Source organism: Sander lucioperca, chromosome 6 (genome assembly GCF_008315115.2).
Source record: "Sander lucioperca isolate FBNREF2018 chromosome 6, SLUC_FBN_1.2, whole genome shotgun sequence".
Lineage (NCBI taxonomy): Eukaryota > Metazoa > Chordata > Actinopteri > Perciformes > Percidae > Sander > Sander lucioperca.
Window position 1 is genome coordinate 4,232,816 of NC_050178.1, and position 72,089 is coordinate 4,304,904.

The 72,089-nt window shown below is 38.5% G+C and overlaps 3 protein-coding genes, 1 long non-coding RNA gene and 1 pseudogene across 7 annotated transcripts in view; 2 read left to right on the forward strand and 3 right to left on the reverse strand.

Annotated features, from left to right (window-relative positions):
- Positions 1-2,085, reverse strand: part of rab44 (RAB44, member RAS oncogene family) — a 33,010-nt gene extending 30,925 nt beyond the window's left edge. Inside the window, exons 1-2 of the mRNA XM_031287459.1 lie at positions 2,072-2,085; positions 903-910 (exon numbers count right to left, since the gene is read on the reverse strand). The gene's annotated coding sequence lies outside the window, so the exon portion shown is untranslated. The remainder of the gene's footprint in view (positions 1-902; positions 911-2,071) is intronic.
- Positions 2,086-3,639: 1,554 nt separating this feature from the next.
- fkbp5 (FKBP prolyl isomerase 5) lies at positions 3,640-17,384 on the forward strand. Of its 2 annotated transcripts, none has more exons than XM_031287546.2 (11): positions 3,640-3,951; positions 8,273-8,405; positions 8,562-8,706; positions 10,468-10,610; positions 11,444-11,558; positions 11,674-11,830; positions 13,439-13,529; positions 13,769-13,852; positions 13,941-14,126; positions 14,259-14,498; positions 15,370-17,384. In XM_031287546.2, exons 2-11 carry the CDS (start codon positions 8,301-8,303, stop codon positions 15,469-15,471), a joined length of 1,368 nt encoding a protein of 455 aa, XP_031143406.1. In that variant the 5' UTR covers positions 3,640-3,951; positions 8,273-8,300; the 3' UTR covers positions 15,472-17,384. The 2 variants fall into 2 exon arrangements, with proteins under 2 accessions (XP_031143406.1, XP_031143408.1); XM_031287548.2 differs by having other exon boundaries at positions 8,299-8,405.
- Positions 17,385-21,845: 4,461 nt separating this feature from the next.
- Positions 21,846-51,353, reverse strand: LOC116041575 (sodium- and chloride-dependent GABA transporter 2-like). 3 transcript variants are annotated; one of them, XM_031287526.2, is made up of 15 exons: positions 51,177-51,352; positions 33,210-33,400; positions 32,113-32,247; positions 30,777-30,917; positions 28,883-28,970; positions 28,647-28,779; positions 26,519-26,653; positions 25,998-26,101; positions 25,437-25,561; positions 25,190-25,302; positions 24,380-24,517; positions 24,175-24,277; positions 23,989-24,089; positions 22,981-23,151; positions 21,846-22,247 (listed from the first exon to the last, which is right to left on the reverse strand). In XM_031287526.2, exons 1-15 carry the CDS (start codon positions 51,239-51,241, stop codon positions 22,134-22,136), a joined length of 1,857 nt encoding a protein of 618 aa, XP_031143386.1. In that variant the 5' UTR covers positions 51,242-51,352; the 3' UTR covers positions 21,846-22,133. The 3 variants fall into 3 exon arrangements, 2 of the variants coding, with proteins under 2 accessions (XP_031143386.1, XP_031143387.1); XM_031287527.2 differs by lacking the exon at positions 51,177-51,352 and adding an exon at positions 39,729-39,974; XR_004102983.2 differs by lacking the exons at positions 21,846-22,247; positions 22,981-23,151 and adding an exon at positions 23,481-23,859 and having other exon boundaries at positions 23,899-24,089; positions 51,177-51,353.
- Positions 51,354-65,925: 14,572 nt separating this feature from the next.
- Positions 65,926-68,779, reverse strand: LOC116041519 (annotated as a pseudogene).
- A 28-nt stretch (positions 68,780-68,807) lies between these two features.
- LOC116041704 lies at positions 68,808-70,698 on the forward strand. The gene is made up of 3 exons (XR_004103010.2): positions 68,808-68,869; positions 69,828-69,903; positions 70,560-70,698. It is a non-coding gene; the product is annotated as an uncharacterized LOC116041704 (long non-coding RNA).
- The last annotated feature ends 1,391 nt before the right edge of the window (positions 70,699-72,089 follow it).

Genomic DNA, 72,089 nt, shown 5'->3' on the forward strand with positions numbered 1-72,089 from the left:
TGCTTTTCTAACCTTATCCTCACCACTTGTCTTTTGTATCACCAAATGAAGAGTTAAGCTCCTGATGCCATAGGATTCTCCTTTTAGCTGTTTAAATGAAACCTCTTTTTTTTTTTTTCATGCCTCCACTCAGGGCGGTGTTTTTCAATCAGATTAGTACAGCACATTCTGTTCTGTTTCACTTCCTGATGACTGTACAGCCTGTATCCCTGAATGAACTTACCCGTGTGCTTCTGGTTACACCAAGACACTCATTCAGACAGATGTATTCTCGCAACTGCTTGTCAGATTTTAGTACTTAGTGCATGCAGTATTTAGTAAATGTATAAGCCAATCATCAAGAAGACCTACTGTTTATTTGTTTATTTTAACAGAACAGTTTTCAACTTTTTAGTGAGTATTGAGCTCTTTTTTTAGAGCAGTAAGAGGCTCTAAAGCTCAAAACACGAGTAATAAGTCTATATAAATATGTTTATTATATTTATATGAGACAGCTACAAACTCTTGATTTAACCTTAAAGCGTCTAATTTCCCTGCGTCCTACCGAGTTGCTGCTTTCACCACAACAGAAAGCTTTCATGATGTTTCAGAAAGGAAGACATGTCAGGCTGTGTGTCAATATAGAAATCTATTCATGCATTGCAGTTCAGCTCAGGTCAGCTGAGTTAATTTTTGACCCCACTTACGCATACAAGATGGGAGGAAGTGCCAACAAAGCTACTAGGACACTGCGATAAAGACGAGTGTTTAGGAAAACAAACAAATCTCTGCCGGAGCTGGAGCCATGATCAGTTTTTAAAAAGTATTTATGTATTTATTGTTAATGGCTTCATGTGGTTGGTGATGCATGGTGAGGGCTGGTTGTGTTCTTAGTTCACAAGACCATCATTCTGTTTCTATACCATTTTCTCTTTTAATGTTCTTATGCGAGAGTGTGTGAAATCTTTCTTCGGATAACTCAGAAGATTACTCAGCCGGTTGATAACATCCCTGTAGGTTTGCACAATCAGGTTCCCTTGTGTTATGTCACCTTTATAATTAACGGGATGTTCCCTTGGTCAGACAGTGTCCTTACCACCTCTGACTGCAGGATTCACCCACCAGAAACCTGCAATGAAGTTCATTCACTTTAAATTTGTTTACATTTGTTTACGCTACTTGCATTTATATTTTCTATTATTGCACTATAGTTGTATCTGTTTTTGTATCTTGTTGTTTGCACCTTAGATCCATTTGTTCATGTTTTTATTTTTGCACTGCGACCAAGGAAACACAATTTTGTTCCTCTATGAACTGTACTGCACATTGTCATATATGGATGACAATACAGTCTCTCTTATCTATCTTATCTTAAATTTACATTTTTGTATGTAATACTGTTTATCTCATACTTGTACTGACAGGACTCATTGAAAACAGGATTTCATCAATACGCATCTATACAGGGCTTTTTTCTCCCAAACTGTTGAGACAATAACTCAAAAAAATTGGCCTGCTGAGCTAAATCTGGCTCATTTACAGTTGCTTTGCTGTTGATTAATGAGCAGTGTCCCTGTTAAATAAATGAAACTCCTACAGCTACTCTGTTCTGTGTCAGACTTGCTCATGTACTATATGTGACATAGGAGAACATGTCAGTTAGAAGTAATTAAACATATTTATAGGTAAACGTTTGAGATAGTAGATCTTGAACATTTCCTTTACATTTCAGATATGCTTAATTGAATTTCCTTGATAACTACTCTTTTCTTTGCAGATTACAGTTTCTTTCAAAACAAGAGCTCATAAAATATGATGCCATATTCCTAACATTACATGAAGTAAAATCAACACCTGGACCAGGTTTATAACTTTACATTGTAATTTGACACTCTGACGGGCTATCCTTCCTATCCTTCACAATAATTACCATTGGATATTTACTTGTATTTTAATGCTATGGTCTAAAACTTCTAAGTAATAGGCTACTTGTTTCATGGGTCACATAGGGAACCTTAGGGGGGGAGGTAACTAAACATTTTTACTGAAGTTACAGTTCTAACATACTGGTCATTCACATTTACATTAACACTACATTTCAGAGAAAATAATTGTATCTTTAACTTTGAAATAGCTGCACAATTTTCTTTGCAGATTAAGATTTGACTTGCAAAACAAGAGCTCATAAAATATGATGCAAATGATGATGCATATGATGCTTTACCTCTCCACTTTGACAGTAAGTACTTTTAACTTTAGTATTTACTGAGGCAAGGTGTTCCCAGGCCAGGGTGGAGATATACAGTATAATCTCTCCACCTAGTCCTGGGTCTTCCCCCTGCTCCCAGCTGGATGTGCATGGAACACCTCCCTAGGGAGGCGTCCAGCGGGCATCCTTACCAAATGCCCAAACCACCTCAACTGGCTCATTTCGATTAAACAACAGCTCATAAAATATGGTGCATTATACTTCACAAGAAGTAACAGCCACACCTTTGCTCATTGATACATTATCAGAGAGCCTCAATCTTCCAAAGAAATAGGATGAAACATATCTAAAGAAAATAAGAAACCGTATGTGTGTGTGTGTGTGTGTGTGTGTTTACATCCACATGTGTGAGAGATGGACAACTGCTAAATTAAACTGAACATGACTGTTAAAATAAATGAACAGTGTATGAACACTGGTACAAAATTATATAGCTTGTCATGCAGAAAGGAATACAGTTGATTTTAGTAGCCTATAATAAAGATGAACATTAGCTGTAGGCTACAATCACATTTAGTCACTCTAATAGGAATTTGATTAAAAAGAAAACGTACATCCCAAAATGAAAATAAATAATTACACATAAAACCACTTAGACCATTAGCCTATCAAGAACCATGCTTCTGGGTGAGTAGCCTATTTTATTTTTTTTTACCTTTAATCCTTAAATATGTTGTACTAGGCTAGCCTACTCAATTTGTTCACATTTAATTTAGTACAAAATTATGACCTGTAATTTTGATAGTTTTTCAACAGTGTTGCTACTTTTACTTAAAATATTTGAATACTTGTTTCACTACCGCAGTAATAAACGCAGACAAATCATCTCCATACAGTAAAAATCAAAATAAAGAAAAAATTCCACCAGACAGGAGGCAAAAAACAACAAAAAACCTACACTTATGCGCATTTGTCGAAATCCCTACCTTCACGAAACGTTACAGCAAATTTACTTTAGCGTCAAAATCCCCGGTAAACAAAAATAAAAAAAATGCGCGGTTTACAGAAACAGTAAGTCGTCTCAACTCACGACTTATCGGGCAGTAGGGTGTGCTTTTATTTAGATGCTTACACATCCCGTCTGTGTGGTTAGGGCTCGGTTATTACACGGCAGTGTTGATACGTGTTGTAAACTGAGTGGAGAGGACAGCCTGCTGCGGTACAGACTGTACTGTTCCCGGCCTGGCTCGGCACGGAACGGGTTACAGGTCAGGGTGTCTATTGGAACACAGTGTTCTCATCAGCAGCGGTACGGCTACAGTACAGCCGGAACATTGTGTTACTTTGTGGCTGCTTTCCAAGACCTGCCCCTTAATTTTACACTAAACGCCCTCCCACAACTCTTCTACTCTCTCTCTCTCTCTCTCTCTCTCTCTCTCTCTCTCTCTCTCTCTCTCTCTTATCTCTTGTGTGTCTGCCTATCTTCCTCACCAGTGTCATTTTGAAGTCTGTCCATGTGGCTTTATTTCACTGGCACGTTCATCGCCACTACAGAGGAAAGGAATAAAGGGAAAGCAGGACAAAAACAACTCGACATAATAACCACATGGCCAGAACATTTAGTACCCTGGGTATGAGATGAGAAGGGCGGGCTTAAATTAGGAGGAATAGACGCGGTTAAAAAAAATAGGCAACTGACCGAAATTTCAGCGGGTCATCGGTCGTTTCGGGAAAGGAACAACAAAAAAGGAGCGCAAGGAAATGTAAGTCATTTACTCTATTCCATCTATTCTGCCGTAAAATATTTCATTAATGAGTTAATTATTGCATACGGTTTACCGGCTTTCTAGTGCTTTCTGTTCACGCCTGGCTGAGTTAAATGGACACTTGTTATACATCATAAACATAATAACGAGTCTAAAAAACTTTTAATGACGAAAACAACAACATGTCCAATTAAGGTTGTCTGATAATAAGATGTTTTAGGGTGGATGTTGAATTTGTCACACGTGTGGGGTCATTTAAGGTTACAGCTCCCACTTTGCTCAGGAAAATAAAGGCTGATAAGACTGTGTGTGTGTGTGTGTGTGTGTGTGTGTGTGTGGGTGGGTGGGTGTGTGTGTGTGTGTGTGTGTGTGGCTGTGGTTCCCAATGGAGGTGGATGAGGACAACAGTTTACATGTAGGATCCCTTTAGGCTTTAGGTGTTCTTCATAAAGTACAGGTGGTATTTACTGTTTCTGAGAATTGGTAACATTAACTCTAGTTCATTCTGTGTGGATTCCTGTTAATTGTGAACCAAGTTGTACATTACAGGACATAATGGTAACCTCTGGATAACTTTAAATATAGGCTATGGTATTATCACAGTCATTATGTGTATTTAGATTTAGATGAGGTGGTTAGATTGAGCAGAGTTGGCCTGCCGACATAGACACGGGTCGAAACAAAGTCTCATAAGATCTCAAAGATTAAAAGTAGATGCACCATTGTAGCAGCATTTCCAAAAAGCGATGTCCATAAAAGCAGCTTTTCTTGCATAATTTTGTGAACTGCCTGATGTCTTTGTCAGGTTAAACAATAATCTCCAATGCCAGACAATGCTCAGCCTCAGGATGTCAGGCTATGAGTCTGTCATGCACAGGGTGTTCTCACATGTTCTCATACTGAATGAATCAGCAGCAGAGTACGGATGTGAGACAGAATGTACAGATACACCGTGTGCGTCTGTGGATGTGGTCTTTGCCTCATTATGTTCTGTTCCTGCATTCCTCCGCAGGGTATCTGAGTTTAGATACATGTAGCCTACATGCCATTTTATCTGTGTTGTAACTATTTGCAGTGGGTTTACCTGTTCAGCGTTTAATAATTAATTCTTTCATTTAGAAGAAGCAAAAAGTTAAATGATAAAATTGATGGAATGAGTAAGTTTTAATGATAGTAATTTGTTTTTAATGGTAATTCATAATGCTATAACTCCACTTGCTTTATTTAAATTTAAATTGTGTATTAATGTAAATGGTCAATTAGAATAATTCAAATCAGCTTACTTTCATTCAGAAATTGAAGCTGGGTTGTACGTGAGGGGGTCTCAGATTGGTAAACACCATCAGGCTTTGCCAGCGGGGAACTGTGAATAGAAGGAACATTGTGTTCAGACACACACACACATACACACACACACACACACACACACACACACACACACACACACACACACACACACACACACACACACACACGCACGCACAACGAGTTACATCTAAGATGAAATCCATGAAATTTAAAAGACACAGGACGAGTTGTTGGAACAGAAGAGACAGAAATGTGCTGTGCTTGTGCTAAAGAGTTTAGTAAATGACTATTGATCTTTGAAAGTGACACACAATTGAAGAAGCAGAATAAATTGAGCAGATATCAGTAAGACCGATGTTTTTAGGTTTTACCCTGTGGCTCGAGGAACATGGGTGCACCATGGCTTGGGCTGTTACTGTTACTAAGATTGTTCTCACGCTAGGAAAATGAGTTCAAATTGATTTCTTAATCAATATTCAATGCAATAAGTTTATTGCCAAGTTGATGCATCTCAGGTCAAGCTCTGCTTCTTCATTTTCCTACTACAGGCTTTTTAAGAACTTAGTCACCACGGCAGAATATCCTAATATTTGCACATGGTCATCAACAGCATTTGGAATGTTCTGAGTAAAGTAAAGACGGGACAACTGGTGGAAAAATCTAGAAAACTGTTGCAGGGAATACGAGCTACCTCTTTAACATTAAACCATCGCTGTTAAGTGGTGATTTACAACACAGCAGATCGCGCCTTTAAACACTTGTTTTAACTTTATTACATTTAGAAACATTTCAGGCCTATATTGGCTTTATACCTCTGTACCTGATGAAGAGCCAATTTAGGCTTGAAGTGTTGCACTTTTAAATATAAAGGGGACAAGCAGCAGTGTTGGGAGTCTTTCAGAATCAGAAAACACTTGTTGGTCAGGCTAACGTCCATTTTTATCGTAGTAGATGTTACATTTTCATTTGTAATCGTTACTTCATAACTCCGGCCTAACATTAGTGACATTCCAGTCCAGTCCCAGAGGAACTGTGAGCTGATGCTATTCGAGCAAGTGTTAATCTTAGCTAACTAGCTTTTTCATTGTCTTCAAACAATGTCAATATTATCCTGCCAAGGCAGACTGAAAATGCCTGCAGCCATGTGTATTGAGGCATCGAGTAACTGCAACGTTGATGATTGCTCCTGTGATGAGGGAGGCAACGTTTAGCAGCTGTAACACTATCTATCTATCTATCTATCTATCTATCTATCTATCTATCTATCTATCTATCTGTCTGTCTGTCTGTCTGTCTGTTAGGGGTGGGTATCAAATCTAACTAAAAAAAAAATCGAATGTCGGCTCAGATTAGTCATCTTGTTTACTTATTCTTCGATCAGACAGTGCCTAATTTTAATCAATATTTTGCCAACTTTAAACATTTTTATTTAGAGCAGTTATCGAACATTTTTGGTACCAAAATATTTTCATAGCATCGCGTATTAAATGGCCTGTCAGATTCATAATCTTGTTTACTTATTCTAAAAATGTCTAGAACAGAACAGGTTCAAGGTTTTACACAAAAGACCTCAAGTATCATATTGACACTATATCAAAATCTTTTAATTTCAATCAATCAATCAAGTAACCAATCAATCAACCAGTCAATCAATCAATCAATCAATCAGTCAGTCAGTCTGTCTGTCAGGCTGGTTACCGAACCTGGGTACTAGTACCAATTATTAAAAACTGTCAAGTGCCAAAAGTTGGCATCAAATGTCTGGTCTGATCCATCTATTTATCTCTGTGCAACAGTGTTTACCTTTTGTTTTTATTTTGGCAAATTGAATTCTTTGTCTGATTTGTTTGATACTATTTCTGTGAGAAAGAATTTTTTGCTAGGAAATACAAAACATGCAAAAAAACTAAATACAAAAAATGTTTGTGACCAAATACCTTACAAATCGATAAGGTGACAGTATACTGTGCAGTATTTGGAATGAGAATTGGTGCTATAAAAATCTTTAAAAGGGACCACTAGTTATGTGGACATGATGGCCATGCTGAGAGAGGTCAAATATGCTACTGTAACAGTAACACAGCCTGGAAGACCTAGAGGAGACAACATTTGAGCTATATCACATCAACATCACCAGACAAAACCAGACAGCATATAGCCTCATATTCTGATAAGTATATTAGTTTATCACTTCTGAATTGGAGTCATGATCAAATTCAAGATGTTAACCTGCCTCATCACAAAGAGAGATTACAAGACTGTATTTGTGATGGCGCAGCTTTATCAGTACAGAGTGTGTGAGCGTAGTTGAGCCCACACTTCCCCTGCGCATACAAGGCTTTCAGAAAAAAGACTAATGTTGAAATACTCATTACAAAAAACAGTGAACATATTGATATGAGGTTCTGCCGTGCTGCAGATTTAATTTTGCTGCGCATAAAATATGCGGATGTCATTTATTGATTGACAAAGAGAACAAAGGGCCATAAAATAATATTCTTGAACATACTGTACTTTGTTAAGTGCAGCTCGTGTTACAAAATAAGATGACTGAAGTAAGCAACACGCTGCTGCCTTTGACATTATATTTATGTATTTACTTCATCTGTGGGGGATCAGACAAGGTGCGGTACAGTTAAGTGATTTCAGAACTGCAGTGCAAAGTAATGTTCCTCATACAGCTAGGATCAATGCTACTGTGGCTTTTGTAATAAAACTGTAAATATATCTCCAGTACAGTACATGGCTTTAGAACATGTGTCCTTAAATAGCTACAAGTTATATAATGTGGAGGAGAAAGTCATATTTACTGGATGGATTATGGAGATCTTGGATTGGTATTTTTGTGAAACAGAAACTGTGATTTTCCAGTCCAGCTCCACAAATTAGATTTAATTCATGTGCCATTTTCCTTGTTGTGAGTTTGTCCCAAAGTGAAAACATGAGACATGAAGACATGTTATTTATGGTGCTCAGATTGCTAACACATAGGCTTGTGTGTTCATAACAGTGTTAACGTGTGATGCCCACCCGCAGAAATGACCACTGATCAGGATCTGACTATTGATGGCCAGCCAGCCACAGCCATGTTTGCTGCAAAGGGCATTGATGTAACACCTAGTAAAGACCAAGGAGTCATTAAGGTATTTATTGTCATTGCTTTAACGTTAATGTTTTATTGTAGTCACAAGTAGGACTCATTGTTCCACCATATGGCATGGTCATGATTTCTCATGATCTCTTATCTCTTCTATATTCTCTGTTTAAAATGTTTCTCCGTTGAACTGTTCTGTCTGCAGGTTGTGAAGCGTCAGGGGCTCGATGGAGAGCGGCCAATGATTGGAGACAGAGTGGTCGTCCACTACACTGGAAAGCTGCTCACTGGGAAGACGTTTGACAGTAGTCGAGATCGCAGAGAACCTTTTTGCTTCAATGTGGGCAAAGGTAGGTGACTTTATGCACTACTGTCATACCTGAGGGTGCCTTTGTGTTGTCTCTTACATTAATAGTTTGATATTTTGGAAAATATGCTTACTTGCTGAGAGTTAGATGAGATGATTGACCCCTCCACTCACCAGCACCTCAATTAATACGGACCACACCCTGAAACTCGGCCTTCATTTTGATGTCAACTACACACCTGTAAAATTGTGTGACTGCATCTTTACTTTAAGTAAACATTTGAATGCAGTACTTGTATTGTGCTGTATGAATAGTTTTACTATTAATAGTTAATAGTTTAACTTCAGAAAAAAACGTTTTTGGTACATCTTCTACCACTGCCAATATCAACATTCCCAGTTAGAGACATTTTGAAAAGTAAAGCAAATACAGCAAAACCAATTGAATAAATCTGCCCCTGAAAACATGCTCAAGTCGCGGCTACTCGTGCTCAGAAACACTAAGTGGAATACACTTAGCGGAGCAGTGTTAATTTTGGCAGCTATTTTACATTTAGTCTTAGTCTTTAAAAGGAAATGTTTATTAGTTTTAGTCACATTTAAGTCATTTTTATCCTTCATAGTTTTAGTCGACAACAACTCAAAACGTCCAGCTTTACGGAAATGTCAACTAACCATAGACGTGTGCCTCATTCATGGACTCAAAGCGGTGCAGTGTTGCAGAATGAAACACTGATGTATGAAACTGGCAATTTATAATTTACTTATTAATCGAAAGTGACCGATCATTCCGGCCCACTTTAACCTCTGGTTTAATGAATAAGAATGCAACCTTCCAGTAACTCCGAGTCCTCTCAGTGATGCGCGGTTCAGACTAGGGATGTAACAGTATGAAAATTTAATCTCATGGTTATAGTGACCAAAATTTTCACGTTTTTTTGTATTATCGCAGTGTTTTTAAAAGTGTGTTCAGTATGTTCAGAAAGCACTGATAGGCCTACACAAGCTAAAATAGTTTCAAAAAGTGTAACAGTGTTTATTATATTACAAAAATATAGACAATAGGCTGATAAATGTCCTGAGCACTGTCATCTCCTCCTTCCGCCATGATTCCAACTTCAAGAAACGCCGTTGTAGGCTATGCAGTACGCCTGCGCGGCAACTTCAGAAGACTCGGATGAAGCTGGGAAGGATTAAACACACGGTTTCCACACCGTGGTAATCCACCGTGATTATAATGATATTTTAAATGAAAACAGTAATTGTTATCGGCAACATTTTTATCGTGGTTTACCGTTACACCGGTAATCGTTACATCCCTAGTTCAGATGCACCCACCCAATATGCATTAATCAACCACTCGAACAGGACCAAGTATAGAGATGGACTCAGCTTGCGCCAGCGGTGTGAGTGTGTGTCTGTGTTTGATAGAGAGAAACAGAGAGGAGAAGAAAAGCTGGTAGGCAACGAAAATGATGTGTTGTTATTTTTTAAACTACATTTTATTCTCAGCTTTAGTTCAGTTCAATTTTATTTATATAGCACGTTTAAAAACAACCATAGTTGACCAAAGTGCTTAACAAGGTCCAAAATCAAAGAGATAATATACACAAACAATACACAATATACAATACAAAATAACCAACAGTAGAAAAAAAGGTCAAGATATCAAAGCTCAACTTGATTTGAAAGTCAATGCATAGTAATGGGTCTTAAGCAAGGACTTGAATGTTTTCAATGATCCGAGCTGTTCTTACAGCAACATCTCTTACAGTTTTTTTTTATTTGCTTCATCCACTCACAGGACAAGTCCTCAAGGCCTGGGATATTGCTGTGTTGTCCATGCAGAGAGGTGAGGTGTGCACGTTCCTGTGTAAACCAGAGTACGCTTATGGATCTGCTGGAAATCCTAACAAAATTCCTCCCAACTCTTCAGTAGTGTTTGAGGTAGGTATGCCACATTAGTGCTGCCATTTGTGCCATGAATTACATCACACTGAGGGACCCTGATAATTTAGGAGTATATTTAGCTGGATACATGCTTAAACAGAATTTGCTTTTACCAGTGTATTTTGTCCATAGCAAATTCCTGCCAATAGGTCCCAAAACATCCCAGTTAGATAGTATCATCCACTTGACGAACCAAGTAGGTCTGGCTTGTTGCACGATCCGAATGTTCTTCAAAACTTGCCATTTTCAGCGTGCAATGTGTTCAGAAGTTCCGGTTAATGTTCCTTGATGAAACCTGAGTTTAAAATAAAAACAAAGAAAGCGGATAGTGTGGGAGTTTTTATTTTATTATATACTACATTTTATTCTCATCAATGATACTGCATGTTGATATCGTGACAGTCAGTGTTTAATGACGGAGGTGCTGTCTCGTCATTACAACAAATATTTTTTAATGGAGTGGTACAATGAATAGTTGCAACAATATTTACAGCCATACTGTATACTGTTAGACAGAGTGGAATAAGATGTTTTTTCAAACCTAAAGCTAGGGGGAATATAATAAGAGGGGACTGGATGTTAAAGAGCTTTAGTTAGCTGAGAGGGATGTATTTATCTTAGTTTTCTCCAATAGTCATTATTTCTCCTTCTTTTTTTATTTCCATGACATGATGTGACGACTCCTACTTCTTTTTTGTTATATATTTGTTTTTCTCCTCCCACATCGCTGTTACACCATACACCAAGTTCTGCAGGGCTGTGATTTAGCATTTGCTTCATAGCCATATTTGTGTAGAACAATGATTGAATACAAGTTTACAACAAAACAGATGGAGCTACTAAAGTTTGAAGGAGAGGTTCTCACAGACGATTCCGGCATCATAAGAAGAATAAAGGTCAAAGGTGACGGTTACACTAATCCCAACGATGGAGCAAGTGTTGAAGGTAAGGCAATTTTTTTCTTCTTGGATAATTCCTGATATTGTGCCAAATAACCACTACATTAAACGGCTACATGAGAGGTTAAATTGTGTCATGATTTGTGTCGAATGACCCACAGTGCACCTAGAGGGAAAGTGTGATGGTCGACTGTTTGACTGCAGGGATGTCAGCTTTGTGGTTGGTGAGGCTGAAGATAAAGGCGTTCCTTTCGGAGTGGACCGAGCCATGGACAAGATGCAAAAAGGAGAGTGCTGTTTACTTTACTTAAAACCAAAGTAAGTTACTAAAAAACCTTAAAAAACTGCTTTTGCTCTCTCAATGCAGTTGCAGTGAGACAGTCTTTATGTGGGATTGCTTTCGGTAATAATCTCTGCCAGATTTTCATGCTGTGGTCCTCCATTACACCTGTTAAGCCAAAATACAATTATGTTCCCAAGAACCATTTATTTCATTGTACTTGATGTAGGATTTCTGTCAGATGATGATTACATTAATTCTGCTATTTTAAAATGCAGTCCAGACCCTGAACACCCACAATGCTGTTTGCCTAAATTTACAAAGGTCCAGTATTTTAGCAATGCTGTTACTGATTCTATTAATATATATTTTGTACATTTGTGTGTGGAGTCAGAACATACTCACATATATTAAATATGATTGAACAGTATTGTGTCTGTCTTCTCACAGTAATCTCAAATACTAATGAAAGGCTAACATTTGCCTGATATAGTGTGGATATGGTACTGATATTGGTTTAGCAATATTCTGTATTGGTCCAAAACCTACATGTATAGTACCTTTGATCTCTTAATTGTCAGGGTCAGTTCTAAAAAGCTTAATATCTATCACTCTTGAAGAATGAAATGCGTGATTTGGGTCTGAAAGAACATCTGAATGAGAAGTCCGTCATCCAAAATATGAAGAAAATTCATATTAGACAGAAATAAGGTGTAATTAAGTAAAAGTATGAAGTAAATAGAATGCATTGTACTGCTCAATCCACATAATATCATTCCCTTAACCCCACCCACACCAACCTCACCCATTATCTCCTCAAGCAAAGGCAATAAAAAGTCCTAGGAATTCATACAACACGAACAATTTATACTGAGAGTTAATGCTAACAAGTAGTAAACTAACACAGTAACAAATCTGAAATAAAGACAGAAAGAAAGAAAAAGCAGAAAGAAAAGCAGAAAACACTTAATACATAATGCTTCTCCAACTTAATTCACACAAATCCACATGAATTACTCTTCATAAGAATCAGAACTATTCATTTCCACTAATGTAACTCCTATATCTTCCCTTTCAAAAAACTGTACAATATTATTTAAAATGCATCTTGTTTATTTTGCAATATGTATGACATTTCGTCTAATGCCATACATGACGCCATCTTCTTAATCCACTTACCTATAGATGTGTTTTTGCAAGTAAGAGCTATCAGCCTCTTCGCTTGCAAAATACACATATTAAATTGCACACACTGGCTGTAATACTGTCTTTTTCATTAACATAATCAAGGTATAGATTCATAATAAATAGGTTATAAAGGGAGTTGTACTGAGACCAACTTCACATCAGCCATTAAATTGTGTTCTTTTACATTATTGCAGTCTGAACAAGTGTCTGGAATATTACTGTGAATAGTAAACATTTTAACCGGTAAGGGGATTTTCCCTAGTGGCATGTATTAAATAAATGCACAGGTGTGCTTTCCCACACCATAGTTTAAATGGCAAGTGGCTTGAGTTGACTGTTGACAATTGATACAATCTTTGTACTCAGTTTGGCTGTTTGATATGTAGACGTGGGGTGTTATGTTTTGTATTATGACCAGACTCGTGATCTGTCATGTTTTATCTTTTCTTTTTTCACAGGTATGGCTTTGGAAACAAAGGTAAACCGGAATACAAAATTGGACCAGACAAAGACATCATATACGAAGTTACCCTCAAAGACTTTCAAAGGGTGAGCTCTGCTTACTACTTTATATGTGTAAAGAAATAAACAGTCAAACTCTACATTAGACTAGATTTTGTTAATACGGTAGTGTGGCTTTGGTTAATTTTTCTTTTTAAGACAAACTCATTCAAGCACGCTTTGAGCAAAGTTCAACAAGTCCTACATAGTTATGTAGATAATTTCAGCTGACTGCCTAAAACAAATGTTTAATTAATTAATTAATTAATTAATTGTTTTTCCACAAGGCCAAAGAATCATGGGAAATGGACTTGCTTGAAAAGCTAAATTTGGCTGTTGGAGTTAAGCATAAAGGGAATCAGTATTTTAAGGTACAGTCCCCATGCTGATCTTTTGTCTTACATTTGTTTTTCTTAATTGTTACCATGTTCATAAAATGGTATTATCTTCCTGTATTAGGCAGGGCTATACTACCAGGCAGTCATCCAGTACCAGCGTATCGTTTCCTGGCTAGAGATGGAGTGTGGTTCTGGGCTGGATCAGCATAAGAAGATACAGACTTTTATATTGACATCACATCTCAACTTAGCGTTGTGTTTCCTGCGGATAAAAGAGTTCTCACAAGCTGTGGAGCACTGCAACAAGGTGAGCTGCAAAGCCCTGATGGTATTCATCCATATTTAACATTTTACTTTTACTACATTGTCTCTCTGTATCTTAACTAATTACTGTGTGTGTGTGTGTGTGTGTGTGTGTGTGTGTGTGTGTGTGTTTAAGGCGATTGAGCTCGATGAGAACAATGAGAAGGCTTTGTATCGTCGTGGGGAAGCCCGTCTCCTTCGTAACGAGTTCAGCCTTGCCATGGAAGACTTTCAGCTCGTGCTGCAAGTCAACCCCTCAAATCGAGCGGCCCGTGCTCATATTTCCATCTGCCAGAGCAAGATTAAGGAACATCATGAACAGGACAAGAAGACCTACGCCAACATGTTCCAGAAATTTGCAGAACGGGACGCCAAGGTCAGTAAACTTACTGCTCTTGGCTAAATATAGACAAGTGTTTTCTTTTCTAACAATAATCTTAAATTAGAAGAAACCAGTACAACTCTAAAAATAAAATAAAATAAACACACACACACACACACACACACACACACACACACAGTTTTCCAGAGCTTTCCAGAGTTTTATGACCTACCAAAACACTTCCTGCGTTAAAAAGGAACATTTGATTTGTATTTCAGCTCTGGAAATTACATTGGGCACATCTGACTCCCATAAATTAGGTAATCTACCTAGTGGGGAATTGTTTTTCAACTAATGGTCAGCCATTTTGGATATCATGGTTAGAATTATTGATACAATGGATATAGATCCATCCCACCACTATACCAACCAAATGTACTACAATGTACTACAATTCAAATATATAACAATACTATAGCTGATTCTTTTTTCTCAAAGGTTTCAATTACATTTTGATAGTAAAACACCCTGCTGTATCCTCGTCCTGTGTATTATTGTGCTTTCTTCACTATTATGCTGACCTCTAGTGTTCATTCATGAATTTGTTTATTTTCTTACCTATTGATGCAGATGCTCTTCTCTGTTAAAAGGGAGAAATTATCTCAAGTAAAAAAGTATTACACAAAATGTAAAAAAAAAAAAAAAAAAAGAACTTCTTCATTTTGACACATGTACTGTACATATATAACTGATTTTCAGTTTGTTACATAAGGTGGCACATTCTCACGAAATGCACATTCATAGTGTATGATTGAAGAAATAATTAATAATTAATAATAATTCTTATCAGTTTAAAGACTTGCCTTATCAACAGTGGTTTATTTTAGACTGCTGTAGTCATGTATAATTCATCTCCCCTCAACAGGTTGGGAAGACTAAGAGGAGGCGGGATGAGAGTGCGAAGAGCGGCATGAATGGTGAATTGGGCATCAAGCAACGGCGAAGGAGTCAGGACTGTCCATCGTAAAAGTGACATTTGAAAGGGCGAAAAAGAAAGACATGTCTTCATTTGCTTTCCAAGCCAAGGGAGCAGAGGCATGAACAAAGTCGTATAAAAGCTTCTAATCCAAACCTCTTTATCCCAAAATCCAACGTTACCATTCCTGCATATAAAGCAGAGTGAAAGCAGAGACGTTTGCAAGTCAAACAGCATTTCCCTTCCCATTCTGCGGATGTGCGAATGCCAGGATGTACCTCCCTGTGGAATTAGTCCTGCAGAATTAGTGAGTTAAGATTGTTAAACACTTCTGGCCTCCACCTTTTATTTTAAAAAATATAGTTTATTTCTTCATAATTCCATTGTATTTGTCATTAGGCTGTGTAGAGTTCAGATGTGCCTCCGCAGTGTGTTTCCCAAACTGTACGTGCTGGTTTTCAGACCTCTGGCTTGTATTTGGTATTAAGCCTTTTCTTGGGCAGCTGCATGCATGCATCACAAGATGTTCAGGATTCAGACTTGGAATTTTGCTATTTTCTAAATGTGCAATATGTATTTTGGATAAAAGGTGTAACAAGTCCCGTTAGCTCAGTGGCATTTGAAACCTTTCTGTTCCTTGGTTCATAAAAACAATCATAGTGTAAAAAAGCCTGCATTTATGAATGTTGGGGAAAACTAAAATACGAAAAAAGCAACAACAAAGAAATACTGCAAACATGAATCTGCATTATTGCCTACATCACTGATAGAAGTTTCCAATGAAGAGAGGCAGAGAGTAGAATCTGAAATAAGCACAAACTCCAGATACTAAATTATACCAAAACATAAAACAAATAATACTAATAACTGTAATTCTGGCATTCTGGCAAATGCACTGTATTTTGTTATTGCTAGACACAACTGAAATAATATTATTTTGTGACATTAAGCTACTACCTAAAGCCAAATCAGTACATCTTTTTTTAAGCCTATACTGAACCTAAACTGTGGTGTAGAGAGATTATTTTCAGACATACAATTTAAATTTAGCCCCTTGTTTTAGATAAAGATGAGGTAGTGTTTTACAATGGATAAGACCACCGTCATGCACTAAAATAATTTATTCATGAATACATGCATGATAAGTAATTTGTAATTTGTTGAAATCTTGTGTTTTATCCATTAAACACAACACACAGTACAAACCATTTTTTATGAGAGGCCAGTCTGGTATTAATAGTAAAACAGTGATGATCTATGGGAGTGATATCAGATGATAACATCATTTTTGACTAGACTGATTATATTTTAAGACGGTGGCAGCTGCAAAAACCTTCATGAAATAAACAGTTCAGCGTTTTATATATATAAAATTAAAGGTTTACACTCCTGAGCTTTGGTGGATTTTAGTGATTGATGACTTTCTTCTTCTTTTGCTGTATGTTTATCTATCAGCTAATTGCATAAACAAGCATGGCACAATCTCCAACACACATACATCCTCATAATTGTGATGAAAACTTCTTACAAAAGGAGGCATTTGATCATAACATCATCCCCATTTCCACCTTTGTATTTGACAGGGCAAATGCACTAGTATTGACCCCTTGAGTACAAGTGGAAGAGGGACACCGAAACCGCAATGGAGCTTTAAACAGAACCACAGTTTTCTTTTAATGTTTCACAAATTCCATGAACTTTGGTTATGTAATCAACTACATCATTTGACATCTGTTGTTTTTTTGCCTCAGTCCTGGAAATAGTGTCTCTTTATTTGACTGCATCTATTTCTTCATTTTTTAATGTGTGAATGTAAGTGGATCGTGGACAATGATGCACTTTGGTGACTGTGTACTCCACAGTGTTATGGAGAAAGGTCTGGCAATGCCAGGTTAGTGACTGTCAAACCAACACTGTTATCTTTTCAGGAAATGTCTGAATAAAGTCTTGAGATGTTTTATAAACATTGGTTGGTTCAGAATGAAAACCTTAGCTGTCTTAAATATTTTGTGTAAAAAAATCAACAGTGTGTGTGTGTGCGTTTGTGTGTGTGTGTATGTGTGTGTTAATATATATTGTATGTTAGCAAAGTTTTTAAAAAGCTTATTGCTACATGTGTTCAAGTACTGCTGGCTCAATGTCAACTACAAAAAGATTCCCGGGCCTCTTACTGCTACATTCATCATGTTTGATAACTTGACAATGCAAATGACAGGAATAATTTGGAAATGTTTGACATAAACAAGCAGTATAAAATACAGACTGTTGAACTGCGACACTGACAATATGAAATTGGTTTTATTAGAAATTGTTATATCATACAAAATGTATTTAATAGATCTTCAACCTGTAAAGCAAAATGTGATCAATGTTTAAACCGGCATTTATGCAAAAGAAATATTTTCAGACAAAAAACGACGTAAGGTACTTTTGTTTATGTCTTCTTTATATATTTTTATTTTTTTGCACTTTAAAAGCATTAAATAAATCCGAGAGTTGCATTTAAAGAAATCCGTCATTCTTCAAGTTATAATTTTTTACAGTGTAATAAAAACTTTAAAGTTTGCTTTTGATGCTAGTGGTATTGTAATGAAAATGGTTAAATTATCATAAAAAAGTAACTGTAGCTGGTTCAACTTCTTGGATTTTGTGTAATACAGTAACATAGTTCCACCCTTTAGCACCCTCATTACCAACATCTTTCAATTGCTATTTTAATTTACTTTCTTGTCTATTTGACAAATAAACTCAATAGAGGCAAGCCTTAAGGAATTAAACACTGATTGTGATTTCTCTGCTGGCCAGTGTGCTGGCGGGAGCTGTGGTGTCCTTTCGCCGACACTAGAGTGCCGGTACCATTTAACCAGGTGACTCTTTTCTGTGTGCCGATCTGACGGCCACATTCTGCTTCATGATGAATCATGCACAAGTTGAAGGAACCGATGGGATTACATTTCACTGGAGTTGTACCTTGCACGATTTCACGTGACAAATATAAATGATTTAATTCTCTGAACCTGAACAGATTTTGTGAATTTCAGCTTTGTAGTCATTGGTATTTTAGGAGATAACCTACATATCCAGATATAGGAATAGTTAAACCATTTTTGGCTTTGCAGATCATAAATGTGAATCAGAGCTATTTAAACTGACAGTTGATGTTCATACTCAGGTTTAGCCCATCATACATACAAGGCGTTTATACTCATTCTTAAGCTTGCAATAAGTTTTTGGCCTTTTGGGGACAGCAGAACCAAGTTATGAGCACAATATTGACATATCACATTTTAAGTTGATATAGTAAACTTGTTATAAAACAAGTTACTTATTTACACATCCAGTTGTTACAGAGCAACATTGTCATTCTTTTAGAGTCGTGTTTCTGGCCATCTAGTGAATGTAAGTCTAACATTCACTCTCTTTTTATTTTGTTTTTGTTTACCACCAAATCCTGAGGAGAATCTTTTGGCTCTTTAGCTGCTAAATGCTCCACTATGTAGTTAGCTAGTCGCTAACTTTGTCTGTGTGCCGTTTGGTGCTGAGCAGGTAGTGTACAGTGAGGGTTTTTAGAGCTTTTTCGCTTTATAAGAGAAGCAAGAGTAAACTAGAACAGTAAAGTTGTAGACTAGACAGCTAAACAATGAGCTGAAACCTTCTACAAAGAACCAAGGGGAGCTGCAGATTTTGGTGATTCTTTGTAGACCTTGACCTTGGAAACAGCAGTTGACAAAACAATTTCACCACAAGATCTATTTGGTCTGGAGCTTTCGGTTGTATTACATGATCTTCATCAGCAGACAGTTTGCTTAGTCGTCATAGATGTCCAAATGTCAACATTTCTTAGCACTTTAAGGACTTCTTGACCATGCAATTCCATCTGTTTAAGAAAGTCATGTGATCTGAGCCACATAACTTATGAAAGTTATAGATGTGTAGTATTTAGTAGGACCTATGTCCTTGTGTTGGTGCATTCAAGGACACAACAGTTATATATTATGACTCCTTTAGTGGGCTATAAACACTGCACCACCCAGAAGAGGATCAGCAACTGTGTAGCCTTCACAAAACAAATAATTGGAATTATTAACATTTTATTAGCGTTTTCATGTTCTAAAAAAGGTCAAAAAATGATTATTAAACAACAAACTGGTTACTGATTATTACTGAATGTTTGTAAATGATTTTACTTAAAATAACAATAACCTAAGCCTATCAATACTTAGTAAATACCAGATGGCCTTATTAAAGCAACACCAAAGCACTTTTCCTCTTCAGTCCCCCTACAGGCTGGAAGCGGAATTGTCCATTACCGCTGTCTCATTCGAACTACAGATCCGCTACCCGATCTGGCAAACTTGCATAGTGCGGTTATAGCTGATAGAGGGCCGCAAAGCGAATGCAGAAGTGCCGTTCACCCTGTTACGAGTTGATGAACCACTGAAACGATTTTGGAAACATTATTTTAAGGTACAAAAGAGTCTTTGGTGTTGCTTTAATGGATACTATTTAAGAAATGTCACATTGTTAAACAAAATTCAGCCTAAATCATGAAATTAAAGCTATAGTGCGTAGTTTCTGCTGCCCCCATGAGGAATTTTAAGTAATGACAACAACACTGTCGACGCTTCCACATGACACAAGCCTTCCGTGACCGCGCACCGCCCCCACCCCTCCTCCACACAGTTGCTTGTGGCCAAGGAGGACACGGAGAATTAAAAAAACATGGACTCTTCAGAAGAGGTTATTATCTATTATCTTAGCTTCTGTGCGCAAAAGTCGCCGGACGACACAATCTTCTGAACATAGCCATACTGAGAAATACAGAGAGAGTTGTTTGGAGCTGATAGTCTTAATTAGCTTTGTAGCAAGTCATTTGGCAACGACTTGAATGTAACGGACGTTCATTAATATCAAAAAGTTACGCACTAAAGCTTTAACATATTATATACCAGTTTTAGGATTAATTCAGTCACACAAACATTGTCATTAATAAAACATTAGCTAACTGTTTCTTCATGATGCATTTACTGTTAACAACAGATTTATGGCTGAATTCACACAATGTGTGCAACAGATATCTTTTAAAACAGACATTTTCTTTTAAAAACAAATTATTGATTGATGCTTAAATGTGAAAAATTTCACATTACAGCATTTACATATTACACAAAGGACTGTTGCCATGGATGAAATTCCAATGATATATGACACAAAAAAAACAATACATTATATGAAAATTTATCTGCATCGTCTGTATAAAAACTATATAATTAAACAAGCTTAGAGTTGAGACTACAGTAAAAATATAATCTAGATAACTTTGTTAAAAATATACTCTTTGTGATTCTGAATGTTACAGCCAACAGGTTTGCTCAGTGTTTCTCTTTTGCATTTGGTGCGTCCGTCAATACAATCCCACCCGCTGGCGTTTCGTTTTATCTAACCCTGAACACAAACTTGTAAATGCTGAATTGATAGTAGCAGTACTTTGTACAGGTCAGAAAACAATTCAGTGTTGAGCTGGGGGCGCAGGCGGCTAAGGTGCAGGCATTGCCGGACAACCTTTCCTCTTTCATATCACTGCTTAATTTAGTTGTATTGATAATTTGAAATTAAATGTACATGTCATTCACAGTGACTTAAAAGTGACTCAAGTGTTCAATCTGTATGGCTTATTTGGCAAGTGTTTATCATTTTTACTCTAAATAGTTATACAACCTGGTTAAAACAACAAACAAATTAAAAAAAAACACTCATATCCTCACCACTTTTTCTTCACATAAGTAACAATTTAAAATATCAGTTTGAATTCGAGCATGGCCGTTCATTCAAGGCCGACAAAATTTAAGGGGCACTTGCTGATAGAGCTGAAACAATTTAATCAATTGATCAACAGATTACTAATCAACAACTGGTGAAATGTGAGGTTTCACTGTTTATATTATTGTAAATTGAATGTCTTTAGAACATTTGAAGAGATCAACTCATGGCTTAGGGAAATTGTAATATGCATTTGTCACTATTTTATTAAAGTTTACAAAACAAATAAAGTAAAAATCAATAGATCAATTGATAATGAAAGTAATCATTAGTTGCAGCCTTACTCGCGAGCTGTCAGTGCTGAGACAGCTGCATTTGCTAAATGAAGACTATAAAATGTTATAATGACAGCTCAGAAACCAAGGAGAAAACAACTGTTTCCTGTAATAAGTGGACCTTTAAGCTTAGATTCTCCTTACCATATTCCTGAAAATATGTCTGTTGAGTCAACATTCAAACTAGGAAGTGCTTAATGGAGTGAAATCATAATAATTTTGAAGCCATTCTTTTAGTGCAGTGATTCCCAACCCGGATCTGAGGGGTCACTAGATTATTATTAACAGGCGAGGAAAGCAGAAAAAACATTTCTGCTGCACAAAAGTTACTTTAATCTTTGCTTTTTTGTGAGTTATTTGATAATTTGAGAGGTTTTTGTATTTCAGGCCAAAGTATTCAAACTAAAATTTGTCTTTGGTTGAACTAGTCGCAACTGGTATTACTGCAACCAGTGATGTGGAGTAACAAGTAGACATTCCTTTTTTTTCAAGAGGTCAAACATCAAAAAGATTGGGAACCACTGCTTTAAAAGGAGTAGGAGTACTGGATTGACGGCAGGCTTTTCCTTATGCCTCACGGTGTTCAGTAACTCCGAAGATGCTCCAGTTTGCTTGTGGTCACTCGGACACCTTGCTGTCAGGAGATGAGGTCAAGTTGAGCAGTTCAAGTCCTGTTTTCTCTGATTTGTTCAAAGACAGGTCTTCAGCTGGAGTACATAAGATGGAGATCCTCTAACAAAGAAGAATATAGGTTTTAATTAAAACACACACACACACACACACACACACACACACACACACGCACGCACGCACGCACGCATGCACGCCACCACACACACACACACACACACACACACACACACACACACACACACACACACACACACACACACACACACACAGGTTTGTGGCACTATCTTTGTGGGGACCCGTCTTTGACATAATGCATTCCCTAGCCCCTTACCCTAACCTTAACCACCACAACTAAATGCCTAACCTTAACCCTTACCCTAACCATAATCTAATTCTATCCCTGATCCTACAACCAAGTCTTAACCCTTAAACAGCCCTTTAAACTTGTGGGGTCCAGCATTTTGACCCCACAAAGCTGTGGGGACCCCATAAGTATACTGGACTCCCGGTTTTTGGACCCCACAAATATAGTTAAACAAGCCCACACACACACACACACACACACACACACACACACACACACACACACACACACACAGCTTATTATTGAAATACATATTTAAAAAAATATAATCAAGATCTGTTATCTCTTAAGAAGTAGCTAAAAATGCAAGTTGTGTACTTAAGCATGTGCATTTTTTATTGACCCCCTGTAGGGCCTCTCATCATCTTCTGTGGTACTTCCCGCTACAGTAAGTGTTTCCAGGACACACACACACACACACACACACACACACACACACACACACACACACAGAGAGAAACAGCTTACCTGTCGCAGTGTACCTGGAGTGGTGCTCACTTTGTACATCATAAATAAAGGCACCATGAGTGTAGAGGAGAGAGTGAACCACCAGCCAATAGCATAACCCCACCATGGATACTCAATTGTGTTATTGAACTTCAGAGGGGTGTATTTGATCAAGGAAAAAACAAACGTACCCTGAAAATAGTTACGGAGAAAGCAGTTACCGTAGTTTTGGTTAGACAATTTACAAAATGTACCCCAAATCACGCCAAGCTAAAAATTAAGGATAAATCAACATGTCATGTGAGTAACTTGTTAAACAAAACCTAAAAAAAGTTGATTCATTCAAGTTTTGCCTGTAAATAAGTGATCTTCAATTGGCCACTATACCCTACGCTTTAATAGCCATTATCCAAGATGTCAAGCTTTGGCTTTCTCCACATATTGAAGTGGTATATGCCTACATTTATTTTGAAAGCAAGTATCTTCCAAAACCAAAAACACAAGAGAAAAACTGCCAGGAATATATTAAACACTGTGTTTATTTGCCTTCAAGGGTAAGTCCTCTTTTACAAGATTTTGCTTGTAAAACAAGTCAGATGGAAACATTAGTAAGTCCACAGGTGTTCTGCTGATATGTGCTCCCTATCAGGATGTGCTATTTAGATGTGCCACATGTGTGGGAGCATTACTTGATATTGGTCTTGAAATACGCTACCCCTGAAAATCTTAAATAAAGATATTATAATAAAAGATCAAAATATGCTCCCCGTATTCTTACAGTACACTTACAACTGTTGGTATCAATAAACATAAATAAAGATGTCATAATACTGATGGAAATACATAACTGGAAATGAAAACACATAAGGTAGCATTTTTTGACAAGGCAGCATAAATCAAAAACCGGACATGGCGTTTTCAAATTACTTATGGAGCTAATGTTACCTGTAATGCTAATTGGCTAGCTTGTGACAGCTAAATCGCTAATTGGCATAAAAACTGACTAAGTTAACTTTTACTGCAACTCACCATGCATATCACTGGAGTGACATATTTCAAACAATACTTAATCAGGGATAACGGCTTGTATCCAATCATGTCCTCTATGTTATCATAAAAGCGGTCTGCACCTGTAAGTAGATGGAAACGCTGTGGTGAGGGAATTTAACATCACAGAGAAGAAATTCAGCACATTTCTCTTGTTTATTCACTCACCATATATCCATCCAATACAACCAGACTGCAGTGTTGCAAAGAGAAGTAGAGTCATCCCACTGCAGGCATAGTAGTCAAACAGCTGGAAGATGTACAGTCCACCCTGTGTGTGAGACAACAGTTAGCTAATTTGTTATGGTCTTTTAACCTTAGAAAAACAAGGATATTGTAAAAGAAGTGGCGTTACATTTTAATATAATCTTACTTCTGTAACCATCACAAGGCCAATGAAGAAGCTAACAACACTGATAGCAAGTAGAAGAAGTTTACGTCGATGGCCAACGTGGAAGAAGGAAGGATTTGTGTCAGCAATCGCTGTTACCATGGCTTCCAGACCTACAAACTGAAACAGAGCTCCGGTTACACAACTTTGTAGAGATAATGTTATAATAATTTAGTGAGTACTCAGAGAGTGCATACCTCTGCCAAGGCTGCACAATCCTCTATTCTAGTTATTTTATCATAATGATTAAGATTAGACATTTCTATTATGCATCCGGATCCGGATCTGCATCAAAACACACAAAGTCATGGGAAAAAATCATGGGATACATTAGCAAGATTTTTTCTCATATTATCAAGTGCAGTAGTTTACGATAACGATAAAAATGTTCTCACAATGTTAAGAAATCCTTTAAAAAATGTCCTGCATCTGAACTTCAAAACGCATTAAAATCAAAAAGTTTTTGAGGTATCCTCACTAACACATAGACATGCAAACAGACAAACAAACAGGACCAAAAACATAACAATAAATAAATTGATCTCTTTTTAACTGTGAGACACCCACAGACCTCGAACCAAGGGCCAAAGATCAAAAAGCCAACCTCCCACAAGTTCATAAAGACTGTTATGTAATGTATGCATACAAATGGAAGAAAATCTTTTATCCTTGTGAACAAAATATCAGCATTTCATAAGATTATTTCATGATTAAATATATGAAAATGTTATTCCAGAGAGAAACAAAACTGCTGTTTCTGATTCTCTCAGTGCTAAAGAAGATTCAGCTTACCTCACTGTCCAGTCCCAGTAGGATGATCATAATGAAAAAGAATATCGCCCAGACCTGAGGAAAAGGCATCATGGCAACTGCTCGAGGATAGGCAATAAACGCCAAGCCAGGACCTAAATACATAATTTTTAAAAATCTGGTGTTATTTCACTTTTATGGATTTAAGTGCATTTCATGCTATTGCAAGTACAATGCTAATTCATTTGTTGATTTATTCTCTTATTAATAACATTTTCTATATTCTCACCCGACTCTGCCACTTTTGATATGTCTGTGTTCTGTTCATATGCCATAAATCCAAGTGCAGAGAAGATGGCAAAGCCAGCTACAAAACTGGTCCCACTGTTCAGAAGGCACAAATATACACAGTCCCTAAAAACAAAAAAGACACAAATACACATTTTATACTCCATTATTTTGTATTAAATGTACAAAACGATCACATTCTCTTTCTGTAGTTACTGTACTTTCTGTAGTGACTCACATCCTAAACTGCCCTAAAAAGGTTATATTGATGGCACGATTCTTGAATTACTAGAAATCTTTTTGGAGGAAACTATACTTCAATACAATGGGTTTTCCTTTGTATAAACTACTCCAACATGTATTGCCTAAAATGGGCATTAAAGATGTTCTGGCAAATGGCTCAAATTGTCTCTTAAATCTTCAGCGACTGCTTTTCAAATCAGTGGCCTTCTGAAGCTACCACCTGGGCAACTCACTGTTAAATGTATTCTTTCTTTTTGTGTGTTTTGTGTGAATCTACAGTATCCAAACTGAAAAATTCATAAACATATATCAAACTTACTTGTAACAGTTGTTGTTGTACTTGTTATAACTGCCAAGTGCAGTTAGACACCCAATGCAAATAGCATAGGAATAAAATATTTGTGTGCCAGCGTCCATCCACACCTGCAAGATGTTTAAAGGACAATAATAAATTACATATGAAAATCATTTACTGTATTGCAACTCTGCAGTTATCTACTGTAGAAAAAACCTGCACATTTGCTAATGTTTTACGCTGCTGTCAACTTATCCCACATCAGCAAAGCAATCATCTGCAAATACAGTTAGTGGAAATTGTGTATCCATTTCAAACAGTGTAAAGGTAAATGATCCTTTCAATCACCTAAACTCTGACTTCCCCTTTAAAGTGTATTTTAAACTTGTCATATATACAAAATGTTATGTATAAATTTGTTACCACACTTCATTTAAGCTACATTTTGTTTGCTTTTCAAATGTAATGTCATAATATGATGAAACCCAACAATTCAGGAGAGCGACATATCATTTAAAGAGAGAAGTAGTGAAATGTGCTTATACCTGTGGATCAGTCAGGCGGGATGGATCTGGGTAGAGGTAGAACTTAATCCCATCTATGGCCCCCGGCAACGTGAGTCCACGAACAAGCAACACTGCCAGCATCAGGTATGGAAATGTGGCAGTAAAGTAAACTACCTGTGGAAGAGTGAGGGTTAATTTGTGGCAAAATTGTGGACTTTCAGTTCAGTTCAGTCAGTTCAGTTTAGTTCAGTCACTTTATTATCCCAAATGGGAAACTTTTGGTAACTTGATATGCAGTCAGGAGTGCAAGATAAAAAGACACATTCAAACATCATACAAATAAACAAGAAAACAATGCAAAGACATGAGTACAAAAATGTTTCCTGGATACATACAACACAATTTTTCACCACTGGAGCTATCTCTACATTACATGTGCAAATTAAGCCGAGTTATTGCACATGTAACAAAGGAGTTTTCACTCCTAGTGCTCTTGAACCGGGGTACTCTAAATCTGCGACCTGAGGGGAGTGTTACGAAGGGGGTGGTTTGTGCAGTCTAATATAGACCGGGCCTTGCAGAGTACTTGCTGGTCAAAGATAGCCATCAAGGGGCCTGTGGGAAACCTATCACCTTGCCAGACACCTTTACAATATGGCTTAAGTGTTTTTTGTCCCTGATGTTCAGGTTACCATACCAAGCAATCATGGCAAAAGTAAGAACAGATTCAATAAAGGATTTTTAAAATAAGGACATAATTTTTCTATCTACTTAAAAAGTGTTTAACGTCCTTAGGAAGTACAAACGTTGCTGTCCCTTCTTACAGACTGCATCACAATTGACATCAAACTTCAGGTTTTTATCGATTACATTTCCCAAATACTTATACTGTTCAACAAACTCAAACTTTGATTTACCTTGCATGGCAGCTGGATTCCCGCAATATCACAAGACCACACGAGTATTGCTGTATCACATATCACACAAAAACCCATCTTGTCAGGCTTCAAGTAAAAGCCTTTGTGTTCGAATTAGCATACTGAACCAATCAGCGTCCTTAGAGGAGTTGTGTGGTCACAGAGGGAAATGATAGTCACCATTGCTTTATTTCACTTGGATTAAGCTACTATAGAAACACGTAATAATCCTCATTTACAGTGAATTCTGTAGAAGTCTGAGAAAGTATAGGAAACAGTTCACCACCCCAAAACCTAAAGGTGCCGGCTCTTTAATTATTAAGAAAACATATTCATTCTTTCGATTAAGAGATTTCTCTCTTAATGGAAAATCTACAGCCACACTAGCAGCTCTGTAAGGCTGCAGTTAGGCACAGACGTCTTTTGAGACGTGCTATTATCAGCACACTGACATGGTAACAATGGCAATGCTAACATGCAGGTGTTCAAAACTTAATGTTTACCATTTTCACCATCTTAACTTAGCGAATGTTAGCATGCTAACACTGGCTAATTAGCGCAAAACGTAGCATAGCTGAGGCTGATGGGAATGTGGATAGTTTTTACAGATACACATAAAGCAGTGAAAAGTAAAAGTTTGACTTGATGATGAAGTTAAGGGATCACCAAAGTGATTATCATCTTTAGGGGAACATGAAAGTGTGCACTAGATTTCACAGTAATCCATCCAATAGCTTTTGAGATATTTCGCTCAAAGCACAAATGTGAACCTCATGGTGGCACTAGAAGAAAAGTCAGAGGATCATCAAAGTCATGGCCATCAATATCTGCCTACATTTAATGGAAACGAATACAGTAGTTGTTGAGATCTTTCAGCCTGGACCAAAGTGGTGGACCTGCTGTCAGACCGACATTGCCATCTCTAGAGCAACGACTTTAGCAAGGCAGACAGCAGTTTCAATCGTGAAAAATAATGTTTTAGGTAGTGTAACAATTAGCTAAAGTCCTGTGTAGTGGCCTCCTCACTCTAGTGTTCTTCCTTTTTTGTATACTGGGAAACACTGATGATCAACCATGAACTTGGTGTAAGCACATCCAAAATTAAACTAAAGTGTTAAAGGAAGCGAATCTGGCAAAGTGATTGCAGTGTTTTTGAAGAGTAGAGGAGAATGTTGTCCTAATGCATTGTCCTTTAAGCGTTTGCTTAGTACTTTAATATACAACATCTGAAATGATAGTCTTTGTCCTACCTTCCCAGTGGACTTTACTCCTTTCCAGACACAAAAGTAACAGATGATCCAGGACAACAGAAGACACAGAGCCAGCTCCCATCGTATGCCGCCTAACTCATGGATACTTCCTGTGACATTCAAAACTCTTCTCCTGCAAATCACATTTTCAGTTATAGTTCATAAAAGTCAAGTCACTTACAGAGCTTATTGTCACATTTGGATTTAGTTATACTTAGTCATATAGTCATACTCACTCCCAAAACTCTCTCACTGGTGATGTTGCATTTTCAGCTACAGTCCAGTTCAAATCAGCAGGCCTTCGATCAAACTCAACACAGGTCTCTGTTGCAAAGGCATACACAATGTTTTAAGGCATTCAAGGACATACACACACATTATCAAATTGTTCTTTTGTCAAAGCCTTCATTTTACTTATTTTACTACAGAAATGGAATGGGGTACATTTCTATATGGCCTTGTATATTAATAACAAAAAACATTAAAGTGAAAACCAGAGGTGTCAAGTAACGAAGTACAAATACTTCGTTACCTTACTTAAGTAGAAATTTAGGGTATCTATACTTTACTGGAGTAATTATTTTACAGCAGACTTTTGACTTCTACTCCTTACATTTTAACGCAATTATCTGTACTTTCTACTCGTTACATTTTAAAAATAGCCTCGTTACTCCTATTTCAGTTCGGCTTGTTTTCATTCCGGCTTATCATCGTTCAAAAAAACACACACAAAAAAAAAAAAATATCCAGATAAATCGCGCCATCCGGGAGTGAATTTGATTGTGGTTGGATGAGAAGTATAAACATATACCATTCCTGCACAGACCTGGTGCTAATACGGCACCGGTGCCTTAACGACCGTTATCTACTGGACAGAATAGCAACGCGGATTTCGGTGCCTTATTTAGGTGCCACTTAAATGACTGCGCTTCTCTCTGATGCTCCGAAAACGGACGTTAGAGGGAACTGAAACATCGCCGCACAGGACGCTAGTTAACACAACACTCGACAGCAGGTAACGTTAGCCTACCGTTAGCTAGCAGCTGGAGTAAACACGGTTAAAATGCTGACAGCTAAATGGTGTAAAAGTGTGTCTGTATTTCACTGTAAAGGATTGTAACACCAGACTGTAGCTGCCGTTATCTGAAAAACACAGAAGAGATGTGTCACCTTTATAAGCCCTTCTGAGTTTGCACGTATGATTTTAATATAACATTATAGCCATTGTGGCCTTTAGAAAAATGTTTTTTTGTGGAGGTGGGGTAGTGCACTATAGGCCCCTGTGGGGCGGGCTAAGCTTTTGTCCTTAATGGCATTTTTTCCCCCTTACATTACTTTTACTTTTATACTTTAAGTAGTTTTGAAACCAGTACTTTTACACTTTTACTTGAGTAAAAAGCTTGAGTTGACACTTCAACTTCTACAGAAGTCTTTTCAAACCCTAGTATCTATACTTCTACTTGAGTAATGCATGTGAATACTTTTGACACCTCTGGTGAAAACAATGGAATTGTGCTTAGAGTTTAGCGAAATAAATCTTATTCTATTTCTGTGGAGTCGTGTTGTTAATAGGTTCAAGTTGCCAGAACTGTGTGTTGCATAGTTCCCACATACATTTGTGTGTATACAATAGAGACATTTCCAGGAAATATCACACCAGACACCCAGTCCGTAATGCTGCAAATATATAAATATTGCAATACTTTCATAAGTGGGCCATAAGCTTAATCACCATTATGTTACCTCATTCAGCAATAGTTACTTAACATTGACATTTATTTTAATGAAAATGTTTCGAGATTACAGCTTTAAGTATGTTATGTAACGTAAAGTGAAGACTAAGCCAGGCAGAGCAAACCTGGCACCTCAAGACTTAAAATATTTCCAGCATCTGGACTTTGCACTCCAGATCCCAAACCAGATGCTCAAATTAGGCAAAAACCTGATTAATCTGTAAAGCAAACAATAACATGATAACTAATACAACACAACACAAATAATCAGGCAATAACATGATGATTTCTCAAAACTTTCCCTAAACTAATTTTTTAACTGAAGTTTCATAATAATCAAGTTATTTGTTTGTTTGTTTGCGTTTCTATTTCAGTCAGATCACATAATGGGACATACCTGTGTTCCAGCTGTTTCTGCAACTTGCCCAGGGAAGTTCAGTGTTGAAAGAGCAGAAGAGATACAGGAAAGCCCAGGCCAATATGATTATGTAATAGATGCTGGAGTATAAAACAACCACCTGACTGCCGTAACCCATCCCTGACAAAAACAAACAAACACAAAGTCTTTAAATCACAAGCTCAACGCTTGAAAGTAAGCATAGTTATACTATAGTTTTAGAATAAAGCATGTTGGCTGAGCCTTTTTGTGCCAAAATATCAAAGACTAGTTTGATTATAATTGGTATGGAAAATCTTAAAACTTAAATGAAAAGGAAAATATTGCAGTAATTACATTGATTAAATAAACATTGACACGTTTTAGGGTGCTTATTTGTTGTTACTCACATTTAAATACAATCAATGTCACATGATATATTTTTAATAATGACATTGCCCAAGAACAGGCTGTTATTGCAGAGTAAATGCAGTGGAGTGAACAATTGTTCTAATATGATTTACCAAAGATATGTGCGCTTGACTGCATGCGCACATGGTCCAAAGATAGACACACATTTTTGTAACTCATTACACCTCATGTAATAGCTTACAGGAGGCAATATTAACCCAATGTCAAAGACTGTTCAAAGACTAAATCCCTGTTAATTATGATTCACCAAACCTGACACAGTGTGTTGGGTGGACAAGTTTTTTTTTTTTTACGTCAGAGACAAAGCTTTACATGTAGTTGATTCCCTTTGACAGTAATGCAGTTTCTGTCAACATCAAGACTTGTCTAGACTCATACAGTATCTTGAAGGTGTGGATTTTTTTTTGGATTAGCAATGCTTTTCTATTCTATAGGAGGTGAAATCACCTATATCACATATGCCTGCAAGATTTGTAGCACAAGTGTGAGCACACAAAACAACATCTGCAGAAAGACAGAATGTGATAGATAGGTTGTAAGATCCCACCACTGGTAATTACTGACCTTCTTACGATTAAACATATATCTTTTTATAAGAAATTGAGAAAATACAATCTAGTATTGCTATTCTCATTACATACTTCATAATATCGATAAGCACATTTACAAATGTTGTCTGTATTTTCAAATTTCTTGATGTGTATGAATGTTTTGTGAGTGCATGAATTTTGTAATTTGTGATGTAAAGGATTAGATTTGAGAGGTTGCATTTAAAAAAATATAGAAGCACTTCATATACTTTTCTTCAGGACTTAAAGGCCCATCCAGACATGTTTTGACTATGCCATACACATATATTTATGTTTAAATACATGTATGTATTTGATTTCACATGGATACTTTGATAGCAATTATACATCTTTACCTTCAAAAAGTGGACAAATTTTCCTCCAGCAGGTAATACTTCCCTGTTTCGTGTACTGGCCGAGAGACGTCTCCAGGAGAAACAGGGGGATGCCGCAGGTAAAGAGGAAGAGGACATAAGGGATGAAGAACACCCCTTGGGAAAACAAAGTTACACCACATAAGTTGTTGGTAGGTTGAACACCTATCGCAATTCACAAGAATCACATTGAGATGTGTTGAGCATGAGAGAGCTCAAATGTTAGTAAAATGAATATTTAAAATAAATATTGTGAGCTCCTTTTCCAGCATCAGTTCAGCAGTCTGGGCATGTTCAGCAATTTTAAGTTTCCTTTAACTTCTGTGGTGCTGTCTTCAACTGTATCCTGTATTTTTGTATTTGCAGTGTGTTTTTTTATGACATGTGTATGTGTTGTCAAATTGGTAAAAGTTTCTTAATTCGTGTTATGCATATGTTATCAAAGCAGAAGATATGTTTTCTTAACTTACTGGTGCTTTGTCTATTTGCTTGTGGTTTCTTAAGTTGCAGTGGGCTGTGATCTCTTGGCTACTGTACATCAACATCACAGTTGGGTGGAAAGTTCATGTGTTTAACCCTACCACACTAATGATGTGAATGTATTGGAGCGCATTGCATTTAACACAGGAAAATGAAAAAAAAAGTCTTTGAGATCTTTGCTTGTAATTATGAGATACAGAAGTCATAATTACGAAATATAGCCTCAATTTAGTTTTCTTTGGTGACTGCATTATGCATACCAATGAATGTGGACAGAGAAAGCAGCTCCTGCCAGAGGCCAGCACAAGCAGGGGTTTATAGTCTGTGTGTGTTTACTCTTTAGGAGTGGCTTTATAGTTTTTGGTGGGGAATATTTACATTCTGAATTTAGATTCTGGCTGATAATACATAGACACACATTATTATGATAAAAAAAGATCTTGCTGTCGTAGCTTTCAATCTTAACTCAATATTTATTTCTTGTTGCCATTAAGTGCTAACAAAGTTTGTACTGGACATGTACTTGAATGAAAAATGAAAAAAGTAGCAGTGTTGTTCCAAATGTCTATGTATGACTATTTGACTATAATGAAACTTACCTCCTCCATTTTTGTAGCACAGGTAGGGAAACCTCCACACGTTTCCTAAGCCTATGATTTGTCCAGCAACAGCCAAGAGGAACTCCATTTTGCTTGACCACTCTCCTCTGGCCAGGGTGCTGGGTGCAGGATGGGCTGTGTCCATATCCAGCTTGAACTTGACCTCTGGACCATAAGGCTTGTCCATCACACTGTAACGAGAGAAGAGTTGACACAATGTGTTTAGATAAAAGATCCATAGGATTTCTGATCAGAGCAGATTCTCTCAGAGGTCCTGTGTGTCCAAAAATAAAAGAAATATCAGAGGTGTACAGTGACAAAATTACAATGTTCACAACATGGTTACATATTACATTTTTTAAAACTATGCCCACCTGGCCCGTAATGAGAGCTAATCAGCACCTATCTGCGTAAATCAACCACCAGAACTTTAGGTTACTTAACTTTGATAACCACTTAATATGCAACTCCACTGTATAGCCTACTACTGACTTACAGTGTAGGCTACTACTACAAAGACATATCACAATGAAAATGTGGAGTAATCAGACATTAGCGTCATGGAGTCATGGCAGTGTGCTACCCATCCGGCCCGTTATGAGAGCTAATCAGCACATATCTGCGTTAATCAACCACCAGAACCGGACCGTGTGTGCGCGTGCTTACTCGTGCCCGTAGCAAGATACCTGTCAAGTTTGAAATCCATCGGACTGACGGTTCTAGAGATATGCACATAACACACACACACACACACACACACACACACACACACACACACACACACACACACACACACACACACACACACACACACACACACAGACGTTCATGCAATTTATAGATAGATAGCAGGAAAAGAGTTGTTTGTTTATTCAAAGTCAAAGACAGTCCAAAGTAGTGCAACTTTGCACATTTTTGTGGGTCTGAGGTGTATGTTACATTTTAGCTGCCAAAGCTCCGCTGCTCTCTGTCTCTGGTCCTCAGTGTGAGAGGGGGAGTGGCCATCGGCTAGAGTGGCAAAAGCCAATGTGTGCTTCTTTTACCTATTTATTTAACAATATCTTTTGCATGTCTAATCCAAACAACGTCAAACTTGGCACTGCACTTACTCATGCCCATAGCAAGACATCTGTTAAGTTTGAAATCCATCGGACTAACGGTTCGAGAGATATGCGCATAACACACACACACACACACACACACACACACACACACACACACACACACACACACACACACACACACACACACACACACAGACAGACAGACGTTCCTGCAATTTATAGATAGATGACAGAAAATGCAGACAAACATAATATGTCCAATAATAAGTCCTATAAGTAACTACTTGACTCTTGATCTGTTGAAGATGCCCATGATTGGCAGCGATGGAAGAAGTACTGTTATGATATTAGGATAGGTTCAGGAAGTGGGCAGGACATAAGGGGTGTGGTGTGTGAATCAATTAAGCCCAACAAGACACAGGTGTTTTGGGATGCATCAGGCCAGCAAGCTGCAATGTTGCTGCATACTGGGGGTTTCATTCAGATGGATTGAGAAGAGAGACAGAAGGCTGCTACAGGCTGAGGCTGGACAACCAGTGCCACGCTGCTACATGGAAAACTATTGGGGAAACACACCGAGAAAAAGACTTTCTGATTGAAGATAAAAAACATCTGCGTCGGATGTCCGTCAACTTGGGGGGGGGGTGGGTGCATGGCTTGTTTTTACATCGGGCCAGCTGCTGATTTTACAGATTACTATGTGCAGATTTTCCCCACTTTTTCGTGACACTCAAGCAGAGTGACCAAGCTAACACTGACAGTTCAGTGCTGTGAATCTTAAACTGAGATTTTTGAAAAAGGTCAGAGGAGTGCCTCTTGCTGAACAATTTATATTTTTTATTTGTAAGTAGCTTTGCCCGTTGTAAAAACAAACCATGCACACCCCCAGTTGAAAGACAACCGAGGCAGATATGTAATACAGATTTATAAACTGCCGACAGGTAATCACACTGTGGTGCTGCTCAGGTCGGCAAGTTTGCTGGCGGGTTTTGACGAGTGCCACAGATCGCCTGCCAGTGCTTGGCGACTGCCACAGACTCCTCGATGCGCTGACTACTGATCGACGCCTCTCTGACGACCATGGCAGTTGCCATTGAGGCGTCGGAGAATCTCGAGAGTGAAATAAAAATGCTTGTTCAGAATCGTACCCTGCTTCTTCGCCTGTAAGCTCTGAGTCCAACCCAGTCATCCACTACAACTGATGTGTTATGGGAGAAAATGGACACATTTGGTGTGTGTGACTGAAGTAGGCTAGAGAAGTGTTCTGACCAAGAAAAGCTAAAAAGATTGGGACGTAAACAGAAAAGGCCATATCCAGTGTAAAAAAACATTCCGCACATTTTATGTAGGCCTACATTTAATAAGGAGTGCAAGGGTACAAGGGTGGTGTCCCTACACATTACACCCTCCTGTTTCTTTTCACTAGAGAAATTCCTCCCCTTGGTGTAAGGTTGAAACCAAGCCAAATACAGCATATGGCATAACTGTCATGTTTATCATCTATTCAGTTCATGTCCTATAAATGGTGTCATTGTTGTCCTGGAAGACAACACTCTACTGGAACAGAACAGTTCCACACAAACACAAGAAGAGCATGTTCACTCACAATGGTCCTTATTCATTTAACACTACCAGCTATAACAAAAATTCAGATGCTGTGTGTCTTACGTCAGTCTATTTTGTTCTGTTTGTTTGCTCAATAGGCCCTAAGCAAATGTATAATTGCATCCTAAATATTTTCCAGCACCACTACAAGAGTTGCATTAGAAAAGAGCTGTCATTAACTAGAGTGACTCCTTTGTATCTTGTACTCAGCACATCAAGGTTAGGGTGACCAGATTTCCCGGAACTAAAACCGGGACACTTTGCGCGTGACCGTAGTGCTATTCACACGCTTTTTAACATGAACATGTGCCAGCCCAGGTAAGACATAGACATAGACAGATTAGACACAATTTTGCCAACAACACGCAGGCCTACTGCTCACAACATAATGGGGTATCAGTTAATATTTATGAATTTTCTTGGTATGTATGTGTATTTTTCAGAATTAAAGCATTCTTTTGGAAAATGCACCCACTGAACTTGTGAAAAACTTTGTGAAAAGGCATTTTTCATTGCATGGAACTAAACAAATAATTTGGAACTGCTGCCACAGGCTTGAACTAAAGTTATGGTAACATTTTACGGTAAGGGTACATGAATTATGAATTCATGCATGAATTGATTCATGATTTGTGAATTACTTCATTCCTTTATATCTTATGAATCATCAGGAATTGACATGAGTTCATAGCCTCATTCATGACCTCATACACATGAATGAACAACACATCAACTAAAGCATTAGGTAAGGTAGCTACATCATTATGCACAAGTTGTGTTCAAATCTGAATTTGCGCAGTGATGACCACATTCTTTTGCAGAAAAACAAATAATCATGATCATGCTTAATAAATCATAATTCATAATATGTGCCCACGTACCTAATGCTTTAGTCGTGTTGTTCATGTATGAGGTCACAAATGACAGACTATGAACTCATGTCAATTCCTGATGATTCATGGGATATTAAGGAATGCAGTAATACATAAATCATGAATTACATAATGCATAATAATACATAGCCTACATCAATTAATTCATGCATGAATTCATGATAATTCATGTACCCTTACCGTAAAGTGTTACCAGTGTTATGTGGTAACCAACAACACACACACACACACACACACACACACACACACACACACACACACACACACACACACACACACACAAACAAATGTAATCTCATTTGATAGAGCATGCAGATAGCTTCCCTATTGGAAACATTAATTCTGTATATTTGTTAGAGGAGTGAATTTGCTCAAGAATCAATTTGTTGGCTGAAAGCCTACTGTGAAATTGTGCACAGGTGTCAGCAAAATTGGCCCGTGTGATGAGTAGCGTCTTTAAGGTGGGAATGGTCATACGGTTCCTCTCGTCAGTCCATGTGTTGTTCATGAGCGAAAAGATCCGCTCAACGGGAGCATTTGTGCCCGGTAGACACATGGCGAACTGACAAAGGAGACCTACATTTTTTAACGGAATCTCCTTGCTTTTGAAATGCACGAACATTTCCACCCAGCGCTCGTCCACTGACTGGACTGGTTAAACGAGACAGATAAGAAGAGGCATTGCGACAATGTTTACAAATATACATTGTAACGCTGGCTGCACACATTATGCAGACGCTACGATTGACTGACACACACACACACACACACACACACACACACACACACACACACACACACACACACACACACACACACACGCACACACACATTGTTAAAATCATACGCTGGACGCTTTATTAGTCTTTCTGCATGGATTTAGTTAATGATCAGGCTATAATAAGACCACGTTGGCTATGTAATCGCTGACAATTGGGACAATTTCATAGTGGTTGGTGTAAACCGAGACATTTTAGCGTCCCAACAGGCTTTTGTCGGGACTCGGGACACGCAACTCAAAATCGGGACTGTCCCGGTCGAATGTCTGGTCACCCTAATCAAGGTGCAGGATATATATGCCTGGCCTCATTAAAGGAGTTAAGGTATATGTAACGTAACTTTGTTACGGACTGTAGTTGACTAAAATAGAGCAGAATTTGCTATAAATGTCACAACGAAAAAACAATCTCATCCCTTCCTTGCAGTTCGCAATTGCTTGTAATATATCTGGAAAATGATTTGTGTTTCATCTGCCACAGTACGCTTGCTCGCTCGCTGTATGTTAAGAAGATTGAAGCAGCCATGCTAGTGGCTCTCTGAGGCTGTTCTTTGGCATAATGGTACTTTGAGCTGAATGCTAACATCTGCATGCTAACATGCTAATGATTAGCATGTATAATGTTTACCATCTTAGTTTAGCATTTTAGCATGCTAACATTTGCTAATAAGCATTAAACACAATGGCTGATAAAAATGACATTAGTCTTAAATGTTTTTACTCATAAAACCATAGTATTAGGCAAATTAAAATGCTTGTGGCACAAGACGAAAAGTCTGGGGATCACCAAAGTCAGTAGGATCTATATCTACTGGGAGACATGGAGTTCTGTACAGCATTTCAAGGCAATCCAACAGTTCTCGAGACATTTCAGTCTGGAACAAAGTGGTACACTGCCATTCCTAAAGCCACTGCGCTAACATGACTAAAAAGTAGTGTACCATGATGATCACCAGGCACAACACCCCAGTATTAGTGGGCGGCTGTGGTTCAGGTGCTAGAGCAGTCACCTACCAATCGGAAGGTTGGGGGTTTGATCCCTGGCCCTGCAAGACACTGAACCCTGAATTGCTCCCAATGCTGCGCCATCAGTGTGAATGTTTATCTGATGAGCAGGTGGCACCTTGTAAGGCAGCATCGGGCACCAGTTTATGAATGTGTGCTAATGGTTCCTGTACTCTGTAAAAGGGCTTTGTATTTATATAAATACAGTTCATTTCCATTTATTATGTTTCAGCTTTTAAAAAACAAAACATTGGAAAGATATTTTGTTTGGCTGAGGCTGGAACACTATCTCAAATTAGTTGCACAGGAATGTAATTCCAGGGAGACAGGGTGACCAAAGGAGAAATATATTTTGCACCAGACTGCCTTTCAGCTATCACCTTAACTGACTGACTAAAGATCACAAAACCTTCAGGAGCCTGGTGGAAAGTTACAAGCTGAACATGCATGATCAATACTGACCAGTGTGTAAATACATGAGGAGGAGGCAAAAAATCCACCCAGGTGCCAAAAACAACTACTGTCAACAACTTATGGTGGTTTTCCAAAACAAATCTCAGATTACATTTTTGCTCTAAATGTGAACAAAACTTGGCATGCAACCTCCATGGAATAGGTGTTGGTCAATTTCTATTCCAGTCCACCATCAACAAGGAGGCGTGGATTCAGTGGTGAATCATTTTCTATTTGTTTTTGATTATCTTTCTGGGATGGTCAGATAATCAAAACCCCAGAAAAACCTCCATTCTTTTGTTCTGCAACTTAATAGCTGTTTTCTTATAGAACTTATGATGCTGAAAAATTCAAACACAATCTAAGAATCTAAAAACAATCATGGCTAAAGTACATTTTGAAAGAGTTTGTTATTATGCAATTTGCATGAGCATAATTCAGCAGCAATGATCACAGAGCCTACGGTGTTACACTAAACAAGGGAAATAGCTGCTCTCACTGCAGCATAGTCAGTAACCTTTGGCCTACATAATACGGCTAGAGGCGCTAAGCAGAAGTGCAACCATAAAAGCCCCAGCTGTCTCTGAACTGCAAGGATACAATTTGTTTCATATTCAAGAAACTAAACCATTGAAGTGTACACTCACAATTTATACAAAGGACAAATAATAAAGACAAAAAAAATTGCGACCTTAAGGGAAACAGGATTGGTAAAGAGTACCTGAGAGAGGTCGCTCCACGTCTGTAGTCTGTGGTTCTGAGTTATGCTTCCATTTAGCCCTAGTTGGGATTCATCTGGTGCCTTTTGGGGAAAATAAAAGTCTCTCCAGGACAAGTGCTCTTCCCAGCTCTGACCATGTGTGAGCCCATGAGAGCTGTTTTTGTACAACAATTAGAGAAAAAACTGGCAAGAGGACAGAGTGAGAGAGGAGGGGGCGGGGGTATTATGTATTTCTGAATAAGAACTTAAGGCGGAGACTGTTCATGGAGGACACAAAGAGGAGGGGATTTGCACTGTAGCTGCATGGCTCTGTGGGTGGTAGGTCGTCATGTGTTCAACACTTTGTTTCAGACAGGAAAATCTGAATAACTTTGATCTAGAGAGGATTTTTATTTTCTTTTAGCGACACCAGCAGGTTGATATTTGAGTAAACTGTCTGAACAATGATTTGAATGGATATGATTCCCAGAGGGTGATTCCTAATAACTTGTTTTAACTTTTCACAGAGGGAAATCAGGTTTTTTTATTTTTTTTATTTGTCAATACTTTGCAAAACTAATGACATTCCCATCAGCCTCAGCTCAACTAGAGTTTAGATTCTCGGCCCGAGCCCGAGCCCGACCCGAGCTAGACCGGACCTCGGGTCGGGCTCGGGCCGTTATTTTCCGCCACATCCTCGGGCCGGGCCCGGGCCCGGGCCGGGCCGGGCCCGGGCCCGGGCCGGACCTTTGATCAAGCAATTTTTTTTTTTTTTATCCATTACCTTATTATCCTATTTGGGTGGGGAGAAAGCTATGCCATAATCAGAAATATTATAAATATATATATAGGCTATATAACAAATGTGTAGCCTACAAAAGTTAGGCTGCAGTTACAAAATGCAGCACTTCATGCGCGGAGTCTCCTCCTCTCGCACGCATCACACCGGGAGCTTGAAGATGTAAAGAAAAAAAGAAAAAAAGAAAAACAGGAGAATTAACTTTGAGTGTGGAGGAAAGTCGGAGGTATGGAAGCAGTTTAAACAAGTCGTGGGCAGTGACAACAATATGTTGTTCATCATTGTTTCTTTTTTTTTTACGTTTCTTCATTCGGATCCATTTGCGATCCGTTCCATTCTAAACAAACAGCGCAGTTTACATGCTTCGTCCTTGTTGTATTATTCTAAACAGATTTCTGTAGTTCAAACAACTCTGAATTGTAGTTGAGAACGTCAGTTATAACGGCCTACGTATTAAAAAAATTGTCGGGTTTAAATCGGGCTCGGGCTCATAATTACAGTTAATGTGTCGGGCCGGGCCGGGCTCGGACGCAACGTGCTCGGGCTCGGGCAGGTTCGGGCTTGATTTTTTGGGCCGATCTAAGCTCTAAGCTCAACCTTGTGTTAATTGCTAATGCTACAGATTTACTATCTTCACTAAAATGGTGAAGATGCAACATAATAACTGCTATCAGCATGCAGCATGCAAAGTTCACTCCCATTCATTTCATGATTCACATGCAGTGGGCCCTCATAGTATTGTTAACGATTAACCATTTTGTGTTGCTAACTCTGAATCATAGACTAAAAATAATGGATGAAGCTTCTGGGTCCGAAAAGTGAAGCCAATGTAGCAGTAAACTTGCATTCTATCCGATTTCCAGCAGGGGGCGACTCCACTGGTTGCAAAAAGAAGTAGGCTACGTTTCTTTAGGAGTTTATGGGAAAATGACCCTAATTCTATGGTGGCCGACAGTGGCAAACGCCCTGCAACTTAAGAAAACACACGCAAATAGACAAAACACAAGCAAATTAAGAAAACAACTTCATTAATTTGACAACATATGTGCAGCATTCAGCAAACGCGCTGCAAATACCACAACACAACCAAATACATAAATGCACTGCAAATAAAAAACGATGCAAAAAGAAAAGCACGCAAACCCAGAAAAAAGAAGCGATGCAAAAAGAAAAACAACTTCATTAATTTGACAACACATGCGCGGCATTCAGCAAACACACTGCAAATACACACAACACAACAAATATGAACCGATGCAAAAAGAAAAGCACACAAACCCAGAAAACAAATGCAACAAAAAAACGCTGCAGATCCAGATTACACAACGGAAGTTCTCCAGACCTCTAGAGGGAGCAGCTAGTGGAACAGCTTGATTTTCGACCTCATGGGGAGGGAGGGAGAGAGGGGGGGAGAGAGAGAGAGAGAGAGAGAGAGAGAGAGAGAGAGAGAGAGAGAGAGAGAGAGAGAGAGAGAGAGAGAGAGAAACTGCATAGACTGTAAATATTAAATCTATGTTTGAGATATGTTTTCTCTCATTTGGTGGGTGTGTCTTGGCTCGGGTCACAGGTGATACTCAATCAGCAGAGACGTCTGTAAACTCGTGGTGATAAAACATTTAAAACTGCATCAGCGTTTAATGTTGACGTCGAGGTCCGAAATTACTGAAGTGTAGGCCTCCTGATTATAGTAACAATACTAATACAGTAATACTGTGATTATACAACAACGGTTACCAACAAAATAAGTGATTAATCTGTATTCATATTGTGGAGCAATTCGCTCTTGAAATACAAAAAACAGACAAGATTTATAGTCCCTCCCTGTTTAGTAAACCAGCCAATTTACCGTGGGATTTATCAAACTGAATAAATCCCGCTCGCACATATAGTAAACACAAAACTGCTTTGCTAACTCCAACGTGTTGTAAGTAAGACATCTGCCGAAGAAGTTATTGTATTCATTAGCATGATTGCTGTACTGTTTAGTTCACAAACATCCAACACACCAAAGTACAAACACATAGCGGACCAGACGCAAGCTTTTATTTTGAAAAGCCGAAGCTTGGGGACGCGGCACCAGCCGGGAGGGCATGAGACGGGAGCATAGACTGTATATTAATAATATATTATGTTATTAATAATAATAATAATAATAATAATAATAATAATAATAATAATAATAATATGAATTTAATATCGGTTAATAACGGTCGAAAATCAAGCTGTTCCACTAGTTTCTCCCTTTAGGGGTCTGGAGAACTTCCGTTGTGTAATCTGGATGCTGCGTTTTTTTTGTTGCATTTGTTTTCGGGGTTTGTGTGCTTTTCTTTTTGCATCGTTTCATATTTGCAGCGCGTTTATCTATTTGGTTGTGTTGTGTGTCTTTGCAGCGCGTTTATGTATTTGGTTGTGTTGTGTGTCTTTGCAGTGCGTTTATGTATTTGGTTGTGTTGTGTGTATTTGCAGTGCGTTTGCTGAATGCCGCGCATGTGTTGTCAAATTAATGAAGTTGTTTTTCTTTTTGCATCGCTTCTTTTTTCGGGGTTTGCGTGCTTTTCTTTTTGCATCGTTTTTTATTTGCAGTGCGTTTATGTATTTGGTTGTGTTGTGGTATTTGCAGCGCGTTTGCTGAATGCTGCGCATGTGTTGTCAAATTAATGAAGTTGTTTTCTTAATTTGCTTGTGTTTTGTCTATTTGCGTGTGTTTTCTTAAGTTGCAGGGCGTTTGCCCCTGTCGGCCACCGTATAATTCTCACTTGATTCAGTCAATAATATTTTCATAATGAGTTCATGGCCTCAATCGCTAGTTTCAAGTCTTCTTCAAGTCTTGTTAAAAAAACAAGATGGAGGTTGCAAAATTCAAGACTTCAAAACAACACACCACAAGCCTATTGGTGACGTCACTGCTGCTACATCCACTATTTGTACAGTCTATGCTCTGAATAAACTGAAATTGGAGAAGTTGAGGATTTTGGTCTCCAGTACAATGCACGATCATTGATGATCGTGCATTGTAGTGCTGATCATCCAGGTCATTTTAAATGAGGAAGTTGAACTTTTTTGGCTTCATGCGCCACTGAGCTAGCCTGGTCCTTCCAGACTCTCGTACATTTCATTTGTACAGAGAGTCTGGCCACTCTCCATTGACAAGTGTTAACTTCCTTGAAGGCGGGTACTCTGTTGAAGTTTAAAACCATTGGATCTGCCCAGAGCCACTCTGGATCTGCCATAACCAATCGCTAACTTTTGGTCGTGACGTATGTCATGCGCATGTGCAACAAGAGGGGAGATTGACAATTATCGGCTTATATTTAGCATTAGCATCGCTAGCGTTAGCCTTAGCCAACTCCTTCACCACTAACTGAAAATAATAATTAATGATTTGAAAAAATCTAACTTTTCCCGAACCCCGTGGGGAGGAGGGCCACAACACCATGGCCACCAACACAACTCAGGAAATATTGTTCTTGCTGGATATTCGGCGTTGCTGCCACAATGGACCGAATGGCTTCGCTCGCATCTTTCTCGCGCACGTCCTAACATCATCGTTGATCGTTCGCAGCCACTCCCTCTGTTTGCTGATTGGACCGCCAAATATTTGGCTGGAGAAAACCCAAGAATATACTGCGAACCCAGACGGAGTACTGAAGAGAAATGAAAATTGAGCGGAAGTACGTAGGAAGGCAGAGCCATGCTACCACTGAGCAGCTCTCAAAAGAATGAACGGGGCACAACCTTTAAAGTTGTATCCAGGTTTTATTGTACATGCTCAGTCAGCTTTGCAGTTATGCTCCCAGCTCCCTCGTCTGCACTTCTGACACAAACCTCTTTTTTTTTTAAGGGACTGTTCGTTATTTATTTAAGGGGCCACCAGAGGAGTTTTGGGACCTTTAGGCTAAAAAGACTTTACCCTCCCCTCGCCAGTAATAATTTTTTCTATGACCCTCCAAAATGATTTGAAAAAGAGGCGTGACCCTCCCCTTATGTGCTAGTTTGCACTTAGCAAAGATGTACAGATGCCATTTGATTTTTAACAGCCGTGACATACATGAGTTAACCTCTGCATTCTCATCTTACATATCATACTCCTCTGTTATGATGTGGTGGCCATTTCAGTAGATTATAGACTCACTAACATTGTTGTGGAAACACAATAAGCATGGAAACTAAACACACACTTCCTACATTACTACATTACTTCAAATACTAAGTTACTCCTCTAGTAAACTAGTATTCACATGAAAAAAAACAATAAAACATTGAGACCATTCAGCAAAGGACACTGGGAAATAACAAATCCAACACTGGTTGCTATGGACTCGTCACTAGGCTTCCTCAGTCATTACATATTACATATTTTAGCACATAGGTAAAGCTGCCGAAGCTGAACATTATATTCCAAAACATATATGTTTATTAAAGCAGATTTTAAATTAAATTGTAACAATTTAACAATTCGCCCTTTCCAATCGCGGCACGGCTGTCTTGAAACGCAATAGGCAGACGGTGGTGGAATGCCCCGACACTTAAATTCAACTAAAATGTAACAGTGAACAATCAGTGTTCGACCTACAGTCTGTTGAGATGCCTCTCCAAACGCAGAAATGAAGCGCAGTCACACCATAAAACGTTAAGACACGTTGAGAAAAAATATCCGTATTTTGCCGTAATCCAATGACACGGAAAAAAAGTAATCCACAGTGATCAGTAGAGCCACAAAAAGGGTCAGCAAGGCCTATGCGCGTCACATTCACCAGCCAGCTCACAGTTGGCACGGCAAGCTGTCCAGACTAGTGCAACAGTAATTTTCGTTTTTTTGCGTCCTGCTGCTCCCATCGTCAGCCAGGTAATATTTTTTTACTAAAGCAGTATATGAAATCTGATGTATTACCTATCACCATTTAGTTATTTTGTGTTATTTAAGATATTTATAAAATATCTGGTCATGCCAGATGTAATTATTTAAACAATGCAATTACCCGTTTCAGCCACCAGGGGAGCAGTGCACCTGCACCCCAGCAAACTCATGGGTCAGACCCATCTGGTAGCGAAGGAGGGCCGAGACTAAGAGCTACATGGAAAAATATGCACCAAACAAGCCACTTTGAAATTTTGCTGTTTTCATGAATACAAAAGTTGGGTGACCCCTCCCCAGACTAAAAATGTTGGGTGACCCTCCCCTCAACAAAGAATAAAAAGACATAACCCTCCCCTATTTTCCTCCTGTGGTCCATTCCATAAATACCGAACGGTCCCTAAGTAATTGTGTAAGATGAGATTTATTGAAATGGGGACATTTCATCTGAAGAAAGGGAAGAATGTAAGATGAGATTTATTTGTAAATATTTAGTTAACAGATGACCTTTTTAGGGTTACTGAAATAAGTCACATATTTCCATTAATTTCTAGCTTCATAGTAGGGCTGGACGATTTTGGCTAAAATCATAATCACGATTAATCGAACAAGTTACCTCGATTACGATTATTTTTTTTTTCTTTTCTTATACTGTAAATATGTTCACAGTTATTTTTTCTAATGAAAGAGTGCATAATCCTATCTTTGTGATTCTAAAATAAGGAAACAACACACAGATAGCAATTAATGCTTATTTATTAAATATTTCAAACAACTGAACTGAAATCTACAACAGTAGATTTTACAATGAAATAAAAACGTCTTATAAAAAAGTAATTTCAGTTTTAATGTAAAAAAAAAAGTTTCCTAAAAATGTACAAAATAAATAATAAATGTCCATCATAAGATTAACGGGAACCTGTGGTTAACTGTCTTTTCGGAGTTAAACTCCACAAGCGTGTCCTGCGGCTCGCCGGCCGTCTCACACACACACACACACACACACACACACACACACACACACACACACACACACACACACACACACAGTCACAGTCTCACACACACACACACACACACACACACACACACACACACACACACGTCCACAGCGCAGCAGGCAGAGGCGGGGTCTGTTCCGAGTATAATAAAGCCCCGTCTGTGTTGAGCAAAACATTACGTGACTTACTACGAGAATGGACGTGCATTTAATATAGGAAAAGTGCACAAGTATTAGCATAATTTGTTGTTGTTGTATGTGACGCTAAGGTCTAGTGACGATGCTATGAAGACCGTTGCCGTGCTTGCGTCGCTCCCTTACCCCTCCTACCAGTCCCTATGGCCACTTGGCCAGTGGGAATGCAAACGGGAAAAAATTTTTTGGGGTAGAGTAGTTCTTAGAACTGCTTAGAAGTGTACTTTTCCTCTAAAAAGTACAAGTACTATCCGATCGGAAAGCACCTATGGTCGCAGACTGGACGGGGCGGAGTCACGTGAGGGGAAAGTACATTAACACACAGTGGGCGGCCGCGGAAATATTAATAGGATTAAAAGACCGAAATAACCGACTTGGTAAAATTACATCGGTTATAGGCTCTGAATTTCGGTTACAATTATTTTTCGATTAATCATCCAGCCCTACTTCATAGTGTATTCTGTTCCTTGAGTTAACAAGGGAGCTATCTAACATGTACCCAAGGGGGTAAGCTTTGCTTCAGAACTCGAACCTCCTATGGCGCCATTTTGATGCTACCAATTGATCACCCCCGTTAGCATTCCATTGACTGCCATTCATTTTGACGTCACTTTGACAGCAAAAAACTTTACATCTGAAGCGTTTAAAGACTTCTTTTGTCCATTGTTTATTTCTAAAGAAACACGACAATGTATAAAAGGCTCGCGAGAAGAGAGAGAGAAGCTCGCAGGCAGTTTTGACTTACATTAGCTGTTTAAGTTTAATTACTAATGTTAACTAGCATTTTAGTTAGCAATAATGAGCCTGTGTCCATGTTATCTCCTTACATATACCTATGCTCTCCGTCTCTGCAAGATTGGGAATGATTGAGATTTCTCTTGGCACAGCTACCAGAAGACTTACAACTTTCAGACACGTTGCTCACGTCACATTTACGTCGTCTCTCTCAGTTGGAGGCTGCGCAGTAACGCTCAGCGCTCACCGGAAAAGTGCTTCTAATATCCTTCACTGGTCTCCGTCCAGAGCAACGGGATCTGTTGGTGCATTATATACTGTCTAGTACTGGTTGTACCCTGCCTGTAATTGAGTAACAGTTAGGTTGGCGGAGGGATATGTTGATAAGATGATGAAGCACGTTTTGTTATGAGTCTTGAGTTGTCCTACGCTTAAAGAGTGTCATTAAAAATGGACCAAGTTACACAATCGAAGCTGTCTCCTGCTCTTACTCTATCCACGTCCCGAAAGTACTTGTATGTAATAACAACAAGTTAATAGTTAACGCGAACCATAACTAGCCTTATAATTGTTTAACACTAGAACGGCCATGACGGTCATTTTGAATGTTTTGAAATTTATATGTGTAATAACTTTGCTGAATAAAAAAATACAATCCTGCTGCTGCCTGACTTTTCCTAAAAGAGTCTGTATTTTAATTTAAAATGTTTTTTATATACATTACACAAAAGGCAAAGAAAATACAGTCACTTTTACCTATTTCGGCCATACACGGTCATATTGACCGCTTGGATTTTCGCGGTATTGTTTTTAATTTTTCGCGCGGTTGAAGATGCATCTTGGTTGCTTAGTAACTACCATAGTCTCTGTCAGAGAAACGTAACTAGCGGTCTCGAGTAACAAGTGTAGGCATCACCGATGGGCCGAAGGCAAAGCCAGAGTCGGTAACGTAGGCCACTACGGCGTGGATGGACTGAGTTCTGAATCAGAAGGCAAACACCGGGCGCTCGCTCTGTGAAAGGCGCGGAACACGTAGATGGCCGGTGGCTGTCTACGTGTTCATATAACTTTATACATCCTCGAACTGGCTGGAATCGTTGCACACATCCTCTCCAAGGAGTGCACCAGCAGTAAAATTGTCCGGGGGGAGTTCATGCAGTAGAGGAGCTGAGAGCGGAGTTTATGGAGGAAAAAAGGGCAGCGGCTCACGGTCCGAGCAGCGCTGCGCACCGCAGCAGACGTCAAAACGGAGGCTGTGCCAGGTTAGGTTATAGCTAAATGTTCAAATAAGATACTTTTAATTGTTATTTGGCTGTTATGAGTTAAGTTGAATGGATTTGCACACCATATTTTTCGGGATATGAATGTATGAAATAATTACGGTTTACTATGCCATGATATGAATTATTTAAACACGTATTACTACTCAAATGTATAATTAAACTCGTTAAAATGTACATTTCGGTGTAATTACGTTTTTCTAAAGATATCCTAACACAATACATAATACAATATCGCAATTAGGTATTTATCATGAGAGATTATAGAGTTTGGAATCTGGCGGTCAAAATGACCGCTCACGGCAGTTCTAGTAGTTATGGAATTCCGGCACTTCTAGTGTTAACAAGACTAGATCGAAACAGGGGCTGCAATCGAATAGTCAATTTTGCTTAGGAAGGTTCCTAACGGAGTGAAATGACCCGAAAGTAGTTAAGTGGCAGCCATGATAAGAGCCACTCGACTTGTCTTAGTGATAAGGAAAGGTATTTCAATGATCCTTTATCATCTCCTTTAGCATAGGATACACTGGACCATACTTTACGAAGGAGATAATGCTGTCCCACAATTACTTGCAGCAGCATAATTTAAAGCGACGCATCACCATTTGGCCATTCATAATCAGAATATTGGGCACAGAAGAGCCGGCCGTAACCCTGTATGCACCGTGCATATATTTTATTTTCTGAGACATTGAAAAACGTATAATGTACTGTAATTAATATTGTTGACAGCTCTGCTCTACCATGTTTACAGTTTAAAGAATATTGTATTTCTGTCACCCACCCGCAACCATCTAACCCTTACAACATATCTGTACTATAGATTCGTAGGCCTACCATGTTTATCCTGCATACATTTAACAATTATTTTCATAAAATCATCTAATTGGGATTCATGTGGATAAATATGAGTAGACAGGAGGGTGAGCGTGAGCAACCAATAATAATACACTTTGTTTGCATAACATCTTTCATACAAGAAATAGCTTAAAGCTCAGTGCTTTATAGTAACGAATTGACATGCAGCGAGTGCTTCACATGAAAAGGCATAATTAATGCAAAATAAGATGAGAAAGAAAGTGGTGATGAAGTAATATTTCCACCAGGTTGTACTGTACATGTTTATAAAGCCAGCATGAAACAACACAGTGAAATATCCAGATGTGCTTTCTGTAGTCCACCTTGGGAACAGTGTGGATTCATCACGGCAGACCCACGTCAATAACATCCGCCGTCGCATGATTACGTAGCAGAGTGTTAGGGCTCTCGGATTCTCCTTGCACGGCAGTTGTCTTTCCCTAATTCCTTTTGTATTCTCCTTCACATCTTTGCTTAACCACATGACGTTTACCATCGGGGTTAAGGAAAAGTGGTTAATAAAGGACATAGGAGGTAATTTTTTTTTACTTTTCTACCACAGTCCCAGTATATGTCTGCACTGTGAATGCTATATCTTGGAATGAGTGGAATCGCTGTTAAAGCTGCCTGAGGACATAATTAATGACTGTCACTCACTCCGTAAGTCAGTAACAGACTTTTGCGCTTATAGGGCTGGCCCAACTTCCAGCCTAAAATTCATAGTACAAGGATTAATAAATGACCCTGTCTGCAGTTTGAAGTGTCCTGTCAGCATTTTTGTTTGCATCATGTTTGTCTCTATTATTGCTTCTTAAGGGAACATGCTTTTTACTGATGGTGGGTGAGGTGGTGGTGGTGCAGGGTATAGCTGCTAATTTCTGCCTGGAGCAACATTGTTTTTTACTACGACTGAGAGTCAGCAAAGACAAATGTTCAAATCCTACAAATAGCGGCTTTAATTTAAAACGAATGCCAGCGGCGATGCTATTTAACCAGAGGCCTGCACTGACTGCACACAGTTGACAGCTGTGGAAGTGAAGATTTGGCCCGGTTAAAGAGCCAGCTGAGAACAGAGCAAGATATTCCTTTATAATGCTTTACTTTGCTTTTTTACAAAATAATTTTTACTGACACAATAGCACAGCTGGTGACCCAAGATGATCCTTGCTCTCCCTCCCTCTGTGTCAGTCTCTGTCCCACAGGCACCCTGAGGTCCGACATCCCCAGCCCTCCACCACAACGTTATAATACATTCAGCACGCGTTGTGTAAAATACCACAAATGTGTGCAGTATGTTAAGCACACACAAACTCACAAGTGTGTGATGCTCTTATGAGTGCATTTAGTTAACATCATTTGCTTGTCTTGCATTTATTCATATGTTGATAGTATCTGTTTCTTTCTATAGTTGTAATGATTTGTTTACGAACATTTGTTTTCCTTGTTTTAGCAAACACTTGCTCATTTACACATCCCGCAGTTACGGAGCTACATCATCCACTTGGAGTAGTTTTTTAAGTCCAATATTTACTCTCTTTTAGCTTTGTTTTTGTCTCCACCAACTCCTGGTGTAAGTATTTACTCGTTAGTTGCTAAATCCTCTACTATGTCACCAGCTAGTGTTGTCTGTCTGCTGTTTGATGCAGGTACAGTGGGTTATTTAGAGACTGAGGAGAGAGGGGACATTGAACCAAAACAGTAAAATTACTTACCAGTAAAAGGGGGAATCAGATGTATGTATACTTACCATTTGTTATCTGAAACAGATTGATATCCTTGTGGGTGTCCTGACTTTGTTTCAGGTTTTTCCATCTCAAAATACTCGTCTTCAGTTTAGTGCTAATGTCTCTGTATCTCTCACGGAGGAGCTTGCAACAAGTGTGCAGGGCGTATGAAGTACAAGATGTTGGACAAATCATTGTACTGGTTGTTAATGAATTATCTTTGGCAACCTCTGTTGAAGTGGGACGGAACAGGGGTACTCCAGTTTAAAGAAACACAGCTGCCACCTAATGTAACAACGCGTCTTACTTCTTCATCAAACTGAGTTACACATTCTTTTAATCTTTAAATGTATCTTTTAAGGTGTTATTTGTATTTTAACCTTTTAATAACTGTTTTTATTAGAAAGTTGTGGGTTTTTACCAATCAATCACAAACTTTATGGGGGGGGCAATTTAAAGTAAGTTTAAATACACACATTTTTGTTTTATTTCTTTACCATGTCAATATCACTGTCAAATACAAACCTTAGCCACTGTATATACTGTATATATACTGTACCACCACCTACTCATGTATAAAAAGTCACCCGTTACATTATTCACTCAATATTTATCCCAGCATATTTGCACTACTGTATTACTGATTACAAATTACAGAAACAGTCTGACTCCTAGACATTATTTTGTTCATTGTTCTATATATATTTATCTTCCCTCATCTACTTGTATGTACATAAAAGCTAAATGTTTACTTTTGTTCAGTTTCATTGTCCTTTATTTTAGCTGGATTTCTATTTCTGTGCAAGTGCATTGAGAGCAACAACATACATACAACATGTATTGCACTTTACATTTCGGCAATCTCAAAGTGCTACAGAGCATAAATAATGCAATTTAATAAAAAAAAATATATATAAATATCAAGGTTATTAAAAATAGTTAAGAGGAAAACCTATAAAATCCATTTAGTAAAAAGCTTTCTTGAAAAGATATGTTTTGAGGTTTCGTTTAAAAACATCCGTAGATTGTGGGGCCCTTAGGTTTTCAGGGAGGGTGTTCCACAGCCTCGGAGCAGCAGATGAAAAGGCCCTATCACCGATGCTGCAGAGCTTGGTTCTGGGGGCTTGGAGGGTGTTTGTGGATGCAGAGTGCGTGAGGAGGTCTGGCGGGTGAGGAGTTCCTGTAGGTAAAGGGGGGCATGTCCATGAAGGCACTGGTGGGTGAGGAGGGAGACCTTATATTCTATTCTGAGTGGGATAGGGAGCCAGTGAAGAGATTTCAGGATGGGGGTGATGTGATCGTGCTTGCGCACCCTCATCAGGATCCTGGCAGCACTGTTCTGGATGTATTGTAACCTCTGGATGCTTTTGCCAGAGATCCCAATGAGGAGTGCATTACAGTAGTCCAGCCTGGAGGAGACAAAGGCATGGACAAGCTTCTCTGCATCTGCCAGGGTGAGTGTTGGACGCAGTTTGGCAATGTTCTTAAGGTGGTAGAATGATGTCTTATAGAGGTGTTTGATGTGGGTGTCAAAGGTGAGTTGAGGGTCCATTTTAACACCCAAGTTGGTGACAGATGTGGAAAGGGAGATGTTTTGGCCACATAGCCATAACATATGTGTACACATAGTTGGCCTATATGATCTTTTTTGGATTTGGATTTGAATTCTCTCTCTCTCTCTCTCTCGGTATCTGAGGGGCCTATAAGGTTAAAGTCTGTATAAAGCTTAAATGTGCTGAGATATTATGAGCACTGTGCTAGTGACCTAAGTTTAATGATTTTCCTCTCAGCGGAGTGATGGGCTGCTGTGATTGGGGGCTGAGTGGGATCAATGAATTTATGTGTAGTGTTGGAGCCCCTCGGATGGACTCTGACCTTTACTTGCCAACTCACATCTATTTACTTTATCTAACATGTTACCTAAATGTACCCCTTATAAGCCAGCTCTTGCTGAAGCAAGAGCAGAGTGCATTTCTGGACTGTGACTCTCCGGGCTCTGCAAGGACCCGTCATCCATGAAATCTTTGATGTAATAAACCTTTTATTATCAAGATCAGTGTCGGCGAATCCTTCTTCCATACAGCATCACAGCAACGAAACTAAAGATACCCCTCTCTCTCTCTCTGGAACGTTCCCTGAAGGATCTATAAAGGTTCTCTGAATGTGTTGTAGCCTATACATTTGTAAACACACTATTATTAATGCGTGGATCAGCTCTTCATCCAAATCAATCTGTAGGCCTAAGCTAAAAATCATCCACTCTGAAATCACCTGAATTAATTATTTTCTCCGATTTATAGACCCGCATGGACATTTAACTGGCCCTCGGCAGTCTCTGCAGGCTCCGTTGCTTTTTAAAGGATGATGTATGCATGTTTTTTTTTATAATGATTTAGTTTAATAAGTAAATAAGTATGTCACTGCAGCTGATATCGCTGGAAAAAGCAGCAAAACTAACTGTAGTTATAAACTTGACAGAGGAAACAGAAATAGACCTTTTTACTTCTGGAATAATCCTAATGAAGTTAAGCTGCTGTTTCTCCAGTGACGCACTTAAAGGCTCTGACACACCAACCCGATGGCCGACCGTCAGCAGAAAAGGCAGTCGGACTAATCAGTCGGCTCCCCGAGGTCCAAAAAGTGCCTCGGAACACACTGAAGCGACGCTGACTCGAGCGTACGTTCTGCGCGTGCGCGAGACGTAATACGTCTCCCTAACAGCAGGCAGCGCTAAAATGAAAACCGGAAATGACGAACGCGTCACGTGGGTCTGGCTTCTCCAGCCGGCCATAATGGTACGATACGATCTCGTATTTTACGAAAATAGTTCACAGAAACGTGTTTCTGAAAACATTTTAAGCGAGAAATAGTCTTTATTTCAGATTGACAAAGGTCAGTTTAAAAGATTTTCGTCAGATTTTGAGAGGCGTTCGTCCCGCTCGTCATTTCCGGGTTAGCACTCCACCAATCAGATTGGTAATTGATTCCAACTGCCCGCCCTCCGATTCAACATGTCAAATCGGCCAAAATGAAGGCAGACCCTCCGACGGACGACGGCACGGAACACACCGAACAGACTCGAGTCACTGACCTCGCCAGACTGTCCGACGGACGATTATTGGGTTGGTGTATCAGGGCCTTAAGAGTGATTTATGCTTCTGGCTTACATCTACGCCGTTGCTACTTGGAGGCACATACCCTACAACTCCGGAACCTACGCCGTAGCCTGACGTGCACCTCTTGAAAAATCTAACTACACGATTTCCGGCCGGGTCACAAGCCAGAAGATCGGGGAGTCGAGGAGGTACAAATTTGGGAAATGAGAAAGGCCCATATTACCGTTTTTTCTTGCATAACCGTATAATAGGCTTTTTATGCACTATGAAGCTAGAATGCACTATTTAATATTTTGGCAATTAAACATCACCTGTCAAATCAAAGCATTTATGTGGGTGTGCTTTTGATAAATGTTGATTAAACAGATGAAATTAAAAGAATGAACTAGATGCAAATTAGAAAATGACCTAATATCGTGTGTGTGTATGTTTGTGATTGGACAAGAGTCTCAGAGAGAGAAGACCATTGGCTCCCTCTAGTGTCTAGGCCTACAGACGTGGCATTAGACTTTGGAATAGGAATGGAGGGAATTGCCTCTTTGGTATTCCAGTCTATACATTAACATCTTATCATGCTTCACAGTATCAATATTTGTTATTAGAAATAATTAACATTGCCTCCTACCATTTTAGTCAAAAGCATTGTTACAATATTTATGAATACTAATGAGTGAAATTTAACAGGGAAGTTTTGCTAGCAGTACATTATGTTTTTTTTTTTTCCAGTGCAGACACATTTGTTTTAGTCATTGGGCAAAAATTCCATAATCTTTCAGCATATTGTCACAAGCCGGCTCACAGCCTGTGGCAAAGAATGAGGAGACACCAACAACCAGTATAGGCCAATCAAGATATTTTATTGTAAACCAAAACTATTAACTTTAAACAAAGAAAAAGGAATGAAGTGTGAGATTGTCATAATGTAAGGTGTATGTCAAGTGCATGAATGAATGAATCTGTGTGTGTGTATTGGTATGGAAATGACTGAGTGAAAACTAAGTATAACTATAACGGAACAAACAAAACAGGATCATACCTGGAGGAGCAGAGAGAGAGAGAGAAGAGTGGTTAGAAGCAGTTTAAATACCCTGAGCCCAGGTGGCTCCAATCACTAACGACCCTCCTCTGCCTGCAGGAGGAACCTCCCCTGCAATGCAGAGGAGGGGCCGTAACATATTGTAATTCAAGTGGTGTGATAGAAGACTTCTGCACCTCCTCTTGGCTCTGTTTTCAGGTTTTAGAAAATCTAGCCTGTGACAGGAGACTTTAATAATAGTGTTTTTGTGTGTATATAATATACTCTAGCCTATATATTTGTATAGTTCTTTTCATACAAACGTTTTGTAGTATTTTACACTAAAATAGCCTATAAAGGCTATAGCCATACTTTATGTACACTGTAAAAAAAAAAAAAATCGTAAAAAAACGGTAAAAAGTCTGGCAGCAAAGTTGCCAAACACTTACCGTCAAATGACAGTAAAAAACCTTACATTATTTTACAGAAAAATTCTTTTTTTAAATACAGAAATTTCCTGTAAATATTTTCTGTATTTTTACAGTCTAACTATTGTAGAATTAAAACAAATTCTTGTTATAAAACATTTCTAGAATGTTAAACAACTGTACAAATCTTTATCAAAACTAAGAAATATTGCAGAAATACCTTAAAATTACATAATTTAAATGAAAACTGCTGTTTTTATACGTTTTTCTTTGGTAAATTCACAAGATTATCCAATCCATCCACAAGAACTCCCTGTTAAAGTACAGATTTTTGGATGTAAAACACATAAAAATTATGTAAAATGACTTTCAAATACCCTCCTTTAGGCATTTATTTTATGATTATCCAATCTATTTACGGTAAATTCCTGTTTAATACAGTTTTTTGACTGTACAAAAAAGAGAAGATAATGGGATAATACCTTCCAGAAACATTGTAATAATAGTCATTACTTTATATAAACAATATTTGAGAGTATTTACAAGCAACTCTCCAATATATTTACATACCTTTACCATTAATATACGAGGTTTACTTTATATATCCAAGCAAATATCCAATATATACACATAGTTTTACCATTATTGTATGGGTGTTCACTTTGTATAAACATTATTTGCCCGTAATAACAAGCACCTATCCAATATATCTACAGACTGTACCTCATTATTGTATGGGGGCTTACTTTATATAAACTGTTCTTTATAGTAATTACAAACAACTATCCAATATGTATGTATGTATGTATATATATATATATATATATATATATATATATATATATATATATATATATATATATATATATATATATATACACATACATACATACATACATACATACATACATACATACACACACACACACTTTTACCATTATTGTACGGGGTTTACTTTATATAAACATAGTTTTATAGTAATTTAGATGCAACTCTCCAATATATCTACATACCTTTACTATTAATATATGAGGTTACTTTATATAAACATTGTTTTATAGTAACTTAAAAGCAACTATCTGGTATATCTACAGACTTCTCATTGAAGTAGGGGGTTTACTTTATATAAACATTATTTGACAGTAATAACAAGCAACTCTCCATTATATGTACATACATGTTTATTTTATATAAACTTCATTTGACAGTAATAACAAGCAACACCAATATATCTACAGACTTTTCTTATAAGTGCATGGGATTTACTTCATAAACATTATTTGACAGTAATTACTATTACTAACCAATATGTTCACAACTTCCTCATTAGTAAATGGGGTTTTGAATGTACAAAAACCAAAAGGGCTATGTAAAAGTGCAATTGTATCAATTACTTTTACACGCAATATATAATTTTTTCTGCTGACATTTTACAGCATTGTCCAATCCATTCACTGCAGATCCCTATTTGAGATGTATGAGATTTTAAGATGTATCATAACCAGAAAGTATTATGGAATGACCATTTACTGCATGCTTTACAAAGAAATGCAAAATTTCACATATGAATAAACTTATGGGAGCAAAAACTGTCTGGTACATTGAATTATAGCAAAGGGGGGAACTATGGGCAATTTGGGAATTCATACATGTGTGTTAAAAATGTCAGTGAACATGAACAACTCTCTCCAAAATCTAAAAACTCAAATTTGTGATGTCATCTGATATAATGTCTGAAGCTTTTCCAAAAACAATGAATTGAGAAATATTTTAAAGATGACACTGAGATCACCCAGGGGGATGTTCAGAGGTAACGGGTAGAGTTTCTGTTTCAGAAATGAAACGCTAACATAGAATAAACCTCATTTGGGTTTTTTTTATTCTACAAAATTAGTTTCACATTCATTGTCTATGAAGCAGCTTAGTAACCTGATGACATCATAGTTTGAGTCTTACATTTCTGGTTTGTGGCTTCGCCAGAGAGTAGCTCTTAATCAAAAATATCAGAGGTGAGATTAAAGACCATTGCACACCAGGGACGATTATTTCGCATGTCAATATATTTTTTCAAACTGTTGTTTTTGTCACAAGTAGTGTTTACTTGTGAGGATCACCAAACAACAACACGGAGGCTGCTGTCCCAACTACAGACTGTACGTCAGCAAACTTTATTACTCCTTTCAACCTTTACAATGGCAGCGTATGCCAGAAACATTCTTTCCGTTTTTACCTTTCACAATAAGCCCGAGACATATGCTGCACTGTTTTGCAGAGGGAATTCAATTGAGTATTAACTGTATACTCAATTAGAGTTAGAGGAAACTCAATAAATAGCTTACAGTAGCTTAGTGTTACAGCTTTTCCTGGGACGTATCCGAAGCTAACCCCCGTCCCTCCACTCAGCAGCCTGGAAACCAGACAGGACACCTTTTGGTGCTTTTGAGGAGCTGCTGCATTTATTTGTTGTTAAACTGCAGAATCTAGCTGCTGTACAATCACTTCATATCTTCACCACTAAACGTTAACTCTCCTCTGCTCCGACTGCTCTCTCTTTCTCGTCCGCTCACACCACATCTTCCGTCACTTTCTCGCTCTCTTCAGCATCTGTCCTACTGACATTGTAGATGAGCTGGCGTGAATATCCAAACCTTTTATTGAAAACTGTCGCAAATTTGCATCGCTGCCGGTGTGAATAGTTTTGATGTGAAATATTCACAGCCGATTATTTTGCATATTGGCGTCGCTTATTCGTCACGCCCCCCAGTGTGTAACGGTCTTAAGTCATACATGTGCAAGTCACAAATCTTAACCTTCACCGTCTTGAACAAGTCCCAAGTCACTGTGTTTAGACTCAAGTAAGGCTGTACCAACAAAAAGGGGTGTAACAATGTTACAAATCCACGTCCGGTTCGTTTTTATTTACAAGCACAGACCAGGTAAAGCAACCGTTAACAATGCAGGGGCCCATTTCAGGAAGGAGGTTTAACAAACTCTGAGTGTAACCCTGATATCTGAGTTGATTTACCCTGAGATGGGAAACTCTGAGTTTTCAGTTTCAGGCAGCATGAATGGAGCCATGATACTACGATTCACCATGGTAACAACCACAAAACAAACTGGTGGGCAGAAATACTGCACATACAGTGAGTTTGAACATGTATTTAGTTAAAAAAGCAACACAGCGGCTGCTTTAAAAGAGAGAATTTGCGTGGGAGAAAATTGGTGCTAGAGTAAATGCGTTAGTTCCAATATAGTGTATATCATATTTAATCATAAGTATAATATTACTGGTGAAATGGTATTGAACCTATAATCTATAAAAGTCCTTGGCCTACTAATCCCATTCTGAGGCTGCAGCACCATCATTAACAGAATTATAATTCATAATCTTTTATTTCAAAGGGTTTACATCATTCACCTGCAATACTGTGGAACTCCTTTCTAATGGCTCTTACTGGTTTGTGTCCAGGGAACACTACACAAACGTTTAAAAAACGTTTCAGAGTGAGTTGCACTCTTCTGACAGCGCTTTGCTACAGTAGCTTTACTAATATGCTCCGCATCACCAATGTTGTAAAGAAAACTGTTGTTTGCAAAAAAATGTAATGTGACACAAATAATCTGTTGGGATGTAGAGCATGTCCACGATTGGGTGACGTTAGTGATATGAGGACGGAAAAGGTTATGTAGGCTACATCACTGATAGACTGGGAAGAAAAAAACGGTACCGCTCAAATAGGTATTTATCTGGAAATTAAAATGCGTCGGGGACTCAATATCATCTCCTGACGTATGTTTAACTCCCTGCGAAGTAATACAGCTTCTACATCACCGGGATCGTCGACAAAAGGACATTGCATGTTTTGAGAAAAAAAACGTTTTATAGTCTGCCTAACATGGTTAATAAACCAACCCTGTTTTTTTATTCATGCCGATAACAAACTGCGCTAAAATGCGCCTGATACAGACTGCAATTATGAATGATGAAATGAAAGAGAGCTGTGTCAGAGGGAGGAGACTGAAAGAAGAAAACCTGTTCCCGACCAGGTTAGGTTCACAGAGTCCGAGGTTAAGTTACCTCTCTTTCTGAAACGGAAAACCCAGAATTACCCTCATCTCAGGGTTAACAAACTCATTCGGTACCTCCATTAGCTGTATGTGGGTTTGTGAACTCCTTTGCTGCCTCCTTCTTAGCCTCTGCTGGGCTCCCTCTTGCTCTGGGCTATCCTTTTCTCAGCCATCTGATGCACAAGTCTTCAACTTCACCCAGGCTATTCAGACCGTAAAGCAGGTTCTCAGGCTGGCTGTGGGAGAGCTGTCTGGTCTGTTGATCCTTGTCAAACTGAACACAGAATGAAAGCCATAACATGGGTGAGAAAGATGTGGTAAGGTACAGATGATAACGTGTGATACTGTAGGGTGAACATCTATTTACTTTAGCTTTCTTTATCTTCTTGATCTTCTTATCTTGGTATTCTTTCTTCCATCTTGCCTAAACAAGGATTAAAGAATTAGGGTGAGATTTGAACATTACTGTAACAGTAGTATACATAGATTTATTTGTGGAGGCTTGCCAGCATTGACCACCAGGTATTTATTTATTTTGATTTACAGCAAAAATTTAACTTAAAATACATATTTATTACAGACTGAGTGCAACTGTCTGGAAGGTGAAACACTTATAAATAGAGCAGGTAGCCTATATCTTATTTCTGAATTTGTTCAATTCCCTGTCCATTTATTTTTATGTGGAAAGCGAGAATGGAAATATTCTCTCTGGAAAGACAGAACGGTAATGTTAAGTTGGACACACTGAATCATGAGTGAAAATAACGATCACGTTCAAATTAAGATGTTGTGGTCCACAAAGCAGACGCTCCGTTTAATGTCATGTTGTAACTTGTTACACTTGTAAATCTTAAATGAAGCAGGGGTAAAATGTTAATTACAACGTGTGGTTCACTGTTCATAAAGTAGAACCAACGTAAAGTTAGTCAGCTGAGATAGCTTATGTAAACTTGATGCATAACCTAGCTAGGTGGTAACGTTAAATGGCGGGTTACCGGTTAGTTAACAGTAATGTTAACTACTAGCGTTAGGAGCAACGGAGCATTATAACGTTTCTTTAATTACTAGTATTAGCTAGTACCCAGCTAATCAAGCTGACCTGCTAAACTGTCTACTACTAACATTACGTTACTTAGCAAGTTAACGTTACTAAGCTAACTGCCACCTGTCTTTGTCAGGTCCGTGTTTGCACGAGGAAATAGGAACATGTAAACATAGTTAGTAAACATGGAATGTTGACGTTACTAAATTAACGTCAGCGTTAGTCAACTGACAAATATAATGTAGCTAGTTAACTGTTATATATTTAGCTAGCTAGCTAGCTAGCTAGCTAGCTAGCTAACATTACGATTGGTGCATGGTTCACATTCAAGGCTAACGTTACATAAGGACAGTAACGTTAGCTAACGCCAGACACACTTTGATAAGGCACATAAACGGCAAATGCTAACGTTATCCCTGCTGACATTTTAAAATTGTTAAACGTATGCAAGTGTTATCTTAACTCGTGTCCAGTTGATATCTCGTGTGGAAACTGCATGTACATAAAAAGAAAAGTATTACTTTACCTTAAGTGAAAGCTGAATGTGAATCATCGTGGAGAAGTCCTGACTCCTGCGTTACATTATTATCCACACTGTCTCTGCGTCGAGATGAGTTTGACGTTAGCACAGCCCCCCATGAAGTCAAACAATATCATTGGTCAAGATCGTCTCTGCCCGGCATGATTCATCCAATGATTGTGCGACATTCAATTATTTGAATTTGCGCGCACTTTCCTGAAGCACATAGCCTAGACTAAAGAGACCATTTCTGTTTACATTTCTGTTTTTTCAACCATTTTAAGGTCTTACATCGCTTCACGCCCTGATTATCAATGTTTACGTTGATGCTAGAAGCCTTGGTTGAACTGTTGAGCCCTAGCATCCCTTCCCAGTCTTTCACACATTGCATGTATTGCTAAATTGAAAAAAAATATATTGCACACCAATGTAAAGCTTTATTCATACTGTGTCCTCCCTGTCTTTATTCACCGTATATTACCTCAGCCCATGAAAAACTCTTTGTTCCCTTTGACCTGTAGAAAGTAGGGAGAGGCTAAATGATTTGAGGGAGCAGTAGACTGCACAATGACCTTGCATTTTGTTGAACACTGTGACTCACTTTGGGTCTTAATATTAAGAAAAATTGTTTTAACAACAATTTTAACTTCATAAGGAAAAGAACATGTATGCTACATATTCTATTTGAAGTACACCAAATACATTAAAAAGAGGTCTGTCCCGCATGCATATTAGTTTCTGACTGTGGGGAATTGGGAAACCGGTACCGGACATGCATGAATATTCATTCTACCCCACATAAGAGGGAAGCTCATGCTCTGAGCTGTTTGCATGACATAGACAGGAACAAACATCAAAAGCCAGAGTGGACACAGTATGAGACATCACCGCAGACATCAGCAAAGTAAGCAGTCAATGGAAAAAGATGTTGGGCCATGAATCTGAAATAGGCCCATGGCCTCCACGGAAGTGAAATGAGGCAAGAACATCAGATGCCCCCTAAAATATTAGGATGGTGAAGATGTAGGCTTACCCAGGCTGTAGGCTGCCTGGCTCTCTGTGTACTGTATCGTCATCCTGTAGGCCTATAGGGTTGTGGGCCTATGTGATGTGAACTGTGGCTGCACGATTCTTTTGTCAACTAATTTGCCAGACCAAAACATGATTATATAGTGATGAGCATATCACAGACTTGGACTAAAATAGACATCATGTACATCCAAGGCCTGTAGTTTAGGTTGACTCTTGTCTCTTATGCATTCCCATAACTGAAGCTATGGCTTTGTTTCCACAAATATTTAGGTGAAAGAATGTTTGTTTTTACAAAGACAGATGTAAATACAGCATCTTTGTCACCAGTGGTGATTTGGTGCAGTAGTCCTATAGCTTTTTAAGCTTGTGTGCTGCCAAGTTGTTTTACTGTTTGTATTACCATAAATATGCTTGCAAAATATTACAGTAGTGTAGTTTCTAATATAATTACATTGATCCAACTATAATTGAGAACAATTGCTTGTGGGTTTTTGCTGTGGAGTTGTTGAGGCCATGCAGTGAGGGTTCATGTCAGCCTCATTCAATGCATTAAATGGGTATGGCTGGTCCTACCTGTCTCAGTACCTCTGTTAAACCCTCTTCAAATAACTGCAAAGCTAAATACAAGTCCTACTCTATTGCTAGAATTTAGTAGACTTGCATTAAGAAACACTGGCCAGGATGAAGTTTGACAGCGATTAAAACACTAACACACAGTATGTATGAGACCACATTGAATAAGCTAAAATGGACCCTACATTATACCAATATTTACCCTCTGAAGAGTCTCTGATGCATATATTGGATAGTTAATTGTAAATATTGTCAAATATTTTTACAAAGTAAACACACAGTACATTAATGGGATAAGTCTGTAGATATATTGAATAGTTGCTTTTAATCACTATAAAGTATTGTTTGTATGAAGAAAACCTGATATATTAATGATTAAAGTACAGTATATTAGTTTCTTTTTAACACTATACAATATTGTTTATATAAAGTAAACCCTTATACATTTATGGGGAAAAGCCTGTAGGCATAATGAAGAGTTGATTGTAACGTTTATATAAAGTAATGACTATAAAATAATGGTTCTGCAAGTTATTATCACATATTGTTTTTTGTACAGTAGAAAACCAGTATTAAACAAGAATTTACTGTAAATTGATTGGATAATCATGTAAAATAAATGCCTAAAGCTTTTAAGATACTATTAATGGGCTGTCAAATAGGGTAATTTTACATTAATTTGACATGATTTTTGTGTGTTTTACATCCAGAAATCTGTACTTTAACAGGGAGTTCTTGTGGATGGATTGAATAATCTTGTGAATTTACCAAAGAAAACCGTATGAAAACAGCAGTTTTCATTTAAATTATGTAATTTTAAGGTATTTTGCAATATTTTTCAGTGTTTGTACAGATTTATACATTTGTTTAACATTCTAAATATGTTTTTTGATTACAATTCTTTTTAAATCTACAGTAGTTGGACTGTGAAAATACAGAAAATGTACAGTAGATATCTTCTTTGTAGAATAACATAAGGTTTTTTACTGTCATTTCACGGTAAGTGTTTGGCAACTTTTGCTGCCAGACTTTTTACCATTTTTTCACGATTGTTTTTTAACGTTTCTTTACATTAAATTTAAGGTTTAACAGTAAAAAACCAGAAAGAGGCCTCAATTTTACACACCGTAAAATTATGGTTTTTTTTTGTCTTTTTACATAAATTTCAATGTAATTTAACTTTCAAGACCATTAAGCAATGGAATTATCCTGTTAAACAACTATATTATCTCATTATATCAATTTACAGACTAAAACCTTAATTTAATGGTTTTTTTTTAAATAAAAGTATTTTTCTGTATTTTTCTGGCATTAACACTTAATGTAGAAAAAACGGAAAAAATCCGTAAAATTATACAGTGAATTCCAGTGAAATAACTTTTTTTTTTTACAGTGTAGGCTATAGGCTATTAAAAATAGGCCTATGTGAGTCTGTGTTTAATACAACAAATAAAAATGTACGACCCATGTACATTCTTATCACATTTTGCCACGTTTTGAATTGAATTCAAAGTAAATTTGCCTTGAACACTGCTGCTCCTCTGACAGAGATCATAAAATGTAGCGTATGACAAAAAATGAACAGCTAATGCAGCAGTTGCATGTCCGTCATAATTACTTGACATCTCTTTTAACGACGGCTCTGAGGCAAAGATGTCTCATGTTTGTTAAATGCCTACTCCTCTCTCCTCGAGTCTCTTCCTTGACTCCTCGGCTCGAATCTCCTGTGGGTGGGACTAAGACGCGAGGAGAGGAAATGAGGAGAGGAATCGGGGATGCACAAACTCGGAATTGGGAAAGGGCTACAGTATGTCATCTCAAAGGACTTTACAAACCCACACGTGTGCAAGTAAAACATGGACGGTAATTGTCAATTTGACATTTATAATGGCATTGGGATCACAATTACAATTGGGATGATTGAAACAAATGACTTGTACTCGACTCGTACAGGTTACTCTATGAAGTGTGTACATATGCCTTTGCTTGTGTGGTGAGAGGGGCTGTGGCTCAGTCTTGCTCCCTGACGCCTACTGTCCGCATGTGTCCTTCAGCAAGACACTGAACCTCAAGTTGCTCCCTCGACGCTATGTGGATGTCCACTGCTCCTAATGCTTAGGATTGGTTAAATGCAGAGCATAAAATTGCAAATTTTTTTGTAATTGGTTAAATGCATAAATAAAATTTCTTATTTTTTCTCTTAGGACAGAGAGCAGAGAGGGGAGAGTTGTAGGAGGAGGGCTGTATTTTCAAATTCAGGCATTTTTATGCCTTGTCCAGAAAACTGCCTACCCCAGCTTTAATCACCAAACATTTTGGTATCATCTGCATTTTCTGTAATTAGCAGATGTTCTTGACACTTGGTGTATTTCTGCCTTCAGAATAACATGCTTTTTATGTAATTACATTAAATTCCTGAAAATGTTTTTTTGCTGTCCAAAATTAGTTTTTCTCCTTGACTTCCTTAAATGTTAACAATGATTCTGTTGAATTATTATGTTTGGCAGTCATTATTTTGCAGCATTTGCAGCAGTCTCTTAGCCTTTATGCTATGAGTTTGACCTTAGGATTGTCTTCTGAATGAAAAAAAGTAATTATCTGCCTGATTCTGACTTTTTCTACCATCATTCCATTGCATTACTTTTTGTATCATAGCTGCACCACAAAGAAGCCATAGCAGGTTCATCAGGATTTATTTTCAACATTCACATGGATCCACGTTAAATTTGCATCATATCCCACTTTACTTAGGCCTATTAAGTTTTTAGTAATCGTCCATTTGTGTGCGTGCGTGCGTGTGCGTGCGTGCGTGTGTGTGTGTGTGTGTGTGTGTGTGTGCGTGTGTGGTTTGTATTGTATTCTCAGTACTGCATTTTATTTTTCAGCCAACTCAAAAAGCATTTCTCCAAGACCTTTTCAAAGAGTGAATTTGTTCATGAAACATTAGCAACAATAACAACTTGAATAGCAATATATATTTAGGATTGCAGATCTGTCAATGCGTAGCCACCTTTAACAACCTTTGTCCATTGTCTTTCTTTTTCTGGAACAATTTTTGTCCACGAGTTCAGAAAGTCCTTGTTGAGAGCCAGTTCCTGGAGGATTGTATGTCCATGGTGCCTGCGGAGGAATATGTTTCTCATTTAGCACAATGTTCAGATGAATAAAATGTGCAAAACATTTACACTATCCTACCTCACTTCTGGTGCAGCATCCACACACATTTTAGAGACAGCAGTAAGGAAGCGCTTGGTGAAGCTCCTTCCTGCTGTCAAGATGCGAGCCGCTCCAAGGCTGTCAGCCAGCTGGTGCAGGTGTTGTGCCATGCTCCCTCTTACTGCAGTACAACGGTGGCTGAGGAGGGACAAAGACAGGGGAATACGAGACAAACAAATCAAGTGACTGTTTCATTTCAATGCTTCTGCTGATAAAATGAATGCTGCCTCTTTTCTCCTCTTACCTCAGCCCTGTGTTCAACAGAGTGATCATGATCCTTCCATGGCTGCAGTTTTCCACCATGGCATCTAGTGCAAGATTGGCCTCCTGCTGAATAAAGGCATTTGTAGTCCGTGCCAGTTTCAGCAGCACAGCTCGGCCTGTTCCTTCTACCTCCGGGTCCATGGCCTTTTGGAGGTCAACATATAGCTCAGCTAAGGTCTTAATAGCTGCACAGGCCACTGCTGAGCGTCGGCTATTCACCTTCATAGTAAAAATGAACATTATCAGTCTAGACTGTAGGCACATGTTGGCAAAAATTAACTGTGTGAGACACAAAGATAGATACAAAGAGAAAAGTGTGTTCAATACCTCCTCAATAAGAACCACACACTTCATGGAGTTTGGTCTTCAGGGTTTCTGAGTGGTGCTGTGCCAGAGCTTGAATTGTTTTCAAGCCAACGATTTTCTTCATCCTGTAAGTTTACACAACAAGAATTATGGTACCAGCACTGGATGAGTAGAAAGCAACACGCACACCACTTGCTTTGTCTCCTTTGTGGTGCAGGGAATTAATTCCCCCAAAGATCCATTTCCAAAGAAAATTCCCACACACACACTTCATTGGTTTATTTGAAACAAAATAAACTTTCCCTAACACACTTCCAGTTCAAATTTCCACTGCAACTTTAATTATAAAGTATAATTAGGTACAATTTAACGCTATATGAAGATGTTGAACCAAGTGATAAAAGTTACAGCTTACAACATTTACTGGCTCCTAACTAAAGTTTAATAAAATAGCTTTTGGCAGTGTATTAAAGTCAAATTGACAGGTTTAATATCAAACTAACTAGTCGCAACGTAAGGCCCTGGACTTAAGATCAAGTATTCGCTCTCTAGTGTCTTACCAGTCGTCTGAGGAGAGCAGCTTGAAGCAGACAGACAGGCTCTCCACAGGGTTGGTCAATGGCTGCAGCTCAACCATTTGAACATTTGCAGTCTGAAGCCTGCAGTCAGTGGTTGCCGTCTTTCCTGGTAAACAGCAACATACTCATTGAAAGCATTGTATTGCCACTATAATTCTTTACAAAGAAGTATAACAAGTCCATGTATACAGGTGACAACTTTCACTACAATTATTCAGGATGTGTATAGATTAACTCACCTGCTCCACTGACGGCTTTGGCAGGGTGCAGAAACGTCCCAGATCGAGTTCCCCTTTTCTTGATGTGGGGAACTGTTGGAGGGGTTGGGGCCAAAGTTGTCACCACAGGGGTCCTCTTGGGAACCGCTGCAGGGGTCCTCTTCATGGGAGCCGCTGGAGGTCGAGGTGAAGGGGCAGAGTGGAGCTTGAAGCGCTCCAGTTTTTCCACAAAAGCCTTGACTTCATTTTTAACCGATTGGAGCCGACATCCATCGGCTACTTCCTTGTCTGTTGAGATTAATGGCAAAATAGGCGTCACTTAAATTTCTGTACTTTTACTCAAGGTGAAATTGAAATGCAGGTGTTGTATCCAAATGTTCGAGCAAAAAAAATCCCATGTTGTGTGACTCCTTTAGACATCTAAAAAACCTAGAAGAAACAGCAGGGGTACCCACAAAAGACAGACACCCCCATTCAACAGTATGTATTTAGAGGAACTGACCTGTTCCACTGAGTTTGGCAGTAAAGACAGGCAGACGAGACACTCTTTTCCTGGACAGTGGAACTGTTTGAGGAGGAGGAGTTGGTCTGAATGTATCCTCAAGCAGACAAATGGCGCTCAGCTCACTGGGTGCGTGAGTATCTACAGGGCTGAGGCTGTTTACAGAACTGCTGGAAGCAGTTGGGCTCCCGTCTCTGTCAGCCTTACATGCAAGTGCAGGCATCTGACTGCCAATAAGCACCTTCTCCGAGAAGGAGTCCTCCTCATCCAAACTTTCAGGACTATTCTGGTTTCTGTTGATGTTCTCCACATTCAAACGAGGTACATCTAAAATGGAGCTGATTTTCCTTCCTTGGCGAGAAGATTTTGTGTTTCCTCTGGGAAAAGCTGGTCGAGGTGAAGGCAGGGTGATGTCATGAACGATTAGTCCCAGTCTCTCCAGAACAGCATCATTTCGGGCTTTCTCTGCAGTGCACAGCCTTTCTGTGCTTCAAGTTAACGCTGCCCTCTCAGCCCTCTGTATGTCCAGGATGCTGGACTCACTGGTAAAGCCATCAGGGTTCTCCTGTCTACACACTAAAAAATACTGGGTTATTTTATTAACCCAACCACTGGGTCGAGGCTGGTTAACCCTGTATTATGTATATTCAACCCATATTGGGTAACTTCCAGTAACCCAGTTGTTGGGTTAATGGTTTTGGACTGTTCCTCAGTCTTCCTTGATCTGAATAACCCAACCAGTGGTCATTTTAACCCAGTGGTTTGGTCACATTCAAGTTTGGGTTCCCTCCTTTTTCTTTTCCTCCGAGGCGGGAGACCACTTCTGGAAACGCTTAAGGTTTGTCATTTCTCATTTTTTAGAACACTACCTCTGTCTTCGACAGGAACATGAGCTCGCTAGTTGTTAGTAAGTCATTCTTTTCATAACGGGACAAGCCTGTATAACTTTACTTTACTTTGCCGAAAGCAACCGTTACTGCCCCCTCTAACGGCTACCACTGATGCTAATTAAGCAAACAGCTAGCAAGCTAGCAAGGAGCCTATGCTTACTACAACATTGCTTGCAGTCAAACAGCAGACTTTAGCTCCGGTTACTGGTTACTTACTTGATCTTGATTCATGGTGGTCTACACATAGGCTTGTAATAGCCACACTTAGTCAGCATTGCCGGATACGAGTAGCATTTTAGCTCTGATAATCTATTTAGCAACAGTGATTTCTAGCTAACTATGGCTCCTGCATGCTATAAGGCTAGCGCAAGTTCAAGTATGATAGCGCTAATGCTAGCTAGTTGGCTAATGTTGTAGCATGCTACCTAAGATTTAACTGGAGAATATTTCTAATTCTCTGAGGGAGTGACACATAAACAGTGCTTTTATACCCATTGTGTGTGTGTCTGGGGAAAATCACGAGACAAATTCACTATGATATGAGGTATTATAACGTTTTAAAAAGATCGCTAATGCTAACCGCTAGCTAGCGCTAATTGCTGACTCATGCTGTAAGCTAGCTAGTAGTACAGCTAATAGCGAAGCATTGAAGGTGCATTGCACGCATTCTGTTGATAAAGTAATGTGTGTTTAGTGTAGTTAACACACTTTGATTGTAGAAATACCACTACACTGTTTTAAGTGATTATGAAAAGACCACTAGCTAGCTAGCTACATGGCAGTAGATTACAGCAACTTCATTATATTTTCACTAAATAGATAGCTAGACAGACAGACAGACAGACTGCAAAATACACCTCCATACATTGATTGAACATTAACAGATCTTGTTCTTCTCCCCTGTAGCGATTGAATATGGATGACTTTGTTAAACTAAAGTTACCAGAATGGCAACTTCCGGAGCTGATGGACCATTTTGCAGGTAAATGTTATATTGTTGTACTACATGCCTATTATTAATACTGTTGAATATGTCAGCATTAAAAATTTAGTTACCCTATCCTCATGCATCCCCAATGAAATTATAGGCTACACAATACTCCATTTTGTATAGATGTACAACATCTTGACATGTAAGAGCATTATGTAAAATAATCTAACACTGTGTGCCACTGAAGACCATGCCTCCCTAAACAGAATCACATTTTGATTACCCATCACCTGTGGTCACCATTGTAGGTCCCTGAAATACCATTTTGATAGTGACAGAAACTCCTCCACTATAGAAGGCAAACAATTGGCATGAGGTTTTATTAACCTTACCGTGGCCACAGAATCTATAGTTTAGCTACCTCTTATTTTACCACTACACCTCTGTCTACCATTGTGCACAGCAATACTTTAAATGTAATTTTCTTATTAAAAAATGTGCTGGTCTCTCTCTCTCTCACACACACACACACACACACACACACACTCACTCCACGTGCAGACACGGTCTTTGTTACAAGGTATAACATATAACATAAACATAATCCTAAGATTTGAATATTTGGATTTGTGCATTTTTTGAGCCATAAGCTACTCATCCGATAAACTATGATAATACTTAAGAATAACCATTTTCTTTCTTTACAGGCTCCAGAGACTACATTTCCCTGATGGTTCTGCCAAGCCTGATGCCACCTGCAGTCTTCAGGATGGGCCTGAAAGACCGTGAGGTCTACAGCGTCTGACGCCATGAAGGCCTTCATCGATCTTAAGCCTGTGAGTATTCCTAGACTCACACAGCCCCTTAGATCTAGTGATGCAGGTCTTGTAATTGTAAAATCTGTTAGAAAACATTAGCTGTCAGTCTTTGTCATTCAAGTACTTGATTTGTGGAATATTATTATTTGTAGGTCGGAACAAACATGGTGGAGTACCTTGAGGCAGCAGACCAGACCAGGCCGTAGCCCTACACCCTGGTGTTGGGAGGCGAGGAGTGCTGCTCACAGCCATTCACCGTTCTCAGTGGGCCGGCCCTGGAGCAGGACAGCGGTGTCCAAGCTGTACATGTTTGTTTCAAAAGTTTTTATGTGTTCGATATCAATTTCCCAAAGCAGTGTTTCTCTGCTTGGCATTTCCTCCAGGAGGCTGTCTATGGGATGGGGGGGGGGGGTAATGTGGCCCCATGCGTTTGAGTTTTGGAAATTCTCATGTGATAAGGGAATTCTGTCTCTCTGCCTCTCTCTCTCTGTCTCTCTCGCTGTCTTTCTGTCTCTGTCTGTCTGTCTGTCTCTCTCTCTCTCTCTCTAATATTTAGGAGGAATATAAGGAGGAAATTAATTATTGTTAATAATTGTTGCTTGGTATTATTATTCCAGTTATTTGATACACATTTTGAAATGAGGTAGGGGTAATGTGGCCCCATGCATTTCTTTTTTGGAAACACTCGTGTGATAAGGGAATTGGGCATGTTATTGTTATTCCAGTTTTTCAGTTTTTCTCTTTAAATGAGTAAATTAAATATTGTTCAATAAAATCAGTGACATTAATGAAGTGTATGCATTGTGTATTATTATTATTATTATTATTATTATTATTATTAAAAATATAGTAATGTTATAGATTAAAGAATAACTAAATGAATGGGTCAAATATCAACCCAACAAGGGGGTCAGTTGAACTCATTATTGGGCTGGTGGGTCTGACCCAGTAATGAGCTGCATTAACCCAACGTTGGTGTCACAATGACCCAGGTTTGGGTTTGTTGGAGCAACCCTTCTACTGGGTTAAAATTTCAACCCAACTCAAAAAGTCAAATCAACCCAGGATGTGTTCTGTCCTATATTGCACCAGGAACTGGGTTGGGAATAACCCAATTTGGGTTATTTTCAGCCCAGTATTTTTTAGTGTGTACACTGGCTCCCAGTTTGCTGTGGAAATAAAGTACAACAAAATACAATTGAGTTGATCTGGTTTGATTCAGTTCTTGAAAAGATGAGAATACTTTTCTAAGATGCCAGAAAAGAAGTAATCAACTGCTCTGTATGCATCTATAAAAGACTTAATGTATGAAGAGAGATGGTAGAATTGGTTGCTTACATCACCATCATCACCGTTCCTCTGTGTCCACTTCCTAAATTGACGGAAGATTTTTGACGATTCTCGATTCTCCATCACTTC

What these genes read in the sequence shown, in the direction of transcription:
- LOC116041575 (XM_031287526.2), bottom strand. Translation starts at nt 51,241, where the DNA reads ATGGAAAAACCTGAAACAAAGTCAGGACACCCACAAGGATATCAATCT. An exon ending in GCCTTGTGATGGTTACAGAA is followed by an intron (nt 24,278 to 24,379) that starts GTAAGATTATAT and finishes TCTCACACACAG; the next exon opens with GGTGGACTGTACATCTTCCA. An exon ending in TCACTCCAGTGATATGCATG is followed by an intron (nt 23,152 to 23,988) that starts GTGAGTTGCAGT and finishes AACTATTTTCAG; the next exon opens with GGTACGTTTGTTTTTTCCTT.
- fkbp5 (XM_031287546.2), top strand. Translation starts at nt 8,301, where the DNA reads ATGACCACTGATCAGGATCTGACTATTGATGGCCAGCCAGCCACAGCC. An exon ending in AAGACCAAGGAGTCATTAAG is followed by an intron (nt 8,406 to 8,561) that starts GTATTTATTGTC and finishes TTCTGTCTGCAG; the next exon opens with GTTGTGAAGCGTCAGGGGCT. An exon ending in CTGTGGAGCACTGCAACAAG is followed by an intron (nt 14,127 to 14,258) that starts GTGAGCTGCAAA and finishes TGTGTGTTTAAG; the next exon opens with GCGATTGAGCTCGATGAGAA.